We start from the raw sequence: 68,362 nt of genomic DNA, 5'->3' as shown, positions 1-68,362 counted from the left end.
CGTGCAGGCCTGCGTGCGTACACATGTGTGCACACACCCCTGGGTGGTGTGTGTAGGTGGTGAACAGTGTGAGAATTCCCCCGGGGGTAAATGTGTTCCTGTGGCGTTGGTAGCTCTCTTCCTACTCTCCCTCTTTTTTTGTGTGTGTGTCAGACCTGGGACTTGAACTCAGGGCCTGGGCGCCATCCCTGACCCTCTGTGCTCCAGGCTGGTGCTCTACCACGTGAGCCACAGCGCCACTTCCGGCCTTTGATTAGTTTATTGAAGATAAACTCACAGGAACTTCCCTCAATTGAGAGTCTCAAATCTCAGCCTGAACTGCTGGGATTACAGGCGTGAGCCACAGTGCCCGGCCTTCCACCAGAATCAAAGCCCGATGGGTCAATCTGTCCATATTTGGCATCTCCCCAGCTCTGGAAGGATCTGTTTGTCCTGGGTCCCCAGGAAGATGACAGGAGACGCTCACTGATGGGTGGTGTGGGAGCTTGTGGTCACTCTGGGGAGACCATATTTACCGATTTGGACTAACCATATGGTGATAACATCCCCCAGTCTTATCTTATGATCTGGCTCGCCTTAGTACAGGTGTGTGTGTGTGGCAGGCTGGGGTTGAGCATCTCATGAACTTGGGGGGGTGGAGGCGGAGGAAACTGAGTCATGAGGGCGGGCTTCCTGGGGGGGGGGTGGAGGAGATACCATGGCATTGGTTGCCTAATGCAGGTTCAGGGGAGTGGAAGGCAGGGCAGGCCGTTCAGGGTTAAGATCTCGGGGTCTTCTTGCCCAGCCCACCGTCCCCCCCAGAGGAAGTCACACCTTCAGACCAGGCCGGAAGTTGAGGGGGTAGCTGGGGGGGTGCAGGGCCCCCCTGTGACGCCCAGCTTCCTGTCCCTCCCGCCCCACGCCTCTGGCAGTCAGCCTGGGGGTCCGGTTCTCTTTCCCTCATTCTGCTGGTGTCGGGGTTGGGGGAGACTAGGGGGGGCCTGCTCCCCACTTTCACCCCACGGCCTCCAGGCCTGGCCCCACCCCCATCCCTTCTTGTCCCCATTTCCTGGAAGGCCGTGTGGAGGGGGGCTCTGTGGGCTTTTTGTGGGTAGCCAGGGAGGGTGGAGGTGTGGGGGGAGGGAAGGGGGGAGGCCCTGTTTACCTGGGGGTCCCCCCAAAAAGCCAGAACTGGGTCCAGCAGACTATGGGAGGGAGCAGGGAGGAGCGAGAATTGATTGGGTTTACTTCCTGCTGGAACTGGGGGTGTCAGGGCGGGCTGGGGAGAGCCCTGGGAATTGGGGTGTCACTCCTTGAATCAAAGAGAGGAAGCCGGGCAGGCCTGGGCAGCGCTGGGCGCAGGCAACCCCCCCAGGGGGTGTGGTCCTGGCCCAGGGAAAGAGGGGGGAGGAGGGGGGGTCAGGAAGGCTTCCCTTTGGGATGGAGTTGCAGGGGGGCCCACGGGAGCCGGGGCGCAGGTGGGGTGCACTTGCCGGCTGGGCACCCCGTTTTCTGCTGGCTCATGGCCCTTGGGGGGGATGGGGTGTTGGGAAGCCGTAAGTTCCCCCTCTTCTCTCTAAGGTCCCCTCCCTCCCTCCCTCCCTCCCTCCCTCCTGAGTCACGGGGCGGGGCGGGGCTGCAGGGAAAAGCGTCTGCTTCCCGGAGCTCACTTAACCCCCGGAGTGGGAGCTGGCACCCCAAAACCTCTCTCTGCCTCTCTCTCCCTCTACGTCTCTCTGGCTCTGTTTCTCTGTCTCTGTGCCTCTCTACGTCTTTCTCCATTTCTCTCATTGTGTCTGTCTGTCTGTCTCCCCTTTGGTCTTTGTCTCGCTGTGGATCTGTCCTTCTCTCCCTCTGGTCTCTCCCTCTGTCTCTGTCTCTTTCTGTCTCATTGTATCTCTTTGTCTGTCTGTCTGTCTGTCTTCCTCCAATGCTGCTGTCTTTCTCTCTCACACAGTGTGTCTGTCTGTCTGTCTGTTGCTGGCTCAGCTCCCAGGCTCCTTCCTGGCGCAGCTTCTGAGCACCGTGGACATGAACCTCTTCGGGGAAAGGAACTCCACTTCCAGGATCAGGAAGTTCCTCCCCTCCCTGGCCCTTCCTGTCACCCCGAAAGCCCCCTCCCGCCCTCTGGGAGTGGGGTGCCTGGGCCCCCCCTCAGGGATGGGGGTGCTGTGTGCAACTTAGACTCCCAGAGGCCACAGGGAGACGGGGGGGGGGGGGGGGTCGGCTGACTCATGGCTGCTCCCCGTTGTTGCTCTGAGGAACCCCTCTATCCCCCCCATCACGTGACTCACAGCTAAGCAAGATACACAGTCCTGGCCAGACCGAAGGGCGAAGTCTACGGTGGACGTCAGTCCTGACTTCTGCTTTTGCTTTCTCCCTACTGAGGTTGGGAACAGAAAAAGCCATTTCCCTGCTGGGAGCTCCGCCTTCTAGAATGTTCTGCTGGGGGGAGGGGGGGGGCCTTGGGAAAGTCTTCCTGTAGCTGTTACCGGAAGCGGATCCACTGCCCAGTTCTGGCCAGCTCTAGCTGTCCCTGCCCCCACCCGAACTCTCCTTCCCACGCCACCCCCAAGTTCCAAACTGCCCCCCAAACCCCCCTTCCTCACGGAAATTTAAACATGGGTCACGGACCTCTGAGGTACTAAGTAAGGTTTGATACACACGGATAAAGAAATTACTGCCGTTCAATCCCTGCCTCCCATCTGTCATCCTGGCTACTCAGGAGGCTGAGATCTGAGGATCCAAGTTCAAAACCAGCCCTGGCATGGTTGGGCTGACAAAGCCAAGAGACTCTTACCTCCAGTGAACCAGCAAAAAGCCAGAAGGGGAGGTGTGGCTCAAGTGGTAGAGCGCCCAGCTTCTGAGTGAAAAAAGTCAAGCAACAGAGCAAGGCTCTGAGTTCAAGTCTCCGTACCAGCAACAAAGGGAAAACAACTTCCTTGTCTAGCCCAGGATGTTTATCCCTAGCTTTGCTTAAAAACAACAACAACAAAAATTCTTCCTCCTGCTTTTGCCCATAGCCAGAAACAGCTCTTCAGAAATATAACTCGAGCCGGGCGCTGGTGGCTCATACCTGTCATCCTAGCTACTCAGGAGGCTGAGATTGGAGGATCGCAGTTCAAAGCCAGCCTGGGCAGGAAAGTCTGTGAGACTCTTATCTCCAATAAACCACTAGAAAACCGGAAGTGGCGCTGTGGCTCAAGTGGCAGAGCGCTCGCCTTGAGCTGAAGAGCTGAGGGACAGCGTCCAGGCCCTGAGTTCAAGCCCCATGACCAACAAGAAATTTTTTTAAATTGTTATTACAAAAGTGATGTACCACAGGGTTACATAGGTCAGGCACAGAGTAAATTTCCCTTTGGACAATCTCACCCCTTCCCTTCTCTCCCTCTTCTTTTCCAAAATGCTATTTAGTGATCTGACACAATCCAGATATGTTACTACTTATTCAACTCTGTGAATGCTCACTCCGTGAACCTTCCATCAGACGCACAAGCGCTCCGCCAATCTATAGTGTTGCTTTGCTAGTTCTGCCTAGCAGATACCATGATGATGAATGAAGAATGACTCATGAAACAATATTATTGTCCGGGAGAGTGAGGAATGAGTTCAATCAGTACAATTAAACTGAAGGAGTTTTTTGTTGTTTTTTTTTCCATCTTCTACTTTTATTCTTTTTTTTTTTTTGACAATCCTGGGGCTTGAACTCAGGGCCTTGAGCTTTTGTGCTCAAGACTGGTGCTGTACCACTTGAGCCACAGTGCCACGTCAGGTTTTTTTTTGGTGGTTAACTACAGATAGGAGTTCCATGGACTTTCCTGCCTGGGCTGCCTTTGACCCCTGATCCTCAGATCTCAGCCTCCTGAGTAGCTCGGATGGCAGGTGTGAGCCACTGGCTCCCGGCTCCAGCCTCCACTGTGAAGGGGTCAGGTTGTACAGGTTATCTTGGGGGTGGTTTTGGTTGCAGATCCAGGAGCCAGTGACAGGCCATCAGCAGGCAGGAAAATAAGTCTCACACCGGTGTTCACCCTGTCTCCCGCCAGGATCGCTGCAGAAAGTCAAGCACTCAAGAGTCCAGTGTCTTCACTCAGACACAAGGGAAGCCAATTACACGGCCAGTGGCTGTCCCCTGGCATTGGGCATGCTCCATGCACACTGTCCACTCCTCTTCCCCCCCCCCCCAATTCCCATGGGGCTCCGGGGTTCTACTTGAAGTCACCTCTGGTTCTGGCCTGGGAATTGTTGCTTAGGGGGATCACACAGGCTTAGCATGTGCCAGGCTGTGCATTTTGACCCAGCAGTGCTAACACATCAACAACAATGACAACGACAAAGCATTCCTTTTAATCAACAATTATTCTGTCCAGCAGGGGGTTGTGCCTAGTTGGAAACTTTCACCTGGAGCCAGGCGCTGGTGGCTCACATCTGTTATCCTAGCTACTCAGGAGGCTGAGAGCTGAGGATGGCGGTTCAAAGCCAGTCTGGGCAGGAAAGCCTGTGAGACTCTGATTTCCAACAAACCACCAGAAAACCGGAAGTGGCCGCTGTGGCTCAAGTGGTAGAGCACCTGCCTTGAGCTAAAGAGCTGAGGGACAGCGCCCAGGCCCTGAGTTCAAGCCCCATGACACACACACACACACACACACAATTGGGATCAGGGGCCATTTAGCCTGCAATTGAAGAAATGAGAACTAGCATGCAGGACTAGTAGAGAAGAAAGTTCTAGAATTAACATGGACAACTACTCGCATTCTAAGGCTACTTTCTCTGGACTCTTCTCCAGGTGCTCCTGGCTCTGCTGGTGGGGATACACCTGTCAATAGTCTCTGGACTGGTCCTTCCCCTTGAGGGCCGGGGGAAGAGGGACAGTCTGTGTCCCCCGGGAAAATATGTCCACCCCCAGAACAGCTCCATCTGCTGCACCATGTGCCACAAAGGTAGGAGGAAGAGGAGGGCGGCCTGGGCTTCTACTCCCACGATCCTAGAGCCCATTCCTGCCCCAGCCCTGCCCCTGCCGCCACTCCCTGCCCCCCTCCCCTCCCGTCCCTCCCCCTGTCCCCCCTCCCCTCCTGTCCCTCCCCCTGCCTCCACTCCCCTACTTCCCTCCGTCCCCTCTTCCCCTTCCTCTTTCCTCCTCTATTCCTCCTTCCCCTCCCTGCTTCCCCTTCCTTTCCCCTCCCCTCACTTCCTCCTCCCTCCTCCCCTCCTCTCCCTCCTTTCCTATTCCTCCTTCCTCCTCCTCCCTTCCCTTCCTCTTCCCCCTCTTCTTCCTACCCTCCCCCTCCCCACTTCCCCTGTCCCCCCTTCCTCTCTCCCCCTTCCCCTCTCCTCCTCTCCCCCCTTCCCCTTCCCCTCCCCTCTCCCCCCTCCTCCTCTCCCCCCTCCTCCTCTCCCCCCTCCTCCTCTCCCCCCTCCTCCTCTCCCCCTCCTCCTCTCCCCCCCTTCCCTTCTCCTCTCCCCCCCTCCCCTCCCCTCTCCCTCCTCCTCCTCCCCTCTCCTCCTCTCCCCCCTTCCCCTCCCCTCTCCCCCCTCTTCCCCTCCCCTCCCCTCCCCCTTCCCCTCCCCCCTCTTCCCCTCCCCCTTCCCCCTTCCCCCCTTCCCCTCCCCAACCCCCTCTTCCTCTCCCCCCTCCCCTCCCCCCTTCCCTCCCCCCCTCCTCCTCTCCCCCCTTCCCCTCCCCTCTCCCCCCTTCCCCTCCCCTCTCCGCCCTCTTCCCCTCCCCTCCCCCCCTCCCCTCCCCTCCCCCCACTTCCCGGAAGTGGCCGGCTCCTCCCCTTGGGCCCCAGCCGCCTCACCCGCCTCTGTTTGCAGGAACCTACTTGTTCAAGGACTGCCCGAGGCCCGGGATAGAAACCGAATGCAGGGTGTGTGAGAAGGGCAGCTTCACGGCCTTCGAGAACCACCAGAGGGAGTGCCACGGCTGCTCCCAGTGTCGACTAGGCGAGGCTCGCGCCGGGGGCGTGCGCATGCGCGGGCTGAGGGTGCGCCTGCGCAGCTGGGAGGGGAGCTTCAGCGTGGGCAGGCCGGTGCGCATGCGCCAGCAGATGTGTGGAAAGTGCGCATGTGCTACTGGATGTGGAACCGGTGTCTGTGTGCGCGCGCCAGTTGGTGTAGGAAGTGTGCGCATGCGCTGGTGGGTGGGAGAAGGCGGCAGTGTCTATGCGCATGCACCGGTCGATGTGGGACTTGTGCGCATGTGCCGGAAGGCGTGGGAAGTCTTGTGCGCGTGCGCTGGTCGATGCCGGACGTGTCTGTGCACGTGCATCGGTAGAAATGGGAAGTGTGTGTGTGTGTGCACTGGTAGGTGTGTGAAGTAGCTGCGCATGCGCTGGAAGGGATGGGCCGTATGTGTGCGCATGCGCTAGTGGGTGGTCGTTGCGGGAAGTGCGCGCATGCGCTCTAAAGTGTGGGAAGTAACTGCACAAGTGCTGGAAGGGCTGAGCCGTGTCTGTGCGCATGCGCGGGTAGGTGGGGCATCTTTTGCGCATGCGTGGGTAGGTGGGGGGGGGCGTCTTCCTCTGTGTAGTGTTGTGAACGTGTGTAACCGAGGCAGACACACCCACACGAGCGTGGAGCGTGGATCGGGAGGGACGCGGGGCTCACGGCCCTCTGTCCCCAGCAGAGCTGAACCAGGTGGAGCTTTCTCCCTGCACCGTGGACCGCGACACCGAGTGTGGCTGCGGCAAGAACCAGTTCCGATATTACCTGGGCGCGAAGCCGTTCGAGTGCCGGGCCTGCAGCCTCTGCCTCAATGGCAGCGTGATCTTCCCGTGTGAGTGGGCCTCCTCCGGCCCCGCCCCGCCCCTGCGGCCGCCCCTGCTGCTCCTGGGGCTCGGGGGAGCCCCCCCTCCTTAGCTGTGCCCTCCCCTCCCGCAGGTCAGGAGAGCCAGGACACCGTGTGCAGCTGCCACGTGGGCTTCTTCCCAAGAAAGAGCGAGTGTGTGCCCTGCAGCGAGTGAGTATCTCCCAGCGGCCCGTGCGGGGGGCGTGGCTGACACTCCCCAGAAGGGCCCGGGGGTGGACCCCGAAAATTCTATTGGCTGACACCAGCGCCAGTCCTGGGGCTTGAACTCAGGGCCTGGGCGCTGTTCCTGAGCTGCTTTCACTCAAGGCGGGCGCTCTACTACTTGAGCCACAGCACCACTTCTGGTTTTCTGGTGGTTTTATTGGAGATCAGAGTCTCACGGACTTTCGTGCCCGGCCTGGCTTTGAACCACGATCCTCAGATCTCAGCCTCCTGAGTAGCTGGGATGACAGGCGGGAGCCACCCGTGTGCAGTCTCATGTTCAGTTTTGTTTTTGATCTCCAAGCCTCTTCCTCACTCAGTACTTGGTGCTCCTCCCCTTGAACCACAGAGCCACTTCTAGCTTTTCGTTGGTGCCTTGGATCTAAGAGTCTCATGGAAGGCTGGGAAGGTGGCTTCGCAAGTAGAGTGCTCGCCTAGCATGCATGAGGCCTGGGGTTCGATTCCTCAGTACCACATCCACAGACAAAGCCAGAAGTGGCGCTGTGGCCCAAGTGGTAGAGCGCCAGCCTTGAGCTGAAGAGCTGAGGAACAGCGCCCAGGCCCTGAGTTCAAGCCCCAGGACTGGCAAAAAAAAAAAAAAAAGTTTCATGGCCTTCCTGCCCGGGCTGGTTTTGAACCACGATCCTTTAGATCTCAGCCTCCTGAGAAGCTGGGATGACAGGCGGGAGCCACCAGCTGGAATTCCATGCTGGGGGTTTCCATCCCATCCAGCAGCAGGGAGAGCCTCTTAATTAACCAGTTCTGTCTCTCCCAGCTGCAAAGAACGCCACGAATGCACCAAGTTGTGTCTGCCACCCTCTCAGGAAACTGTTAGCAGCCATCAGGACTCAGGTGAGAGGAAATGACGCTCCCTTCCCCCCCTCCCCCTCCACCCATGGGCCCCCCTCCCCCTCCTCCCTCCCCTCCTGCTCAGCATCCTCTGCCTTGTCTCCAGGGGCTACCGTGCTGCTGCCCCTGGTCATCTTCCTGGCTCTTTGCCTGGCGGGCTCCTTCTTCCTGACTTTGTTGTGTCGTCGGCCGCGGTGGAAATCCAAATTCCACTCCATTTGTGAGCCTCGCATGGGGGTCTTGAGATGAAAGGGATGGGCTCCAGGCTGGGGCCTCTGGGCCAGGTGTCTGGGGGGGGGGGGGCTGTGGGAACGTTCTCTAGTCCCTGGGGGGGGGGGGGCGGTCACAGAGTGACAGACAGCGGGCTAGGTCCTCCCGAGAAGGAAGTGAAGTTTTGAGCACCTACAGTAGCTCATGCCTGTAAGCCTGGCCACTCCCGGAAGCAGGAGAGGACTGTGATTTGAACCCAACAGCTGAGAGACTCTCAGCTCTACTTCTCCCCCTAAAAAAATAAAAAGCAGAAGTGGCGCTGCGGCTCAAGCAGTAGAGCGCCCGCCTTGACAGCACCCAGGCCCTGAGTTCAAGTCCCCAGGGCAACGGGACCCCAAGGAAAAGTGCACTTTGTGACTTGGTTTCCTTTTCTTTGCTTCAGTGTGTGGGACACCGGTGCCCGTGAAAGAGGTGAGAGGAACCTGGGGGACCCCCCCCAGAGTGCTTCTAATTAGGGGGGATGTGGCTGGTGCGGACCCCCTCTTTCCCCCCCATCCAGAATCAAGGCTCCTGGGCCTTGGTCCTCCCACCGCTCACCCCCCTCTCTCTCGCAGGGGGAACTGGAAGGAATGAATACCAAGCCTCCAGCCTCAGCCCCCGCTGTCTGCGTCACCCCAAACTTCAGTCCTCCCTCCGGCCCCCCCTTCCCTTCCAGTCCCAACCCCACCTTCCCCCCCAGTGACCGGTCCTGGGCTGGGTGGCCTCCTAAAGAGGGGGCCCCGCCCCATCTGAGGGCCGAACTCCTCCTGCCTTCCCCGCCCCTCCCGACCACGCCCCTCCAGGCCACGCCCCTCCCGGCCACGCCCACACAGACCACGCCCCTCCCGGCCACGCCCACGCAGGCCACGCCCCTCCCAGCGGCGGCCGCCAGGCGAGGAGACCCGCCGGGCCCGGACGGTGAGCGAGGCCGGCCGGGCGCGGGGCTGGGGGGTGCGCGGGGGGCCGGGCGGCGGGCTCACGGCCGTGTCCCCCATGCAGACCCCGCCGTGCTGTACGCCGTGGTGGACGGCGTGCCCCCCAGCCGCTGGAAGGAGCTGGTGCGGCGCCTGGGGCTGAGCGAGCACCAGATCGAGCTGCTGGAGCTGCAGCACGGCCGCTGCCTGCGCGAGGCGCACTACAGCATGCTGGAGGCCTGGCGCATGCGCGCGCCGCGCCCCGCCGCCCTCCTGGACCTGCTGGCCGGCCCGCTGGACGCCATGGACCTGCGGGGCTGCCTGGAGAACATCCGGGAGACGCTGCGGGCCCAGGGCCGGCTGCGGTGACCCCGCGCGCCCGCGCCCCTCGGTGCTCTCCGCCGCCTCCGGCCGGGGGGGGGGGCCGCGGGCCCAGCCATCCCCCTCCCGGAAGTGCTTGGGTCGCGGCTCAGCGTGCCGGCTCCGGGACTTGAACTCAGGACCCTGGCTTCCCCCGCGCAGGGCGGGAGCCCCCCAGTCCCCCCCCCTCCGATCTCCACCGATGCTCAGACACTACGGGAGGCGGGAGCGGCGGCCGGCCGGGGGCGCGGGGCACCCCGGTGTAAATACACTAAGACTCCCACTCAGCCTCTGGTCCTGACGGGGGGCGCCGGCACTCACGACCCCAGCCTCGCGCTCCTCACGCCTTTATCGGGGTTCAGGGGCGTCCGTGGTACAGAGTGCGACCCCCGGGAAGGGGGCGGCCCGGCCGGGAGGCTGGGGCAGCGTCTGGAGGTGGGGTGCGGGCGGCATCGGGGGCTCCTTACACCTCCCTGCAAAGGAAGGAGCCGAGGCCGGGGTGCGGGGGCGCCCTGACCGCGCTCGGGGCGGGGACTCGCGCCCGCGCCCGCCGCCCCCCCCCCCCCCGGGCGGCCCCCCTCCCCCCCCCCCCGCGCACTTACGACACGGAGAGGGGCGTGTCCAGCCGCACGGCGCGGGGTGCCAGCAGCCTCCGCAGCTGGGCCCGGGTCAGCCTGCGGGGCCCCGCGGCCTCCCCGCCCCGCGGCGCCGCCGGCTCCCGGCGGATCTCGCGCAGCATCTCGTCCGCCCGGCGGGGCCGCGGCGGCGGGGGGCGCGGGGGGCCGCCCGCCTCCGCCTCCGCCTCCTCCTCCCCGGAGGACGCGGCCCCGGCCCCGGGCGGCGGCGATGGCGGCGCGCGCCGCAGCTCCAGGGCCGACAGCGTGAGGCGGGGGTCGGCGCGCGGGGCCCGCAGCGGGGCGCCCAGGGTCCCGTAGCCGGGGTCCCCCTCGTCCTCCGGGTCCCCGTCCTCCGTCTCCGGGGTCCTGCCGATCAGCGCGGTCAGAGGTCACGGCCAAGGAGCCCCGATGTGGGTCAGCCCCCCCCCCAGTCCCTCCGTACCCCCCCCCCCCACGCCTGCGTCCTTCAGGCCAGGCCCGGGGCTCGAACTCAGGGCCTGGCCGCCGTCCCCGAGCTCCTCTCACTCCAGGCGGGCGCTCGGCCCCCCGAGCCACGGCGCCACTTCCGGACTCGAACCCGGGGCCTCAGGCCTGCCAGGCCAGCGCTGCGCCCCCGAGCCCCTGCCCAGCCCACACAGGGGGGCTCACCCGCAGTCTGCGCTGCCCTGCGAGCCGTCCGGGGAAGCGGGGCGCGGCCTGGCCTGGTCACGGTAGAGCGCCAGGAGCTCCCGCTTCTGCTGCACGTACTCCTCGGCCTTCAGCCTCTGCAGGACGTCCTGCGAAGGAGCACTGGGTGAGGAGTCCTCCTTCACTGAGCACCTACTATATGCTGAGCACTCAGTGACTCCTTCTCCCCCTCCAACAACGCTTGGCTTTCCCCAGCCCAAGACAGGCAACCAGAAGGCTAAGGAATTATTGTTATTATGATTGGTGCCAGTCCTGGGGTTTAGAACTCAGGGCCCCTGGGTCCTGTTCCTGAGCTTATCTTGCTCCAGGCTGGTGCTCTACCGCTTGAGCCACAGCTCCACTTCAGGCTTTCTCTGAGTAGTTTATTGGAGATAAAGAGTCTCCTAGAGACTTTTCTGCCCGGGGCTGGCTTCAAATCATGATCCTCAGATCTCAGCCTCCTCCTGGGTGGCTGGAGCCTGAGCTGCCTCCTCTCCAGCAAGCCTGGAAGGGGGGGGGGGGGGCTGGCTTCTCAGCTCAGGCAGGAGGGTCCCCCCAATCCTGAACTGAACTTGACCTCCAGGGGGCGCTGCCCACCCTCTCCAGCCACAGCTGCTCCCCAAACCAGCCAAGAATCAAGGACGGAGCCTTGTGCTTCAAAGCCTTCCAGAATGTTCCATCTACCCCCACAGGGCAGCTCTCATGGTCTCAGTGGTTCCCAGACAAAGGCTAGGCAAGACTTAGAGCAGGGACTAACGCAGCAAGAACACAGAGTAGGGCTGGGCCGCGTGGCTCACGCCCGTCATCCCAGCTGCCCAGGGAGGCTGAGCTCGGAGGATCGCCATAGGAAGCCAGCCGGGGGAAGGAGGGTCCAAGAGACTCCTGTGTCCAAAATAAACCAGCAAAAGCCAGGACTGGAGGGGTGGCTCAAGTGGTAGAGCACCAACCTTGCGCAAAAGAGTTTAAGGACAGCAGCACCCAGGCCCTGAGTTCAAGCCCCAGGACTAGCACATGCGCACGCATACACACGCACACACGCACACACACACACACACACACGCTTGCCTTGCTCCTGTCCCTTCAGTACTTGTCACCAAGGAAGTAGTAGCCATCTTCCCTCCTGACCTCGCACCTAGCCCTGATGGAAGCCCACTCGGAGCTCTTTCCCGCCATCTCCATTTCCAAGTCCTTCTCTTAGGCGTCTGGTCTTGTCTGGTTTTCTCGGGGCTGGCCGGCCGTGCCAGGTGCACCCCACTGTGCCCAGCCACGGGTGAAAATGGGGGGGGGGTGTCCTGGACAACTATCCTGCCCAGGCTGGCCTTGAACTGATCCTCCTGACAGCTGCCTCCTGAGTTGCTGGGATTACAGGCAGGAGCCACTGCACCCTGGCCATGTCTCCTTGATCTTGAATTGTTGCTTTTGTCACATATACCTGTGACTAGTCTGGGTGGGGGGGAGGTGTCTGTGCGTGCGTGTGCACGTGTGTGTGTGTGTGTGTGTGTGTGTGTCTGTGCACCAGTCCTAGGGCTTGAACACAGGGCTTTACCATTTTGCTTTGCTTTTCCACTCAAGGCTGGCGCTCTACCCCTGGAGCCACAGCGCCACTTCCGGTTTTCCGGTAGTTCATGGGAGATCAGAGTCTCACGGACTTTCCTGCCCAGGCTGGCTTTGAACCGCGATCCTCAGATCTCAGCCTCCTGAGCAGCTGGGATGGCAGGCGGGAGCCGCCGGTGCGGGGCTTCTGTCCTGGACCGCTCGCCTCTGAGGAGGGATTTCTCCTTCCTCTGCCTTTCAAATCTACCAGGTCTCTGTCTGTCTGACTTCTGCGTATCTGACATTTGCATATCCCACATTTGCATGTTCTGGATTTGCATATCAATCACTGAGCTGATTGGCTGCCTTGGTGGCCCCTTGCTCTAGCATCTGACACTCAAGGGAATCTGCATCAAAGACCAAACTGACCAGCCGGGCACTGGGGCTCCTTCCTGCCATCCCAGCCACTCAGGGAGGCGGACAGGAGAATCTTGAGGTTCAAAGCCAGCCCAGAGAGGAAGAGACCTCAAGATTCTTCAGTGGAACACCTCTCCCCCCGAAAAAAACCCAAAAGTGGATCTGTGGTTGGGGGGACGGCGGCTAGAACCCCCACCTCGAGTGGTACCAGCGAAGTGACAGATCCTGGAACTCCAGGTCCTGAGTTCAAGTCCCCCCCACGCCCCCGAGAGAGGAAATTGAGAATGCCATGGGGGAATGGGCCAGTCGTGCAGGGCCTCGGAGGTCGAGCCTCCGGTCATTGGCCTCCACTCTGGGAGTCCCAGCTCCGGCGCCCCCCCCCCCCAGCCGGGCTGTGGGGTACCTGAGCCTTCTGTGTCTTCTCCAGCCAGCGCGAGCGGTCGGCCGGGCTGGGGCAGTGGACCAGCAGGGCGCTGGCCACGCACTGCAGGTCACTGAGGTGGATGAGCAGGAGGCTGTCTGAGGGGGAGGGGAGGCAATCTCAGGGCTGGGCCTCGGGCATGGGGGTCCCCCGGCCCCCGCCACCCCCAGGGGGACGTACTGGGGTCCCTCAGCGGCCGGCACACCAGCTTGTCCAGCATGAGCGGCGGGCGGATGACCTTGGCCTTGTGGGTCTTGCGCTGCGGCTTGGTGACCAGGAGCAGGTCGGAGAAGAGGAAGAGGTACACGTCCAGCTGCGGGCCCAGGGCAGGGGCAGCGGTCAGCCAAGGCCCAGCGCACGGCTGGCCAGCAGCCCTGGGATTGGGGCGCATGCGCGCACAGAAGGCTCCATGGGTCCCCATCTCCCACTCTACAGGCGGGGAGAGGGGCTGGCTCCAGGCCTCAGACCCCAACCTCCTCCCCTCCCCTCCCCTCCCCTCCCCTCCCCTTTCCTCCTCTCCCCTCCCTTTTCTCCCTCTCTCCTTTCCTCCTTCCCTCCCTCCTTCCTTCCTTCCCTCCCTCCCTCCCTTCTTTCCTTCCTTCCATCCTACTCTCCCTCCTTCCCTCCCTTTCTCCCTCCCTCCCTCTATTTTTTGGGGGGGGGCAGGGGTTGCCAGTCCTGGGGCTTGCATCCAGGGCCTGGGCGCTGTCCCTGAGCTTTTTCCCTCAAGGCTGGCGCTCTACCACTTGAGCCACAGCGCCACTTCCATTTTTCTGGTGGTTCATTGAAGATGAGAGTTTATGGATTTTCCTGCCTGGGCTGGCTTTGAACCATGATCCTCAGATCTCAGCCTCCTGAGTAGCCGGGATGACAGGCAGGAGCCACCAGCGCCCTTCCTTCCTTCCTTCCTTCCTTCCTTCCTTCCTTCCTTCCTTCCTTCTTGCCTGCCTTCCTGGCCCCCTCCCCTCTCTCCATGCAAACCACTAAGCCCAGAACCTTGTGACACATGCAAGGCAAGGACTCCACCACTAGAGGGCCCCCCTCCGCTTCATGTCTCCATCCACAAGGAGTCTCACCACCAACAGTCCTGCCACACTCTCAGGCGTGGCTGGAATTACAGGTGTGCGCTACGGTGCTCAGCTCACCACCAGCTTCACCCCTCTTCCCCCACTGACCCCTCCACTCGCACCCCTCCTGACCTTCCTTTCTTTTTTTTTTTTTGGGGTCTGGTCGTGGGGCCTGAACTCTGGGCCTGGGCGCTGTCCCTCAGCTCTTCAGCTCAAGGCCAGCGCTCTACCCCCTGAGCCACAGCGCCACTTCCGGCTTTTTTCTTTTTGCTTATGTGGTGCTGAGGAATCGAACCCAGGGCCTCAGGCATGCAAGGCGAGCGCTCTACCCCCCCCCCCCCCCGCACCTTCCCTTCCCGTCCCTCCTTGATCCGCACGGGCCCTTCCAGCAGCAGCTGTCTGATGTGTTCGGGACCCACGCCCAGCATCGGGGACATCAGGTCCAGGGTGGAGAAGGGACGCAGGTTCTGAGGGGCACAGAGGAGAAAGGGGGGTGTTGGGCTGAGACTCCCCGCCCCGCCGCCCCGCCTGTCAGCCCCCCTCCCCGCAGCCTGTCAGCCCCCCCCCGCAGCCTGGCATCCCCCCCACAGCCTGGCACCCCCCCCCCCCGCAGCCTGTCAGCCCCCCCCCGCAGCCTGTCACCCCCCCCCCGCAGCCTGTCAGCCCCCCCCGCAGCCTGTCACCCCCCCCCCCCGCAGCCTGTCAGCCCCCCCCCGCAGCCTGTCAGCCCCCCCCCGCAGCCTGGCACCCCCCCCCCCACCTTCTCCAGTTCCTCGCTGGCCGGCTCCAGCACCTCGTAGCGGCCGATGCGCTGCGCGGCGGCCACCAGGCCCTCCTGCTCCTCCCCCTGCCGGACCTGCCCGTTGATGTGGCGCAGGAACGACTCCACCACGCCGATCTGGGGGAGGGGGCGACAGAAGCAGCTGCAGCTCCGTCTCTTGTTAGGGATGCCGCACCACGGGGCCAACCAGCCTACCCAGCCACCCATCCATCCATCCATCCATCCTTCCATCCATCCACCCATCCATCCATCCATCCACCCATCCATCCATCCGTCCATCCATCTGTCCATCCACCCTCCCACCCATCCATCCATCCATCCACCCATCTATCCATCCACTCATCTACCCTTCCATCCATCCATCCATCCATCCATCCATCCATCCACCCATCCACCCATCTACCCTTCCATCCATTCACCCATCCAACCATCATCCATCCACCCACCCATCCATCTATCCATCCATCCATCCATCCACCCATCCACCCATCTACCCTTCCATCCATTCACCCATCCAACCATCATCCATCCACCCATCCACCCACCCATCCATCTATCCATCCATCCATCCATTCACCCATCCATCCATCCACTCATCTACCCTTTCAACCATCCATCCACTCATCTACCCTTTCAACCATCCATCCACTCATCTACCCTTTCAGCCATCCATCCATTCATCCATCCATCCATCCATCCATCCATCCACCCATCATCCATCCATCCACCCACCCATCCATCCACCCATCCATCCACCCATCCACCCATCCATCCACCACCCACCCATCACTCTGTAGATTCTGGTGCACACCCATCCGGAACCCCAGCTCTCTCAGTTACCATGGCGGTCAAGGCGTGGCGCACGCGGGGCTCGGGGCTCCTCTTGAGCACGGCGTGAAGCAGCAGCGGGTACTTGGTGATGCGCTGGTGGGGTTTGATGAGCAGGTCCTCCAGCATCTGCCTCCCGGAGCGTTTGTGCTTCTCACACCACTGTGGGCAGAAAGCGGCGGCCGGGGCCTCAGCCTCCGCCCGCTCCCTCCCCTCCCCCCGCATCCCCTCCCCCCCCGCGCCTCCTCCCCTGCCTCAGTTTCCCCCACCTTCACGAAGGTGTGGAAGAGCGGGTTGGTGTCTTGTTGGGCGCGGGCGTAAGCCATGGCGTGTTTCACATGCAGGCAGTAGCGGATGTAGGGGTGGAATCGCTGGCTGAACTGGAAAGGGGGGACCGACCTCAGGGCACCCCCCAGGGTGCCCGTCTCCCGCCTCCCAGGAGGAGCCCAGAATCTCCCCAAAAAGACCCTCTGCTCTCCTTTGATCTGCGTAGTGTGTGAACTTAGCTCCGAGCTGGGCTTAGCTCTCCAGGATTAGTCACTCAGTTCTCGGGGCACAGGTTTCTTGGGGTGCCCCCCCCAAACCCTGCTCCGATGGGAACAGAAACCCGGGGATCCCAGGACTTCAAGCCCCAGTATTGGCACAACAATGAAAAGGATGAACTTTCGGACCGGATTGTTTGGGGATGGGCAAGCCACTAGGGGCATGGTTTGGGGTGTCTGGGTGGCTGGTTTGGGGGGGCACTGCCCACAGGCCTGCCTGGGGGTGTCTGTCCCCATGTGGAGGCCCCCTGAGGCCAGGCCGCTCCATCTCCTGCTCCCCACAGCCATGTTTTCTTGTTCCACCTCCATTTTCTCTAGCTGGGTGGCATTGTGGGAGGAAGCGGAACTAACTCCAAGCCCAGTTGCTTTTGCTTGATGATGATGATGATGATGATGGTTTTTTGTATGTGTGCCAGTCCTGGGGCTTGAACTCAGGGCCTGGGTGCTGTCCCTGAGCTTTTTCCCTCAAGGCGGGCGCTCTACCACTTGAACCACAGCGCCATTTCTGGTTTTCTAGTGGTTCATTGGGGATCAGAGTCTCATGGACTTTCCTGCCCAGGCTGGCCTTGAACTGAGATCCTCCGCTCTCAGCCTCCTGAGCAGCTGGGATGACAGGCGGGAGCCACTGGTGCCCGGCTAAAAATCGAGATCTTTTCTATAGTTGCCGGGCTTGGTGGTGCGCCTGTCACCACCCCCCCCCCCCAACCGTCAGGAGGCTCAGGAGGGAGGTTCATGAGCTGGAGGCTGGATTGTTCTCAAAACAACAAGGCTGGCTCCCCGGCTTACCATCAGGAAGCCATTTTGCAGGCTCAAGGGGTCCAGGGGCTGGCCGGAAGTGCGAGTCTCCTCCAGAGAAGGTTCTAGAACCTCTTCCCAAAAGCTCCGGTGGGCTCGAATCAGACTGGGGACATTGCCAAACAGGGTCTCCGCTGACACCTGGCAGAAAGAGGTCCCAGTAGAATTGCAGGGCCAGGCTGGGGGGAGGGGACCCTAAATTCAGGGGACCCCCCGGGAGGATGCAGGAGCCCCCACAGAATGTGACTGGTGTTGGGGGGGGAGAGGCTCTCTCAAGCAACCTCAGTGAGCCCCAGGAAGTTAGGGGGGTTGTGGAGGGGCGTGTTTGGAGAAATGGGGGTGTAGGGAGGGAAGGGGGATCCCTAGAGGGCTTCCTGAGGGAGGCCCCCCCTTTTCTAAATCTCCACTCACCTCCATCAACAATCCTACTCGCTGCAAATTCAACAAACCGGCAGCCAGGAGCTAGAGGCAGGGAGGGAGGGCATCATCTTGAACCCCCAGACTAGCCCTGTGGGGTTTACCCTCCATCCCCCCCCTCCCATCTTGAGAATGGCTTGGAATGCTGGGCCTCCCTCCCCTAGCCACCCTGCCCTCTCTGGTCTGAGAGACTAAGGCATCAGGGGAAGGGGGCGGGGCCAGGGCGCTCACGTCGGTCATGATCTTGAGCTTCCTCACGTAGATCACCTCGGTGGTCAGCAGCTCCCACAGCGCCTCCTGCTGGTGGCACCGCTCCTGGCTCATCTCCTGAGGGGGCAGCCATGCTCACCCGGGGGCCAGGGCTGGGGCTCGAACTCAGGGCCTCCAACTCTGAACTGGGTGGCATTGTGTTTGTGCTCAAGGCTGGGGCTGTACCATTCCAGCCACGCCTTTCCTTCTGGCCTTTTGGGGGTTCATTGGAGGTAGACATCTCAAAGGTTTTGTGGATCCTCAATCCTCAGATCTCAGCCTCCTGAGGAGCTGGGATTACAGGTATGAGCCACCATGCCCAGCTTAAGACAGGTACTGCTCCCTTCCCATCCTTCCCTTCCTTCCCTTCCCTCCCTCCCTCTCTCCCTCCCTCCCTCCCTCCCTCCCTCCCTCCCTTCCTTCCTTTGATCCTACTGGGGTTTGAACTCAGGTCCTGTCCCTTTGCTTCCTCAAGTGCAGGCGTTCTACCACTTGAGCCACAGCTCCATTCCCTACTTTTAAGTAGTTCATTAGCGATCAGAGTCTCACGGCCTTTCCTGCTGGGGCTGGCCTTGAACCGTGATCCTCAGCTCTCAGCCTCCTGAATAGCTGGGATGACAGGCGGGAGCCACTGAGCCCGGCTTACATTTTTTTTTTTGGGGGTGGGGTCTGGTCGTGGGGCCTGAACTCTGGGCCTGGGCGCTGTCCCTCAGCTCTTCAGCTCAAGGCTAGAGCTCTACCACTTGAGCCACAGCGCCACTTCTGGCTTTTTTTTTACGTGGTGCTGAGGAATCGAACCCAGGGCCTTGAGCATGCAAGGCAAGCGCTCTACCACTGAGCCACCTGCCTAGCTCCCCTGAGCCCGGCTTAGAACAGGCTCAAGGCAGCGACCTTGTCCCTCTTTTACCCACGAGGCCCCTGGAGCCTGGCGAGCTTCCTCTGTGTGATCCAAGTCTCCCGGGTCAGTGACAGAGCAGAGGCCCCCAACCAGATCAAAGTTTTCCCAGAGTGCTTTGCACGCCCGTCCTTGGGGCAGGAGCAGGGGGAGCGTGCACGTGCGCTAGTGCATGCAAGTGTGTGTGTGTGCGCGCATGCACGCGCATGCACTGCCACACCACAGGGACACACGCCTGCCCCGGCTCACCTCGTGTCCGGGCACCAGCTCCCTCCAGGACTTCTCGATGGCCAGGCCGCTGTCCCTACCCTCTCCCATCTCCCAGAGCCGCCGGTCCTCGGGGGGCAGGCGCGGCATCCCGAACATGCTGAAGGTGTGCAGCTTTGCTTCCAGCTCCTGGGCCTTCATGATTTCCTTCCCGAGCGAGGAGACTGCATGAGCTGGCTTGCATAGGCTATGTGCGTGTGTGTGTGTGTGTGTGTGTGTGTGTGCGTGCGTGTGTGTGTGTGTGTGCATGCGTGCACTCACTGGTCTGGGCTAGCAGGTGGTGAGCAAGCTTAAGAGTGGGGATATAAGCCGGGCATCGGTGGCTCCCGCCTGTCACCCCAGCCACTCAGGAGGCTGAGATCTGAGGATCACAGTTCAAAGCCAGCCTGGGCAGGAAAGTCTGTGAGTCTCTGATCTCTGATGAACCACTAAAAAGCCAGAGGTGGCGCTGTGGCTCAAGGGGTAGAGCGCCAGCCTTGAGTGGAAAAGCTGAGGGACAGCGCCCAGGCCCTGAGTTCAACTCAGCACTGACAGAACACACACACACACACACACACACACACACACCAAAAAGCTAAGGCCTTGCATAGTCTCAGGCAATTTTTCTTTTTGGTTGGTCGTGGGGCCTGAACTCAGGGCCTGAGCGCTGTCTCTCATCTTTTCTACTCAAGGCTGGTGCTCTACCCCTTGAGCCACAGCGCCACTTCAGGTTTTCTAGTGGCCAGATGGAGATCAGAGTCTCAGGGCCTTTCCTGCCCGGGCTGGCCTTGAACCGCGATCCTCCGATCTCAGCCTCCTGCGTGGCCACCCACGGGGGCTGGGCTGTGTCTGAGATCTCGGAGGGGCTGCAGGGTTGGTGGGAAGCACAGGGGCGGGAGCGGGGGGACCCCACCTTGAGCTTGGGGCTGTGAGGTGGGCCAGCCTTCAGGTAGCCTCCGTGCCTCCTCTCAGGCTCCGGTTCTCGAAACATGGCCTGGGCCAGGCCTCGGGCCTGGCCGGAAGCCTTGGCGAAGGCGCCATGGTACAGACTGCGGTCACTGAGGTCCTGCGGGGAGAGCGGGGAGGGCTTCCACCCGAGGCCGGCCTCCGCCCCCGGAGACACAGCGTCTCGGGGCCCTTCCTGCCCCGGCTGGCCTCGAACCCCGATCCTCAGGTCTCAGCCTCCCGAGGGGCTGCGATGACAGCGGGAGCCCGGGGCCTCCAGCGTTCTCCAACCAGCTGGGCCTGGGCTGGCGTTACCCGGAGCGGGGGAGGCCGGGCTGAGCCGCGGCCCCGGGCGGACGGACAGGCAGACAGGCAGACAGGCAGACAGGCCCGCAGACGCCCGCTGTCCGTGGTCAGCCTCGACCCTCTGGCCTCCCCCCTCTGGCCTCCCCCCTCCGGCCTCCCCCCTCCGGCCTGGCCTCCCTCCTCCGGCCTCCCCCTTCCGATCTCCCCCCACCTCCGGCCTCCCCCCTCCGGCCTCCCCCCTCCGGCCTCCCCTCTCCGATCTCCCCCACCTCCGGCCTCCCCCCTCCGGCCTCCCCCCTCCGATCTCCCCCGGGCCTCCCACCTCCGGCCTCCCCACTCCGGCCTCCCCCCTCCGGCCTCCTCGGTGTCCAGGCAGCCGGGAGCGGCGCGCACACGTTCGTCCATGCACACGCCTAGGGGCGTGTGCGTGTGTGCGGGAGTGTGAGAGAGGTTGTCGAGTCCCCCGCCAGGCTCCTCCCAGGGCAGGCCCGGTCACATTCCTCCGCTTTACCCGCGCGGCGTTTCCTGGCTGCCCTTCCTCCCCTTCCCTCGTCGGCAGGGCGGCCACGGGCGAGGGGGCGGGGCGGCCGGGGCTGAGTGACAGCGGGAGCCACGCCCCCTGCCCTCATCAGGCCCCGGGAGGGTGTGTCCTGGGGCGGAGACAACGAGGGGGCGGGGCGGCCCGGGGCTGAGTGACAGCGGGAGCCACGCCCCCTGCCCTCATCAGGCCCCCGGGAGGGTGTGTCCCGGGGCGGAGACAACGAGGGGGCGGGGCTGGCGGGGCTGAGTGACAGCGGGAGCCACGCCCCCTGCCCTGATCAGACCCCGGGAGGGTGTGTCCTGGGGCGGAGACAACGAGGGGGCGGGGCGGCCCGGGGCTGAGTGACAGCGGGAGCCACGCCCCCTGCCCTCATCAGGCCCCGGGAGGGTGTGTCCCGGGGGCGGAGACAACGAGGGGGCGGGGCGGGGGGGCTGAGTGACAGCGGGAGCCACGCCCCCTGCCCTCTCAGTCCCCGGGAGGGTGTGTCCCGGGGCGGAGACAGAACGAGGGGGCGGGGCGGCCTGAGTGACAGCGGGAGCCACGCCCCCTGCCCTCTCAGGCCCCGGGAGGGTGTGTCCTGGGGCGGAGACAACGAGGGGGCGGGGCGGGCGGGGCTGAGTGACAGCGGGAGCCACGCCCCCTGCCCTCTCAGGCCCCGGGAGGGTGTGTCCCGGGGCGGGGCCTAGGCCGGTCCCCCGTTGCCCTCTTCCTCCACTGCCTCAGCCCTGACTCAGAGCGGAGGCAAAGCCAGGTGGAGTCTAGAAGGCTCCTGTCCCACAGCTGATGGCCCTGAGATCCGTCCGTCGGCTCCTCCGCGGGTCGCCCTCCCTCCCCGGCCCAGCTGTGGGGACCTGCGCGGGTGTGGAACGCCTGGCCCAGGTCTCGCCCTCTTCTCCCCCGCAGAGGGATAAGAATAGAGCGAGTCTTTGAACCTCGAAGGAGACCGAGACTTCAAAGCCGGGAGTCCTCCCTGCTGCCCCGCCCGGGTCACGTCCCGGGCTGGGACTCACCGGCTCCGAGCCTCCGCCTCTGGGAGGACGCGGGGCGGAGGCGCGGTGTCGACCCCCGTAAGCCTCAATTCGGGAAGCCACCAGGCCCCGGAGAGGCCCCTCCTCGGGAGAAGCCCAGGTCTGCATCGCCTTCCTCCCGGTCACCTCCACAGGCTCATAGCGCCCACGTCCAGGGGAGAGAGGCTGCGAGAGAGAGGAGGAAGGAATGGGGGGCCCCGGGAAAGCCATGATCACGTCTGTCACCCCCGCTTCTCGGGAGACTGAGATCTGAGGAATCACAGACGGGTTCAAAGCCAGCCCGGGCAGGGAAGTCCGCTGAGCCTCTTATCTCCAAGGAACCCCGCCAAATGAAATGTAAAAAGCAGGGCTGGAGCTGTGGCTCAAGTGGTAGAGCGCCAGCCTGGAGTGAAAGAGCTCAGGGACAGCGCCCAGGCCCGGAGTTCAAGCCCCAGTAAGGGCACGAAGGAAACAAACGAACAATAGTAACAGAAAAGGTCTGGCAGAGGGCCTCGGGGGTCTCTGGTGCTCTGGGTCCCCCCAGGGCACCCCCTTTTCTATGCATAGCCTGGGAGAGGCTGCGGGGAGACCGTGGTGGGTGGGGCAGGGGCGGCTTTAGAGACCGTCCAGCCGATCACCCACTCTCCTAGGAGGACCCATTAGGAACCGGGGGGGGGTGTCTGCAGGAAGTTTGGACATCCTCGGCTTTCTGGGGGGGCAGGCAGGGGACCCCCCCAAGCCCCGGGGAGTCAGCCTGGAGAGGAGCGACGCCCCCCACCCACCCGGGGAAAGGGGGGCTCAGGAAGGCTGGGTGGGGTGGGTCGGGCGCCCCTCCCCGGCCCTCCCCCGCCGTCTGTCCGATTCACGACGTCTCCCGTCCCCTCCCCGCGTCCCTCCCTCCGGGGCTGGCAGCTGCTCCGCCCTCCTCCCTCCCTGAGGGTCCAGGTCCAGCGGGGGACCCCGACTTCCCTCCCGCCCTCCGGAGATCCGCCCTGCGCCCTGCGTGCACCCCACTTCCTAGACACCCCTCCCCCCAGTTCCCCGCCGGCCCAGCGCGCCTTACCTGTGCGCCAAGGTATCCGCCAAGGTGCGCGCTGCCCGGCTGCCAGCAGCACCCCCGGCCCCGGGGGGGCCCCCACGGGTTGTCGCCAGCCTCGGCGGTACCAGCCGCCCACCGCCCCCCCTGCCCAGCCCGGGACTGGGGACCCAGCGGCCCGCGGGACTCCGGGCAGCGCTGGCGCGGCAGGGAGAGGGGCGGGGCGGGCGCAGGGACAGGGCGGGGACACGGCTAGCCACGCCCCCTGCCCGCGGGCACCGCGCGGACCTCCAAGCCTGGGAGGGGGCGGGGACACAGGTAGCCACACCCCCCTCCCCGCGGACACCATTCAAACCTCGCACCGCGCCTGTCACTCTAGGCCTGGGGGGTGGGTGGGGACACGTGTGGCCACGCCCCCTTTCCAGCGGCTTGGGCTTTCAAGCACAGCGCCGGCCGCTCCAGTCCTGGGGGCGGGGCCACGTATAGCCACGCCCCCCGCCAGCGGGCACGACTTAGAACTCACACCGCGCCTGTCACTCTAGGCCTGGGGGCGGGGCAACGGGTAGCCACGCCCCTGCCCGGAGCCCGGCGCGGACCTTGCGGCCCTGGGGCGGAGGACGTGGGTTCCCCGCCGGTCCCGCGTCCCCCGCTGGGAAGTGCGCCGCCCGCCCACCTGCAGGGCGCGCGCTCCGCCTCCCTTCCCGGCTTCCGGGCCGGCCGGACCCTCGCAGTGGCGCCAGAGTAATGAGGGTAAATGAGAGGCCGGGCGCCGGGCACGGCGATCCAGTGAAACCCGTGGGCAGCGCCGACGGCCGCCTCGGCCCGAGGCCCCCTGCGTGCCCCGGGCCGCCTGCCCGGGACGGACGGCGCGCCGGGGACCCCGGGGCCTCGCCGCACGCTGCCCGGGAGTCCAAAGGGTGAGCCTTATCTCCCGGTGCCCCGGCCGGCCCGAAGGGCGCTGCCCGACGGCCCTGCCCTGCAGGGAGGGGCGGGGCCGCGAGCTCCCCCGACACCTGCCCCGGGGGCCCCGCGCCCCGCTGGCCGGAAACCAGAGGCGCCCGTGCACGTGGTGACAAAGCTGACATTCGTGGAGCTGGTGGCCACTAGTGAGGACCCTGGGGCACCAGGCCCCGCCCCTTCCGGCCTGCGGGCCAGACTGACAGCTATGATCCCCTCAGCTTCTGAAGAGGACCCTCAGGCTGAGGCCCCGCCCCTTCCGGCCTGCGGGCCAGACTGACAGCTATGCCCCTCAGTTTCTGAATGGTCCCTGGCCTCCTCCTGCGCCCGATCCGGTGATCAGAGTGTCTGAGGGACTCCCATGGCGTTGTTTGACTGGAAGGCGCTGGGATTTGAACTCAGTTCCCGCTTGCTGGGCAGGTGCTCTACCTTCTGAGTCACGCTCCCAGCCCTTCGGGCTCTGGTTCTATTGGGGTCCCCCTTCCCTGCTCCCCTGTCCGGCATCTCCCTCCTTCTCCCTCGGGTGTTGCTGGGAGGGCGGCCAGGAATCCTTCTTACCAAGTGGATTTGATTTTGGGTTGTTTTTTCTTGAGGCCACTCCTGGGGCTCGAACTCAGGGCCTGGGCGCCGGCCCTTAGCGTTTATTTTGCTCCAGGCTGGGGCTCTACCACTTGACCCACACCTCCACGTCTCCTTTGCGGTGGTTCATTGGACTTAAGAGTCTCCTGGACGGTCCTGCCCAGGCTGGCTTTGAACTGCGGATCCTCAGATCTCATTATCCTGGGTAGCTGGGATGACAGGCGTGCACTACTAGGCACCATCTTTCTTTTTGCTGAGCTTGACAGGTTGTGTTGGCTTTGTGTCCCCCCCCCCCCCCCCCCAATCTCCTCTCTTCCAGGGAAGGACAGGCAGACGTCTGTGGGGGGTGGAGGCCAGGCAGAGCTAGGAGAGAGTGAGAGTTAATGCATCGGGAGGTGGTAATTACAGTATTAAATGACACCCCAAGACAGTCACAGCCCTGGGGCTCCCCATGTCCTCCCACTGACTCCCAGAAAGAGGCAGGAGGAGGAATCAGAGGGAGGCAAAGGGGACAAGTCTGAACTCACCATGCCTATAGGGCTGGGGTGGCCAGGCCGGCTGGTCCAGTGCTCACAGGAAGGGTTAACCCTTTCCCTCCCCTGCAGGCTCAGGTCCAATCGCGGCCTGTGAGGCCCTCTGGGCCTGACCATAGTTCCCATGGAAAGCTGCTGGGCCTGGGGTGTGGACCGCAGGCAGGGAGCTCCAGTTGCATCCCGTGTAATCTGCCTGGGGTCTGATTGCTTCCTTTCAGCATCTTTTGGGCTGGGAAGAGCAGAGCAGATAGATCTGGATAGGCTCAGTGTGTGTGTGTGTGGGGGGGGGGTTCTTAATCTTGGTGGGGTTGGAATTCAGGATCTTGCATTTGCCTCTTGACCACATAAGCCCCTTTCCCCCCCTAACCCCCCCCCACTTTTGTTTTCTTCAGTTGATTTTCCAGTAGGGTCTCTCAGGTTTATTTATACCTGGGCTAGCTTGGACCTCGATCCTCCTATTTGTGCTTGGACTGCAGGCACCCGGCACCATGTTGTCCAACTTTTATTGGTGGAGATGTTGGGTGGTGAGGTGGGGTGAAGCGGAGGCGGGGGGGGGGGGCTGTGGAGGTGGAGTCTCCCTAAGGTTTTGCCTGGCCTCAAGTCTCGATCCTCCAGCTCTCTGCCTCCCCAGCTGCTAGACATTATGGGAGTGAGCTACTATGCCCGTAGGAGACTTGCTCTTTCCTCCTGATGATCTGAGCATCTAAAGATTAGATCACATCCCGGATTGCAATGCCTGGCGGGAAGATTCTGAGGAGTTGAGCTGGAGGCGCTGTGTCCTATGAAGCAGATGCTATTGGGTCCAGCTGCTAGAGCCTTAGAGCAGAACCTAGGACCTCTTCTCCTTCCTGTCCTCCCTGCCTTCCACCTGACAGCCTGGGTCCAAGGTACAAGGAATCTAGAGATGAGTGAGAGACAATCCCAGGGCCGGAGGGGACAGGAGACTCAGGGACAGACAGACCTGGGGACAGAACATATATCTGTAGGATGGTCACAGGAAGAATGAGCCAGGAGCACTGTGGAGGATTGAATAACTGGGCGGAGCAATCAGGGAAGGCTTCCCGGAGGTGCTGAACTTTGTGCTGGGCTTTGGAGGGATGAGTAGGAGTGTGCCGGCAGAGAAGGAAGGAACAGCGGGACTGGAGCAGGAAACAGTATGAGCAGGGACACCAGTGTCTTTTGTGTGAAAAGAAACCTTTGGGCCAGGCACCAGGGGCTCCCGTCTGTCATCCCAGCTGCTCCGGAGGCTGAGATCTGAGGACTGAGGTTCAAGGGCAGGAAAGTCTGGGAGACGCTTATTTCTGATCAATCACCCAAAAGCCGGAAATGGAGCTGTGGTGCACGTGAGCAATAAAGCCAGAGTTACTGAGGCCCTGAGTTCCAGTCCCAGTACTGACACAGAGCCGAGAAACACAGCAGCAGAGCTTTGTTTGGTAGATATTTGGAACTTTCCTGGTAACTTCAGTTGACATTCCTGGTTCATCCATGACTGTCACTGCAGCATTTGCTCTGGGTTCCTTCTAGAAGGTTCCTTGACACCCCCTTTAAGACCAAGCACATACATTTTAGCTGGTGGACAGGTTCTGGTAAGTGGCTAGGAGTTTTTTAGAATGTGGATTGTGCACAATCATGCAGGTGATGATTGCTCAGTAGTGGAAAGGTGCTGAGCTAAGTCTTTCTTGTTAATGCAGTAGGTGCTGAGAAAGAGCCGGAGGCCTGTGCCTCTGACTCCCTCCCTCCCTCCCTCCCTCCCTTCCTTCCTTCCTTCCTTCCTCCAAATAGCCAGGACTACAGGCATGCACCACAGTGTCTGGCTTGTTTCTCCATCTTTTTTTCTTTTTTGGTTGGTCGTGGAGCTTGAACTCAAGGCCTGGGTCCTGTCCCTCAGCTCTTCAGCTCAAGGCGGGCGCTCTACCGCTTGAGCCACAGCACCACTTCCAGTTTTCTGGTGGTTCATGGGAGATCAGAGTCTCAAGGACTTTCCTGCCCGGGCTGGCTTTGAATCGTGATCCTCAGATCTCAGCCTCCTCAGTAGCTGGGATGACAGGCGTGAGCACCAGCGCTTGGCTGTTTCTCAGCCTTCTAACGCTGCCCCCTGACCCCTTAGAACTGCAGCCAGATTTGACTTTGTTTTTGAGGGCAGAGAGTCTTTCCCCATTTGTAGGAGCCCCACCTGCCTTGCAGTCCAATGCCCCCTGTTCTTCCCCCCCCCCCCCCCCCCCCCCCCGTCCCAGGGTCTCTGCTTCTGCCAGACCACTGCGGGCAGCAGCCTTCCAGGGTGCGTGTGGTGGCTTGGGTGTGTTCGAATCCCCTGGACCCCTCTTCCTGCAACAGTGGGTTCCCTAGATCTAGTGTTTCCACTGCTCGGCCCAGCCCAGGAGCTGGGCCGGTTTTCTTTCCCTCAAAGGCCGTCATCCATCATCGTCAGTCATTGTTATTCTGCTGCGAGGTGACAGTCCGGGCTGTGGGCGGCTGCTCCCCATCTCTGACCTGCAGACCTGCAGCTGCACTTCCTCCTGTGTGTGTGTGGGGGTGGGGGGGGCGGATACCCACGATCGGCAGTCACTCTCCTCCCACGATCAAGTCCTCCGTGGGGCTCACCTGGACGGGGGTGGGGGGAGATCTAGGGGGGCCCCCAGATCCCCCCACCTACCCAATACGGACCTGATCCGAGGTTGCCCACCCGGGCTGTGGCAGTTCGACTAGATCATTACCATCATCATCATCACCATCATCACCATCATCATCATCATCGTCATCATCATCACCATCATCATCGTCATCATCATCACCATCATCATCATCGTCATCATCGTCATCATCATCATCATCATCATGGTCATCATCATCACCGTCATCATCATCGTCATCATCATCATCATCATCATCACCATCATCATCATCGTCATCATCATCATCACCATCATCATCATCACCATCATCACCATCATCATCGTCATCATCGTCATCATCATCATCACATCACCATCATCATCATCATCATCATCGTCATCATCATCGTCATCATCATCATCATCATCATCATCATCATCATCGTCATCATCATCATCATCACATCACCATCATCACCATCATCATCATCGTCATCATCATCATCACCATCATCATCATCATCATCATCGTCATCATCATCGTCATCATCATCATCATCATCATCATCATCATCGTCATCATCCTCATCCTCATCATCATCGTCGTTATTATTTTCTCTTCTTTCCGGCCCTGGGCCCCGCGCTCTTCCGCTCCAGGCTGGCGCTCCGCCCCTGCAGCCACAGCCCCACTTGGGCGTCTTGGTGGTTCACTGGAGAGCCGCCTCTGCCGGCCTGAGCGGGCTTCGAACCCCGATCCTCCCATCTCAGCCTCCTGGGATTGCGGGGGGGGGGGGGGCAGGGCCCGGCATGCCCCGCACCCCCGCTGGTGTTACCTAACAGCCGGGGATTGCAGCCCCCCCTCCCCCGTTGCCCCAGGCGACTCCCTGGTGAAGAATCGGTTTATGGGGCTGACGGCCTCTGACTCACAGCCAACACGGGGTTTCCATGGCTTCCAGCAACAACAAGGCGCAAGGCCTGCGCTGCGGGCGGGTCTGCCGGGAGAGGCCGTCCTCGCTCTTCATTGGCCCGCTCGGCTAGGGGCGGGGCTTGCAGGGGAGAGGTCTCCTTGGTTTTCATTGGCTGGTTCCTTCAAAGGCGGGGTCTGCAGGGAAAGGGCCTCCTGGTCCTTCATTGGCTGGTTCTGTCAAGGGGTTAGGGGCGGGGTCTGCAGGGAGGGGCCATCCTCGCCCTTCATTGGCCCACTCGGCTAGAGGCGGGGCTTGTAGGGGAGTAGGGGCCTCCTTGCCTTCCATTGGCTGGTTTGGCTTAGGGGAGGAGTCTGTAGGGAGGATGCCATTCTCGCCCTTCATTGGCTGGCTCGGCTAGGGGTGGGGCTTGTAGGGGGCGTGGTCTCCTTGGCTTTCATTGGCTGGTTCCTTCAAGAGGCGGGGTCTTCAGGGAAGAAAGGGCCTCCTGGTCCTTCATTGGTTGGTTCTGTCAAGGGGTGGGGGAGTCTGTAGAGAGGAGGCGACCCTTGTCCTTCATTGACTGGCTGCCTCAGGGGGCGTGGCCTAGGGGGCGTGGCCTTCCTCCCTGTCCATGGTGATGTGGGCGGGGTCAGGGTGTGGGTCCTTAGTGTGTTGGTTTGGGTTGTCTTGGAAGGGGGCGAGCCAGGCTTGAGTTTGGGGGTGAGCCAGGGGTGAGTGGGGTCCTGGGGGTGGTGTCTGCAGTCTGGGCTGTGTGTGCTCCCCTAACTGATCTGAAGCCCCCCCACCTTAGTTTGGGGAAGGAGCCTGGGAAATGTAGACAGAGCCCCTGGGGACACCTGGGGACTTTCTTCACCAGGGACAAGGAGAGATGGCCGTCCAGGGCCAGCAAACACCCGTCCATGGTACACCTGGACCTCCCTGCCCAGGCTGGCTTTGAACCCGGATCCTCAGATCTCAAGCCTACTGAGTAGCTGGGAGGACAGGCGCGAGCCACCCCTCCCCCCATTCCTTGAGCCAAAGCTTAAACTTCACGTCCAATACATTGCTCCCCCCCTCTTCCTCCCTCCTATTTCTACCCGATTAGGAACAGTGAATTTGTGAAGACTTGATCACTTGCATCTAGCATTCTGAAGTCGTCAGAGATTCTAGAACACCAAAGCCATCCAATAACCCAGGCCCAGCAAGCAGAGTTTGCTTAGAAGCTGGAAGACTGGCTACTTAGCCGGGAGGTGAGAGGCTTTTCTTGTTCAATCTTAGACATTACTAGGAAGTATTGTTTATGTCCTAAAGTACAATTTCAAAGTGTGTGTGAGCACAGGCACGTGCAAATGTGTTTTATTGAGATGCAGCATATGACATGTTGCTCGCTATTTATCAGTGTGTGTGTGTGTGTGTGTGTGTGTGGTTTATTTTGCCAGTCCTGAGGCTTGAACTCTGGGCCTGGGCGCTGTCCCTCAGCTCTTCAGCTCAAGGCTGGTGCTCTACCACTTGAGCCACAGCACCACTTCTGGCTTTTTCTGTGGATGTGGTGCTGAGGAATCGAACCCCGGGCTTCATGCATGTTAGGCGAGCGCTCTACCACTGAGCCACCTGCCCAGCCCCATCCAAGTGCTTTAAAGATAAGTTTATACTAGGTTAAGTTCTTTGTAGAATTTTGATGATACACTTTTTGCCAGTGGTGTAGGTTTAAGCAATCATGATATTGCTGGGCACTGGTGGCTCCCCGCCTGGCATCCCAGAGACTCAGGAGGCTGAGATCGGAGGATCGAGTTTCAAAGCCAGCTCGGGCAGGAAAGACCATGAGACTCTGATCTCCAGTGAACCAGCAGACAGCTAGAAATGGAGGTGTAGATGTTAATGAAAAAGGTCAGGGACAACGCCCAGGCCCTGAGTTCAAGCCCCGGGAGGGGCACACGCGCACACACACACACACACACACACACACACATACACACTCACACACACACACAGTGTTATAGAGATCCCGATTGCATGGGAAGCATCGATTGACACATGCATGGATCCTTCTGGGACCCTTGGAAGCAGGGTCGCCTGTCAGTGTTGAGGGAGGTCACGGGCTCGCACGGGCCGGGTCTGAGGCTCAGCCCCCCCCTCCCCGCTCCCCCCCTCGCTCCCCCCCCCCCCCCCACGCCCGGCCTGCAGCCCCTGCAGTGCCCGCGGCCGCCACCAGAGGGCGCCGCGGAGCCGCGGGTCTGGAACCAGCCGGGGGTGCGGGGCGGAGGGGGGGGGGACCACGTTTATTTACTCTGTAATGACGCATCCTATACGTATGCGGAGTATAACCACAGAACACGGAAGCCTCGCGCCTTGTCGAATGCGTGTGTAATTTACAATGTGCGTCCCTGACCCGGAGGGCAGGGGCGGGGGGGGGTGGGGGTGGGGACGGGGGGGAGGGGTGGGGGCGGGGGCGGGGGGGAGGGGGCGGGGCAGGGGGATCCAGAGCGGGGAGGGCAGGGCAGGGAGAGGGGCGGAAGCATGCACTCCCAGGCGTGGCCGCCAGGGGCCGCTGCGGGCCGTGACTGGGGCGGTGCTGAGCTCTTCACCGCCCCCTCCCCCTCCTCCCCCTCCTCCCCCTACCATCCCTCTGTCCCTCCTCTCCCCCTCCCCCTCCCCCCTTCCCCTCCACGTCCCCCTCCTCCTCCTCCTCCCCCTCCCCTCCCCTTCTCCTCCTCCTCCCCCTCCTCCTCCCCCCTCCTCCTCCCCCTCCCCCTCCTCCTCCTCCCCCACTCCCCCTCCTCCTCCTCCCCCTCCACTTCCCCCTCCCCCTCCTCCCCCCTCCTCCTCCCCCTCCTCCTCCTTCTCCCTCTCCACTCCTCCTCCCCCCTCCCCTCCTCCCCCTCCCCCTCCCCCTCCTCCCCCTCCCCCTCCCCCTCCTCCTCCCCCTTCTCCTCCCCCTCCTCCTCCCCCTCCCCCTCCTCCTCCCCCCTCCTCCTCCCCCTCCTCCTCCCCCCCTCCTCCTCCCCCCCCTCCCCCCTCCTCCTCCCCCTTCTCCTCCTCCTCCTCCCCCTCCTCCTCCCCGTCCTCCTCCCCCTCCTCCTCCCCCCCTCCCCCTCCTCCTCCTCCCCCTTCTCCTCCTCCTCCTCCCCCTCCTCCTCCCCCTCTTCCTCCCCCCCTCCTCCTCCCCCCCCTCCTCCCTCCTCCTCCCCCTTCTCCTCCTCCCCCTCCCCCTTCTCCTCCTCCTCCTCCCCCTCCTCCTCCCCCTTCTCCTCCTCCCCCTCCTCCTCCCCCCTCCTCCTCCTCCCCCTCCTCCCCCTTCTCCTCCCCCTCCTCCTCCCCCTCCTCCTCCTCCTCCTCCTCCCTCTTCTCCTCCTCCTCCTCCCCCTCCTCCTCCCCCTCCTCCCCATCCTCCTCCCCCTCCTCCCCCTCCCTCCTCCCCCTTCTCCTCCTCCTCCTCCCCCTCCTCCTCTCCCTCCTCCTCCCCTCCTCCTCCGGGCCGCCCCTCCGCCCCCCTCGCTTCCTTTGCATTGGATATTTTGGGGTAGGATTTTGTTCCAGGACCGCAGTCCTCCTATTTATGTGGCCACGGATGGGGCACATACTCTGAGCCCCCTGAAAGTCCCACCCTGCGAGACACCCCCCCCCTCCGCCCCGCCTTTGAAATGTTTGAAAACTGGGGAACCCCCTCACCCCCCCCCATTCGGTGCTGCCTTGGCTCTGCTTTCCCAGGCCACGCCCACGACCAGGCCACGCCCCCGAACCCAGACCACACCCACAAGTCAGGCCCACCAAACAGAACCGCCCCCGAGCAGGCCACGCCCCACAGAAGCCACGCCCCCGGAAACCACTCCAACACAGACCACGCCCCCGCAGAGCCACGCCCCGGCCCGCCCCACAGGCCACGCCCCCGGAAACCACTCCAACACAGACCACGCCCCCACAGAGCCACGCCCCGGCCCGACACAGGCCGCGCCCCACAGGCCACGCCCCCGGAAACCACTCCAACACAGACCACGCCCCCACAGAGCCACGCCCCGGCCCCGACACAGGCCGCGCCCCACAGGCCACGCCCCCGGAAACCACTCCAACACAGGCCACGCCCCCGGATCAGCCCCGCCTCTAGCGCCTGCTGGCTCGCAGCTCGCAGGTGCCCCCGCAGGGCGGAGGGCGGAGGGCGCAGGGCGGAGGCCGGAGGGCGCAGGGCGGAGGGCGGAGGGCGCAGGGCGCAGGGCGCAGGGCGGAGGGCGCAGGGCGGAGGGCGGAGGGCGAGGGCGGAGGGCGCAGGGCGCAGGGCGCAGGGCGGAGGGCGCAGGGCGCAGGGCGCAGGGCGCAGGGCGGAGGGCGCAGGGCGCAGGGCGGAGGGCGCAGGGCGCAGGGCGGAGGGCGCAGGGCGGAGGGCGCAGGGCGGAGGGCGCAGGGCGCAGGGCGCAGGGCGCAGGGCGGAGGGCGGAGGGCGCAGGGCGCAGGGCGGAGGGCGCAGGGCGCAGGGCGCAGGGCGCAGGGCGCAGGGCGGAGGGCGGAGGGCGCAGGGCGCAGGGCGGAGGGCGCAGGGCGCAGGGCGGAGGGCGCAGGGCGCAGGGCGGAGGGCGCAGGGCGCAGGGCGCAGGGCGGAGGGCGCAGGGCGCAGGGCGGAGGGCGCAGGGCGCAGGGCGCAGGGCGCAGGGCCCAGGGCGCAGGGCCCAGGGCGCAGGGCGCAGGGCGCAGGGCGCAGGGCGCAGGGCGGGGTCACAGTCCCTCCCCGGCCTTCAGCCCCGGCTTCAAATTACACCGGGGGGAGGGGGAGGGGGAGGGCCTGGAAACTTCCAGGACAGTTCTGTGAGTCTCCAAGAAGGACAGGAAATAGCCAGGAGGTTGATGACGATGAGAATAGAAGAGCAAAAACGGAGACACAAGCCTGGGCGCCCCCCCTCCCTCCCTAACCCCCTCCCTAACCTCTCCCTAACCCCTCCCTCCCCCACTAACCCCCTCCCTCCCCCCTAACCCCATCCCTCCCTAACCCCCTCCCTCCCCCCTCCCTCCCTCCCTAACTCCTCCCTCCCTCCCTAACCCCTCCCTCCCCCCCTAACCCTCCCTCCCTAACCCCTCCCTCCCCCCCTAACCCCTCCCTCCCTAACCCCCTCCCTCCCCCCTCCCTCCCTCCCTAACTCCTCCCTCCCTCCCTAACCCCTCCCTCCCCCCCTAACCCCTCCCTCCCTAACCCCCTCCCTCCCCCCTCCCTCCCTCCCTAACCCCTCCCTCCCTCCCTAACCCCTCCCTCCCCCCCTAACCCCTCCCTCCCTAACCCCCTCCCTCCCCCCTCCCTCCCTCCCTAACCCCTCCCTCCCTCCCTAACCCCTCCCTCCCCCCCTAACCCCTCCCTCCCTAACCCCCTCCCTCCCCCCTCCCTAACCCCTCCCTCCCTCCCTAACCCCCTCCCCCCTCCCTAACCCCCTCCCTTCCCAACCCCCTCCCTAACCCCTTCCCACCCTCCCTAACCCCTCCCTCCCTCCCTAACCCCCTCCCTCCCTCCCTAACCCCCTCCCTAACCCCTCCCTCCCTCCCTAACCCCCTCCCTAACCCCTTCCCACCCTCCCTAACCCCTCCCTAACCCCTCCCTCCCTAACCCCCTCCCTAACCCCTCCCTCCCTCCCTAACCCCCTCCCTAACCCCTTCCCACCCTCCCTAACCCCCTCCCTAACCCCTCCCTCCCTCCCTCCCTAGACCCCTCCCTAACCCCTCCTTCCCTCCCTCCCTCCCTCACACACACACACACACACCTGCTCAGCGTGCAGTCCGCCCTCCCTGCCCCTCCTTCCCATTCCTGAGTTCTTTGAGGTGTGTGTGTGTGAGCTGGGGCTGTGTGTGTATGTGTGTGTGTGTGTGTGTGTGAGCTGGGGCTGTGTGTGTGTGTGTGTGTGAGCTGGGGCTGTGTGTGTATGTGTGTGTGTGTGAGCTGGGGCTGTGTGTGTGTGTGTGTGTGAGCTGGGGCTGTGTGTGTATGTGTGTGTGTGTGTGAGCTGGGGCTGTGTGTGTGTGTGTGTGTGTGAGCTGGGGCTGTGTGTGTGTGTGTGTGAGCTGGGGCTGTGTGTGTATGTGTGTGTGTGTGAGCTGGGGCTGTGTGTGTGTGTGTGTGTGTGAGCTGGGGCTGTGTGTGTGTGTGTGTGTGTGAGCTGGGGCTGTGTGTGTGTGTGAGCTGGGGCTGTGTGTGTGTGTGTGTGTGTGTGTGTGTGAGCTGGGGCTTGATCCACGCCTCCACTCTGGCTTTGCCTGCTCATTAATTGGAGATTTTGAGTCTCTCCCACTTGCCTGCCCAGCTTTGGCCTCAGACTGCGATCCTCGGATTTTTTAGCCTCCTGCGTGGCTGGAATTACAGGGGTGAGCACTGGCACCCAGACCCCAGACCAGCTTCTAGAAAGCTGGTCCTGGAATAGAAGGGCTTTCCTTCCCACCTTCCCACCCGTGTGTCCCAAGTCTGGGCTTCCTGTCTACGCTTCCTCTCTCCCTCCTTCTACTAGCCTCTTCCCTCTGGCTTCATTTTAAACGTTTTTATTGCTGTGATAAAGGTGATGTACGGAGAGGACACAGTTACATAAGTCAGTGAAGAGCCCATTTCTGGGCTGGGCAGGTGGCTCAGTGGTAGAGCGCTCGCCTAGCATGCATGAAGCCCTGGGTTCGATTCCTCGGTACCTCAGACACAGAAAAAAGCCAGAGCTGAGGGTCAGCGCCCAGGCCCTGAGTTCAAGTCTCGTGGACTCTCCCTGGCTGGCTTTGGCACTGTCATGCTCTGAGCTCAGCCTCCTTCAGTGGCAGGGATGACAGGTGTGAGCCACGGTGCCCGGCCTCAGTTGCATGTTAACCATGAGCTCAAAGGCGGTAGATTGTCCCAAGAGAAGTGTGGAAATAGAAACGCAAGTGGAAATAATTGTGTGTGCGTGTGTGTCACCTCGGTGTCTCTTGCTTCCTTTCTCATGGGTGAACAAAACTGTGGGTTTCCAGGTGTGGTGTGTGCTGGGTTCAAATCCTGCCCCATTGCTCACAGTGTGTGAGTCAGAGACTTCCTTAACCTGTTTGTTTTTCTCATCGAGACCTGGTAACCGTAAACCCCGCGGCACAATTCCCGCCCGCCGGGCTCCTGTGTGTTATGTATTTTTGACTCTGGTGCTTGAACTCAGTACCTCCTGCTCTGGCTTAGTTCTTTCTCCATTCCAGGCTGGTGCTCTACCCCTCACACCACGGCCCTACTCCCGGCTCAGGGGAGGCCGGAGTCTCATGAACTTTCCCTTCCCCGGCCTCCATCCTCAGACCTCGGCCTCCCGAGTTGGCTGGGATTACAGGCGGCAGCACCGGCACCTGGCCCTGTCCTCATTTTCTGTTTGTGTCTGCTCGCTCTATCTACTCTGCCATCAGTGACACCCAGCTCCAAGGGAAAGATCAGCAGGACTTCCCAGGACAGATCACCCCCAAATGAGGGCTTGGGGAGCCCCCCACCCCCACCCCGGGGACAGGAGTCAGGAGAAACCAGATTTCTCCCTTCAAGTGAGGAGAGAGTCCCAGCCTCCCAGGAGCAGGGAGGAAAACGGAAATGAGCTAATGACAGACTGTCTGTTTAATTATGTCCCCCTCTGTCCCTCAGGATCGTGGCTCCACCCTGAAGTTTTCTCCTTGGCCTCGGGCTATTCCTGCTGCTTCTTGTGGAGACGGGGTCTCTCTCCTCCGCTGCCCCTGGGTGGGCTGCTGTGGATAGCGATCCTCCGGATCTCAGCCTCCCGAGAGGCGGCAGTGAGGAAAAGCGGGGTGGGGGGGTGTGGAGAAAGTGCCCCGGGGGCTGTGGGGGTGTGGTGACCTGCGGGAGGTCACCGATGTCCCCGGGCGTGGTCACGTGACCAGAGCAGTGTGCGTGCGCTGTGTGTGCAGTGTGTGTGTGTAGCTGCAAGGCGAAGAGTCCGAATGGAAGGCCGAGAGCTGGTGTCAGGCTTGGACTGGGCTGATGAATGGTCTCTTTGTTCTTGGGCCTCGCTGCTCCTGGTTCGCTTTTTCTGGTCGCTGAAGCTCGAGTTGAGTAATGAGAGCGTCTAGGGTGGTATTTATTTGTTTCAACGGGGAGACACAGCCCATTAGCGGCTCCTATTAAATTAGTGGCTTCCACCAGGCCTCGAGAAACAGAATAGACTAGAATAAGCTAGAATACTAGAATGAGAGGAAATGGAATAAATAACGCAGGGCAGGCGATGCTCAGCAGCATGGGCAGGGCTGGGAGATGGATATTTTATTAAGGTAAAAAATCTCCACGGGGCTGGGCAGGTGGCTCAGGGGTAGAGCGCTCGCCTAGCATGCATGAAGCCCTGGGTTCGAGTCCTCAGTGCCACAGACACAAAAGAAGCTGGAAGTGGTGCTGTGGTTCAAGTGGTAGAGCGCCAGCCTTGAGCACTTCCCGTCCTCTCCCAGAATTAGGCCGGATCTGAACTCCTGGGAGCTAGGTCTCATGGGCTTTCCTGCCTGGCCTGGCTTTGAACCGCCAACCTCAGATCTCAGCTGCTGCGGACCAGCGGAGGACACCTAGTGGAGGAACTGGAACAGGGGGGAGATGGCAACCAGACAACTCACACACATTAGGAGTGGATGCTGAGTGCGATTTAATGCAGAGGATAGCAAGCTTTTATAGCAAAAGTCTCCAGGAGAAAGGGCAGAAGGTTACACAATCTTGCTGCAGGGCGTCATTCTTGGGTGGTCACCAGCTGGTCGCCTGATAGGCACTTGTTTCCGGCTTTATCTCTATTTTTAAGAAATACAATGGGTTTCGATGTTTATCACCAATTGACCACTACTTTTTTCTATAGAGGCCTTAACTGTCCCATAAGATCTTTCCTGTTCCTTCTGTAATAGTAAGCGCCACGGAGGCCTAGATCTAGCAAGTCTCTTAGTAAATGAAAGAGAGTAGCAGGAAGTTCTTTCTCCTAAGTAGTTATCCCAGCAATTGCCATACATTCTTTCTGTTCTAGCCGGCCTACAGCTTCTTGCAAATCTCTTACAAACAATTCCTTCTGCTGGAGTGACTTCGTGAAACCCCCAATACTTTTATATTTACTTATAGCTTGTCTACTAGCCTCCATAAGAGGGGCTTCCAGGGTAGCACTTAACTCTGGTGAGTTAGTCATATTTTTAAGACACTCATCAGATGTTGGAGTCGTCAACACTCTTAAGAAAGAGCTTTGAATAAGGGAACATTGAGCATGAGTAAGTACAATGAGCAGCAGGAACAGTAAAAGATTAATAGGCACTCTTATACAGTGAAGAAAAGAAAAGCAGGAACAGAAACACATCTTTCCCAGGGGCTTGCCAGCCTTTCCAGGAGGTAGGCCTCTTTGAAGCCCCATTCTCTGAGGTAGACTTCGGTGAAGTCCCATTCTCACAGATAGGTCTCTGTGAAGCCCCATTCTCAGGTCTGAAAGCTGGTTTCCCATGCTAAGCAGACTCCACCGGAGGAGGCGTGGCACTCAGCCGCCTGAGTAGCTAGGGTTCACAGGCACAGAGGTACCGCTGTGGAGGGGAGGGAGCGCTTCTGGGGAAAGGGAGGTGGCTGGCTGGCTTTTCCTGCTTGTTTTCCCCTCCGAAGTGCCGACATCATCATCATCACCACCACCAGCACCATCACCACCATCATTAAACACGTACTAATTGCACATAATACTGGGGTCCAGATTAATTGCATATAGTATTGGGGTTCAGTGTGATGTTTCCACCCACCCATCCACCCTCCATCCATCCATCATCCACCCACCCACCCATCTACCCACCCAATCCACCCTCCATCCATCCTTCATCCACCCATCCATCCAAGCATCTACCCATCCATCCATCCATCCACCTAGTCATCCATCCACCCACCCACCCAACTACCCACCCATCCATACTCCATCCACCCACCCATCCCATCTACCCACCAATCCACCCTCTATCCATCCATCATCCACCCACCCACCCATCCACCCATCCATCTATCCATCCATCCATCCATGCATCTACCCATCCATCCATCCATCCATACACCCACCCATCTACCCACTCACCCACCCACCCATCCAGCTACCCACCCATCCACCCTCCATCCACCCACCTATCCACCCATCCATCCTCCGTCCACCCATCCATCTACCCTCCATCCATCCACCCAACCATCCACCACTCATCCATCCACTCACCCATCCATCTACCCACCCACCCTCCACCCATCCATCCACCCACCCATCCACCCATCCATCCACCCACTCATCCACCCATCCATCCATCTGTCCACGTATCCATCCATCTACCCACCCATCCATCCATCTCTGATCTCCCCACCCCCCCCCCCCCAGCCCCTCCACACCTCCAATCTCTTGTAGTCTCTTTTCTCCTTTCAGGTTTGCCTGTTTTAATTCAGACATAGTGAGAGAACTCGGGATGTGTGGCATTTTGTCTTTCTGTTTTCTGTTTGTCTTTTGATTAACGTAATGACCAGTTCCAGGATGTTCTTCTTCTTTATGACCAGGCAGTGCATCATGAGTCTACATTGTCTCCGTCATCTGCAACAGATGCTGCCCTTGGCAGTGTAACTGCCAACTAAGTTGTACAGGTCCCCAAGTGACTGTCTGGGTGTGGTGGCTCCTGCCTGTAATCCCAGCTACTCAGGAAATCACGAGGAGACTCCGCCCCCATCCAAGTTTCAACCAATAAGCTGGGCCCCAGGCCAAAAGTGGGAGAATCCTATTGGAGAAATGAATAAAGCAAGAAGGGCTGGGGAGGTGCCTAAGCACCTGTGAGGGCCTGAGTTCAAATCCCAGGACACCCAAACCCAAAACACAACCCAGGTCTCTCTGCGTCCCCAGGTGGTAGCGAGGGAGGGGAGTCAGACCGAGTGGGTGCTGGCGGCTCCTGCAGTTCTACAGGGTACTGAACCAAGTTCTATTCTGCCCCGCACTCCACCGGGGAAGCAGATGGCCTAGGGGAAAAATCCAATTTAAAAAAGGGGAGAAATCAAATTAGCTCTCCGGAGATCTGGCAGGGCCAGACGGGCAGTGGAGATCAATGCACCAGACCCACAGGGAAGGCTGAGCTGGCTGGGGGCAGAAAATATCCCCCGATCCCTTGTCCCTAAGCCGGTTTCAAATCCAACTTCTTCGCTTGAAGCTGGGTGCTTGTGAAGCCCATACCTGTCAGCCCAGCTCATTAGGAGGCCGAGATCTGGAGGATCCTAGTTGGAGGCCAGCCTGGGGTAAGCAAATCCAGGAGACTCTGATCTCCAATGAAGCCCAGCGAAGAGTCCGAAGCGGGGCGGTCGGTGGCTCCAAGTGGTAGAGCGTCAACCGAGCGTGGGAAAAAACTCAGGGATAGTACCCAGGCCCTGAGTTCAAGTCCCAGTAAACCAAACTAACTCAATACATGAAAGGAAATAATGGAAGCAAACCTCCCAGATGCATCTCACATATTGTCATCATCTTTTATTATGTATCAAATTGTCTTCAAATATAAGTTACAACCCGATTACATTTGATAGACTTTTTTTTTTCCTTTTAAATCTATGTAAGGCAAAACAGAACATTTTCTCTCTATGTACAACATCTTCTGTGTAGAGTCTGGGCTGCGGAGTACCTTTCTTTGCAGGATTTCTGCTACACGGAGCAAGCACAATACAAAATACAAAATATCTTTAAAAATAGAAGGCGAAAGCCAAGCAAACCCCTAAATCTTAGCCCCACCATGTCAATATGGAGTAATGCATGACAGAGACAGGGAGGGATGACTTTTGTTTAGAAATGCGAAAGGAAGCCTGTTAGTGGTAAAAAAACAAAACAACAAACCCCAAACAAACAACACCAAAGCCAAGGACAGCAACAAGAATAAAAACAAGCAACAACGCTATCAGGGGTGAAGTCTCCTGCTCAGGTTGTCTGCCAGCCGAATCTACACCATCTCCCGGTTCCGCCGGATGGCACAACATAAAATCATACTGAAAATCATGCCGAAAATCTGCAAGACACAAGGGTAGGGGCGATTTCATCTCGAGGTAGGCGCTAGGACAAACGACTAAGGAAACAGCACCCAGGAGGCTTCTGGGAGTTAGCAGGTACGAAAGAGCCGGGCGCTGGTGGCTCCCGCCTGTCATCCTAGCCCCTCAGGAGGCTGAGGTCTGAGGATTGAAATTCAAGGCCGTGAGACTCTGATCTCCCAGGAACCACCAGAAAACCAGAAGTGGCGCTGTGGCTCAAGGGGTAGAGCGCCAGCCTTGAGTGAAAGAGCTGAGGGACAGCGCCCAGGCCCTGAGTTCAAGCCCCAGGACTGACGCCCCCCCTCACTCCCCCCCAAAATAAGGTTCTAAAGCATGAAGATGAAGGCTGGATAATGAGAAGGACCAGTGGACTTGACAGGTTCTAAGGACAGGACTGAAAGCTCAAATTCCAGCAGCTGTTACAGGGGTTAGGACTCTGCGGGGAGGTACAGGCGTGCGTGCGTGTGTGTGTGTGCGCGCGTGTGTGTGCGCGTGTGCGTGTGCATGTGTGTGTGCGTGCGCGTGCGTTGGTGTGCATGTGCGTGTGTGTGTGCGCGTGTGTGTGCATGTGTGTTCGTGTGTGCGTGCGTGCGTGTGTGCGCGCGTGCGTGCGTGTGCGCGCGTGTGCGTGCATGTGTGTGTGCGCGTGTGCGTGTGCGCATGCATGTGCGTGCGTGTGCGTGCGTGCGCGTGCGTGTGTGCGTGTAACAGGGTCTGAGGCCGCAGCTCCGCCCAGCCACGCCCCAGCCCCAGGTCAGTATTCACTTTTCATCCTGGTGTGGCTGCATTTCACCTTCTTTTTAGAAGCAGGTGTCATCGTGTCTTTTTAGCGGAAACTGACTCGTGCTGTTGTTGTTTTGATGCCAGACCTGGGGCTTGACCTCGGGCCCGGCGCTGCCCTGAGCTCAAGGCGGGCGCTCCGCCCCCTGAGCCACGGCGCCACGTCCGGCTTTCGGGCGATCAGCGTCGCGGCCTTCCCTGCCCGGGCCGGCCTCGAGCCGCCTGGGGAGCCGCTGACCGGCCGGAGCTCGCTGTTGGGCAGTTGGTGGGAGGCGAGGGTCTCAGTGACTTTCCAGCCCAGGCTGGGTTCGAACCGCGGGCGTCCGATCGCAGCCTGCGGGGCGGCGGGGCTGGCCCGCGGGCGTCCCGGGCTGCAGGCGGGCGCTCCACCCCCGGGCCGCGCCGCCTCGCGCGGGCCAGGCCGCCTGCCCGGCCCCGGGGCCCCGAGCCCGGTCCGCGGCGCGTCCGTCATCTTCCTGCGCGCGGTTCTGTGGCGCTCCCCGCGGTGCCGGGCCGGGCCCTGCGCCCCCACACTGCGCAGGCGCAGGGAGGACCCACCGCGCAGGCTCAGAGCGGTACCCAGGAAGGCGGCCTCGCCTCACTGCGCATGCTCAGAGAGTGCTACCTAGGAAAGCAGCCCGCCTCACTGCGCATGCTTAGAGAGTGGTACCTAGGAAGGAGGCCTCGTCTCACTGCGCATGCTCAGAGTGGTACCTAGGAAGGAGGCCTCGCCTCACTGCGCATGCTCAGAGTGGTACCTAGGAAGGAGGCCTCGCCTCACTGCGCATGCTCAGAGAGTGCTACCTAGGAAAGCAGCCCGCCTCACTGCGCATGCTTAGAGAGTGGTACCTAGGAAGGAGGCTTCGTCTCACTGCGCATGCTCAGAGTGGTACCTAGGAAGGAGGCCATGCCTCATGCGCATGCTCAGGGAGTGGTACCTAGGAAAGCGGCCCCGCAGAGTGGTACCTGGGAAGGAGGCCCCGCCTCACTGCGCATGCTCAGAGCGTGGACCTGGGAAGGAGGCCCCGCCTCACTGCGCATGCTCAGAGTGGTACCTGGGAAGGAGGCCCCGCCTCACTGCGCATGCTCATAGCGTGGACCTGGGAAGGAGGCCCCGCCCTCCCCACCACCTGCCACTCACCATGACCACGGCGATGCCAATGCCCACCGCGCCGATGATGTGGAACTTGCTGTCGAAGACCTCTTGGATGGCATCGGGGCAGGGCTTAGGGGGCAAAGGGGACCGGGGTCACACAGTCGCTTCCGGGTCACCAAATCCCCTCCCTCAGCCCCCGCCCCCAGGGAACGGGTGGCCTGAGAAGGGGCTGGGGACCCCCGTGACACCTGGGAGAAGCCTGGGGCTCCCCCCCCGCCCCCCCTGCCCCTCCCTCCCACCCCTTTCTCCCCCCCTCCCCCCTCCCTCCCTCCCTCCCGCCCCTTCCCCCCTCCCTCCCCCCTCCCTCCCACCCCTTTCTCCCCCCCTCCCCCCTCCCTCCCTCCCTCTCTCCCTCCCCCCTCCCCCCTCCCTCCCGCCCCCCTTCTCCCCCTCCCTCCCTCCCACCCCCCTCCCTCCCTCCCTGCCCCCCTTCTCCCCCCTCCCCCCCACCCCCTCCCCCTCCCTCCCGCCCCCTCCCCCCTCCCTCCCTCCCTCCCGCCACCCCTCTCCTCCCCTCTTTTGCTGGGCCTGGGGACGGCATGCAAGGCAGCCATTCCTCCACTGAGCTACTTTCTTGCGCATGCTGGTGCTCTCCTGCTTGAACCATGCCTCCAGCCTGCCTTTCTGCTGATTGGCTGGAGCTGGAGTCTCGGGACTTTGTTATTTTTGGCCTGAGCTGGCTCAGACACTCCGTTCTTCACGTCTCCTGTGTAATTAGGGTTAAAGGCACCGAAGACCAGCCCTCGGCCCTTGGCAATCCAGTAGTTCTGGTACGCGCTCTGTGTGCGTGTGCGCACACGCCAGTACTGGGGCTTGAACTCAAGGCCTCACACACTTAGCTGTGTCTCTCAAAGCTGGTGTCCTACCACTTGAGCCACACCTCCACTCTGGCTTTTTGCTAGGTTCTTCAGGGGTTAAAGTTCCTTGGATTTGCCCGCCCGGGCTGGCTTTGAACCTTGATCCTCTCAGCTCTCATCCTCTTGAGTAGCTAGGATGGCGGGCGTGAGCCTTGCACGTTTGTGACTTGTCCACCACTGAGGCCTGTCCCAGGAGGCCAGGGCATGGGAGCAATGCGGTGTTCACTCTCCCACCACGAGGTAGAAGAGATCTAGACGAATGACTTCCTGTTTCCCCTGTGTGCCCCCCCCATCCAAAGCCAATAGGAGCAGTAGCACCGGAGAGTTCCTCAGTTTACCTTAACTTGGATGTTGTCCAAAAGGTCTTTTTTGGGGCAGATGTCTGAGATAAATTGCTCCACACCTCCAATCAGACCGCAGCAGTTCAACTGCAGAGAGGAGGGAGAAATGGGGGTGAGACGTGAACACACACACACACACACACACACACACACACACACACACACACACACACGAACAACAAACAACCCAGAACTGGAATCGAAGGACCCGGATGTGCAGCCAGGCCCCCGGAAACGGGCAAAGAGAAACCTACCGCATAGTGAATGGCTCTCAGAGTGTCCCTCTGGGGTTCATCCTTGTTCTTTAGCTTGCTGTAGGTGTCCTTGTAAAACTTCTGGACCTCCTTAATCACCTGGGATGCACAGACCGGCGTGTGACGCACGCAGCCACTCTTTTCAAGGCCACATGTCTGCACTCTTGGAAAATGGCATCAGGTAGACCAACCTCTCCCTGGGTCTCGTTTGACCTTCTCTAAGAACCTGGCCTGGTCACTTTTCTCCTGTTCCCTTCCACCTTGGGTAGATCTCTTCCCTGTTTTCTTCCTGGTTCATTGGTGATAAGAACCTCTCAGATTTGTCAGCTGGGACTGGGGTTTCGAACCTTGATCCTTCTATCCCAGCCTTCTGAGTAGCGCCCATCTTCCCCCCCACACTGCTAAGTGTCGGGCTGTGTGACCTGTGGCGAGCTGTGTTCCTTCTCCAGACCTCAGTTTCCCCAGACAGGATCCTAAGAGAGCTCCACCCTCCCAGCCACACCCACCTCATCCTTGTGCGAATAGCCCCAGATGGCCGCAGCGATCTCGATGGCAAAGATCACCAGGAGGAACCCGAAGAACTGGGAAGAGAGGATGCGGTGAGAGCCCCCAATTGGCTGGCTGTGAAAATCAGCTGGTGTCTGGAACTGTGTGTGTGTGTGTCACACATGAACCTTCCAGAAGGGGCAGCCTAGAGTCATGACTCTCACCCTCTAGCAAGAGGGTAAGGCCCAGCTCCAGCCCACAGCGGGCGAGGGATGGGAGAGCGGTCAGGGGGCCATGAGACACTCACCGTGGACTTGGGGTACCCACGGTGGAGTTTGGGGGGCACACTCCTGACCAAGAGGTGGAGAAAGGAAAAGGGGGGGGGAACAAACACAAACGTGGAATCCGGAGGAAGGGGAAAGCAATGCCTACTCCAGGGCAGGCCTCGGGGCCTTGGCCCACCAACATGGCGGCCAACCAACATGGCGGTGGCCATGACACAGACACGTGGGGACACAGGAGGGACACTCACCAACCCCAGCATGCACTGGGATTCTTGGACAGCGCCACAGCAGCCCAGGAAGCCCACCAGCATCATCAGGGCGCCTGCTCCGATCAGAATGTAGACGCCTGAGGACGGGGTGTGGGTGTGAGCAGAGGAGAGGACCCCAGGCTGAGCCGGGGCCCTCCTGGCCTTCCTCGCTTCCTGCCTCCTCCTCTCCCCCCGACTTCATGTCCCCGACACCCCCAAATGGGATGGACGCACATCCTGGGACTTGGAGGAGTCTCCCCCAGAACGCTGTGTCCACCCCTGCTTTGGGGTGTCCTGCCCTGTGCACCCCAGTTAGGATCATCTCCCCTGGCTGGGTGGACATCAGAAGACTTCCTAAATGTAAATTTAATTACTATTATTATTATTAGAACCACACGTCTACGTCGAAAGGTGGTGGTTGCTGGTTAATTAGAGATAAAGGAGTTTCTCCGCTTTGTCTGCCCGGCCTGGCTTCCACCTGGGATCCTCCGACCTCAGCCTCCCCCCAGTCGCTACAACGACAGGTGTGAGCCACCAGTGCCTGGCTGGAAGATCCGATGGCTGGGCTGACCTCTGGCCAGCTCTTGCCCATTAGCTGGGCCTCAGTTTCCTTTCCTAGCAAAATGAGAGCGTGGGAGGGAGGCTGCTAGAGAGTTCCAAGAGATCTTCAGAGTGCACCGAGGTGGTAGGGACTCTTCATAAAGGGGGGACAGATCCTTCTTAGCTGGAAGGCACCACTGCCAGGTCTCCGGTGTTTGGAGGCTCATGGGGAGGGGGGAATGGGGGAGACAGCCAGTGCCTACACCCCAAACAACGCACATTCCTGAGGTGGGAGGCTGGGGCGGGGTGTCCAGAGGGGCCCCGCCCACAGCGAACTGCCCTGCCCTTTGCGGGTCACCCGCAGAGAGGTCACACAGCCTCTCTGTGCTACAAGGCTGGCTCTACCCAAACGTGCCAGCACCAGCCTGGAAACCCACCATGTCTGACGTGGAAGGCCAGTTCTACAACAGGGTGGAAGCTAACCCTCCCTCCCCTCCCCTTCCCTCCCCACCACCCTTCAGTACTTTTTTTTTTGTGTGTGTATCAGTCCTGGGGCTTGAACTCAGGGCCTGGGCGCCGTCCCTCAGATCTTCAGCTCAAGGCGGGTGCTCTACCCCTTGAGCCACAGCGCCACTTCTGGTTTTCTGGTGGTTCATTGGAGATCAGAGTCTCACAGACTTTCCTGCCCAGGCTGGCTTTGAACTGTGATCCTCAGATCTCAGCCTCCTGAGTAGCTAGGATGACAGGCTTGAGCCACCGGCGCCCGGGTAAATAGCTAGGATTATAGGCATGAGCTGCCTGATGGCTGTGCAAGACTTTGTGATTTGTGTGTGACGAGGAATTGAACTCAAGGCCAGGCCTGCTGTGTCCAGCTGTAGCAATTTCCCTATAGCTGGGATGACAGGCGTATGCTACCGTGCCCAGCCATAGATGGGAGATGCAATCTAGCAAACCTTTACAACTGGGCTGGCCTGGGACAGCGAGTCTCTGATCTCTACTTTCCTAACAGCCGGGACTACAGGCTTCAGCTCCTTTGCCCCATTGGGTATTTATTTCGTTTTCACACAGATGGCCGAGGCTGGGAATGTAGCTCAGTGGCAGAACGCAAGCACGCACACGCACACGCAGATTCCTGCCAGGATTAAATGATCCAACCAACATCTGGGCAACAAATGCGGTGACTCATCTGGAGGACACAAGGGTGGGTAATCACGTTATAAAACCACACCAGGGCGCCAGGCACCGGGGCAGGGGAGGGGGTCCCGCCTGTCATCCCAGCGACTCAGGAGGCTGAGTTCTGAGGATCGCGGTTCAAAGCCAGCCTGGGCAGGAAAGTCCGTGAGACTCTGATCTCCAATAAACCACCAGAAAACCTTGTCCTCGAACCTGGGGCCGCAGAGTCAGGGCTGCACTTGAGCTGTTCCTCCTCCCCCTCCCCCTCCCCTCCCTCTCCCCCCTCCCCTCTCCCCCTCCCCCACGCACACATTGCATGGCAGCTGGCGGTGAGGTCACAGCCCCCCATGTGTGGTTCCCCGTAGTGAGGGCAGCAGACAGCGGGGGACCCCCCACCCCCTGCAGCCCTCCCCCAAGAGCAGGGGGCACACAGGGAGCGTCTGTGTGTCTTGGTGCCATCACGTGGGCGTGCTGGCAAGCCCCGCTTGGCATGAATGTGCGCATTGTTCCCCTGAGCGCCCGGCCTGCACTGGGCCGGGGGACAAATGCCAGCTGGTCCCCGCGGCCCACACAGGCTGGACTTGGGGGACCCCAGATCCCTCCACGGGGAGGGGGAGAGCCGGGTCACAGCCGAGGTGGCACATCGGGGTGCCAGGGGTGAGAAAATGGGGAGCCACTGGGAGAGAGCAGCATTTGCCAGCAACCAAAACCCCACTGGGAGGGCCGACCCAGCGCCAGGGCTTTTCCCTGAGTAGCACAGGGGCGTGGAGCCTGGCACCCCTGGTAGGAATTGGGGGTACCGGACATCAGAGCCCCAACTTTGGCCTTGTTTAAAAAAAAAATGCCACAGTTCTGTGTAGACCCCCACACAAAATGCTTTTGACTTCCTTCTCTTTTTCTTTGTTGGCCATCTTGGGGGCCTGGGCGCCGTCCCTGAGCTTTGCTCTACCACTTGAGCCACAGCGCCACTTCCGGCTTTTTTCTTTTTGCTTATGTGGTGCTGAGGAAACGAACCCAGGGCCTCATGCATGCAAGGCAAGCGCTCTACCACTGAGCCACCTGCCCAGCCCACCACTTGCAACTTTTTGCTGGCTCATTGGAGATCAGAGACTCATGGACTTTCCTGCCCAGGCTGGCCTCAAACCGTGATCCTCCGATCTCCGCCTCCTGAGGAGCTGGGATGACAGGCGGGAGCCACCAGAGCCTGGCTTTTTTCTTTTCCTTCTCTCCCTCCCTCTTTCCTTCCTTTCTTTCTTTGTTGCCAGTCTTGGGGCTTGAACTCAGGGCCTGGGCACTGTCCCTGAGCTTCTTTGGCTCAAGGCTTTACCACTTGAACCACAGTGCACTTCTGGACTTTTCTGCGTATGTGGTACTAGGAATCAAATCCAGGGCTTCATGCGTGCCAGGCGAGCACTGAGCCACCTGCCGAGCCCTCTTTTCTTTCTTTGTTTCTTTCTCTCTCTCTCTTTCTTAAATTTTCTTTTTCCTTTTTGATGTACCAGGGCTTGAACTCAGGGCCTTGTGTTCTTGTCTTAGGCTGGCACTTTACCACTTGAGCCATGCTTTTTCTCCTGGTTGCTTGAAGAGTCTCTTGGATGTGTCTGCCTGGGCTGACTTTGAACTGGGTCTCTTAGATCTCAGCGTCCTGGGTAGCTGGGATTATAGGCGTGAGCCACCGGTGCTCCAATGAGAAAATTCTCTTAATGGGCCTCTGAGGAGAGGTTGAATAATATTGCCACATGGAGGCTCAGGAGAGGAGGATTTAAACTAGAGAGTCTGGTGGGCTTTAAGTCTGCTCACTGGCTCCAGCAAGTTCTCGAAGGACCCAGAAATAGCCCTATCGAGTTAAGGGAAGGCAGGGCAGATTGCTTTGGTGAATGCTGCCTACAGAATCTGGCCAAACCCTGTGGCTCACCTCTATAATCCCAGCTCCTCAGGAGGCTGAGATTGGAGGATCACAGTTTGAGGCCAGCCAGGGACAGTGCCCAGGCCCTGAGTTCAAGCCCCAGGACCAGCACAAAAACCGAAAGCAGGTCTCCCTGTCACGCCAAAGAGTTCTGGGATTGCTAGAGAGCTTGGGTGACTTTCCTTCACTCCACCCCCCTTTCTTCCCCTTCCCCTCCCCTTCCTCCCAGGGTCTGAGGTTGGACCCAGGGCCTCAGGCATGCTGGGAAAGCCTCGGCCACAGAGCTCCGCCCCCAAGCCCTGGGCTGGGGTTTTCTCCAAGTCTTTCGGGAAAGCTGTGTGGAGCCGGCTTGCTGGTAATGGCCGAAGGCGTGTTCCCCTTTATAAAGCCAGTGAACACTGTCTGACTCACGGAAAAACTTCCTCGGCTCAGCGCTTCCTTGAGGATTACCCAGAGTCCAATGCCTGAGGCTGTTTATTCTCCTTTTGGTTAAAAAAAGAAAAAAGTCCATGCCAAGTCACCGAGAAAGAACAAATACATAGATTAGTCAGGACCCCGTAGCTCACTCCTGTAATCCCCGCTCCGTCGGAGGCTGAGAGCTGAGGAGGCAGGTTCAAAGCCAGCCCTGGGCAGACGCAGCCAAGAGACGCTGATCTCCACTCATTCCACCAGCGCAAAGCCGGAGGTGGAGGTGTGGCTCAAGTGGTAGAGCACCAGGCTTGAGTGGAAGGGAATCAAGCTAATCAAGAGCACAAGGCGCATACACGCACGCGCGCGCGCACACACACGCACACGCACAGGAGGGGAAGGGCTCGGGGAAGGGCTTTGGGGAGGGATCACAAGCAAAGCTTCTTTGGCTCTTTGCCTATGGGTGCACTGTGTGTGTGTGTGTGTGTGTGTGTGTGTGTGTGTGTGTGTGTGTGTCTCCTAGGACTTGAACTCAGAGCCTGAGCCCGTCTCTAAGCTTTTGTGCTCCAAGCTGGCGCTTTACCTCTTGAGCCACTGCCCCAGCTTTTTGCTGGTTAGTTGGGGACTCCAGACTCCGACTTTCTTTCTGGCCACCAAGAGCCACACCCCAACCCTCGCTTCCCTTCGCGGTGGAGACCAGGAAACCCTGGCAACCAGCCACGGGGACCCAGGCTCCCCAGGAACCTGCAGGACTGGTTCTTCTTTTATGTTTTGGGTGCGACCAGGATCTGAACTCAGTGTCTTGCTGAACTTTCCAGCTCCTTTTTTACCTGGAGCACATCGTCCAGGTCAGGTCTCAACTCGCTGCCCAAGGCTTAGGTGGAGATCCTCCTACTGCAGTTTCTCCACGTGGCTGGGATGATAGGCGGGAGCTACTACACCCATCCGTTATAGATTAGAGATGGAGTCCCAAGACCAACCTCTCTGATCTCTCTGATCTCTGACTCCTGAGTAGCTAGAGCCGCCATGCCCGGCCGCTCACAGACATACACCTGTCTCTCTGGTCTGAGTCCCCCCTCCCACTTTGGATGACTTGCTCAGCCTCAAAATAACTTAGGTGGGTGGGTGGAAATGACCAAACTGACACGTGGAGTCTGACGCGAATGGCCACATCCCCAAGTCAGGCCTAAAAAAGGACAGCCAGACTCCGAGTTTATGAGAAACGGCCAAGTAGCGTGTGACAGCCTTTCATCGCTCCTCCAAGATGCTAAGGCCCAGTACCTCACGCCTGTAATCCCAGCTACCCAGGAGGCTTGGAGCCAGAGGATCGTGGTTCGAAGCCAGCCTGAGCAGGAAAGGCTGCGTGAGCTGCTACCTCCAAAATAAGCAGCAAGAAGCCAGGTGAGAGGCGTGGCCCAAGTGGTAGAGCACCAGCATCCTAAGCCAGCGGAGCAAGCTCAAGACACTGAGTTCAAACCCAGGTACTGAACACAAACAGACACTAGGAGCTCCCAGGTAGAAAGAAAGTCAGGGCCTGGGCGCTGTCCCTCAGCTCTTCAGCTCAAGGCGGGCGCTCTACCACTTGAGCCACAGCGCCACTTCCGGTTTTCTAGTGGTTCATGGGAGATCAGAGTCTCACAGACTTTCCTGCCTAGGCTGGCCTTGAACTACGATCCTCACATCCCAGCCTCCTGAGTCGCTGGGATGACAGGCGGGAGCCCTGTTCCCTATTTACTCTCCAGCCCCCTGATTAACATCAACTGTGTTTTCACCCAAGAGACTGATTGTCCTCTAGATCTTGAGATGCTACCGGAAGGGTGGGAAGGGAGACACGGGCCTTCCTTCCCAGTACTGCCCATTCCCAGGACAAAGGCTTCTAAATGAAAGAAACGGCCGGGCCTGGTGGCGCATGCCTGTAATCCCAGCTACTCAGGAGGCTGAGCTCCGAGGATGGAAATCTGAGGCCAGCCCGGATAGGAAAGTCCACGAGACTCTCTTCGTTTTCACCTCCACGGAGCCAGCAAAAAATAGCCAGACACGGAGGTGTGTGGCTCTAGTGGTAGAGCACCAGCCTTGAATGAAAAAGGCACTCAGGGGTTTGAGGCCTTGAGTTCAAGTCCCACTAATGGCCCCCGCCCTCCAGAAAAAAAATTAAAAGAGAAAAGCTCAGGCATGAGGAGGTAGAAGTCAGAGAATGAGGAGAGAGCCGGAGAGACGGGAGGGGAGGATTTGAAGCCCTGGACAGACAGAGCCACAGCTTCACTGGAGCTAACTTCCCATGCCGGGAAACACACCCAAGGCAGGCGCCATGGACACAGCTACACACACACACACACACACACACTCACACACACTTTACACAAGCTTAAAAAGAGACCGCGAGTGGCTTCTGTGGCCGTTGGGTTTCTCAGGCTCCATTGCCTGAATCAACATGGGGTCTCTAAAGGCGGAGAAGGTGAGGGGTCTCCTGTAGTCCCTTACCTGTGTAGAAGCTGGAGTGGTTATTATCTTGCTCGAAGATGCTCTTGGTCTGAGAGTCGAATCGGAGCCACAGTCCGATGGACAGGACCGCGATGCCGGCCAGCTACAAGAGAGAGAGAGAGAGAGAGGACGCGGCCGTGAGTCCCACTGCTGGGAGACAGGCTAGCTTTGGGGCTCGTTCTTGATCTCTGCCCCCTCCCGTGACCCCCACGATGGGCAGTTGGGAGTTCCAGAAACACCCCTCAAATACCAGCAAGTGGATCAATATCCCTCCCAGGAGTACGGCGGATACGCAGGTGCCGCACGGACACAGACACTACACAGGCCGGGCGCTAGCCATCACGCCTGGAATCCCAGCTACTCCGGAGGCTGAGATCTGAGGAGCGAGGTTCAAAGCCAGCCCGGGGTGGGGGAAGGGATGTCCGTGAGACTCTGATCGCCAGTGAACCAGCAAGTACAGCTGCGGCTCAGGCGATGGAAAGTGTTAGTTGATTGAAAAACAAAAAGTGAAGGCTCTGAGTTCAAGTCCCAGGTCCGGCATGCGCATGCGCACACTCCATGGTACGGTGAACGAAGACAGCCACGTGCCATGCTATGTGAACATTCTAGAACGCTCAATCAACAGCAAGAGCCCCTGGGAGGTTTGTTAGACAGGCGCCCCCCACATTTAGACTCCCTCCAGCTGTCCCTCCCGCCCCCAATCCGTGGAGATTGTACCCCACGAACGGTTTTACCCCACAGTGGCCTGGAACTGCGATCCTCCCCCAAGCTCAGCCTCCCATCAGGCCTGGGACGGCAGGTGTACCCCGCTCTGCGTCGAGAACCCGTCTAGGGAGCTTTCCTAGCAGGGCTGGCCTTCAACCAGGATCCTCCCATTCCCAGCCTCCCACGCCAGCTAGGATTACACCTGTGAGCCTTTAGTGCTCAGCCTTGATATTCTCATGACTGACTTGGGCGATGGTTAGACAGAGGTGAACACACTCACACACACACACACGCACACGCACGCACACACACATCAGAGCGGCTCCTTGTATATCTCTGGTTTACTTTTGGGATCAGCGCTGGAACGCAGCCTCGCTCACGCCAGGTAAGCATTCTACCATGCTGCTACACCCCAGCTTCTCCCTGACTCCCTAAAAGTACACCTCCCCTGGAGACATTCGGTCAAGGTCAGGAGCTGGTGAGTCACCGAACATCACCAGGAGAGCCAGGCCCAGAAGCCTCACCCTCACCCTGAGATGCACACCTGGAAATTCCCGGAATGCCTCCAATTCCAGAGGACCAAACGCTTCATTCAAAGTCTAGAAAGTTGGGGCAGAGCCGGGCACCGGTGCGCACGCCTGTAATCCCAGCTACTCAGGAGGCTGAGAGCGTTTCCAAGCCCAGGCAGACGAGTCCGTGAGACTCTTTTATCTCCAAGGAACCCATCTCCCCCCCCCCCCAAAAAAAAAGCTAGAAGTGGAGCTGTGGCTCAAGTGGTAGAGCACCGGCCTTGGAGGGCAAAAGTTCAGCAGCGCCCAGGCCCTGAGTTCAAGCCCCAGGACTGGCACAAATACAAAGATGAGGAAGGGAGGAGGAGGAGGAGGAAGGAAGGGACTGCGGGTGGAAGACTGTGGGCCAAAGAAACAGCCCTTCCACCTCCCTTCTATCCGCTGCTCTGTTGTGCAGTGCTGGTGGTACTGGGTTTTGAACTCAGCTCCTTGGCAGGGCTAAACTTTCTATTTCCGCTAAGCCACGCCTCTACCCCTGTTTTTCCTTCTGGATTTCTCTTTGTCGACGTCTTGCGGCTCAGTACCGTGTCCAGCGGCTCTCTAACCCTGATCCTCTCCCATCCCAGCCTCCACGCGGGGAGCTGGGATTACAGGCGTGCACCACCGTGCCCCAGCTAGGAACTAAGAAGGAAATCATAGGAACTTTCCTGCCCAGGCGGGCCTTCAACCTCAATCCTCCGATGCTCAGCCTCCCCGAGGAGCTGGGATGACCGTCGTGAGCCACTGGGATCCACCCAGGGGTTTCAAATGTAAATAAAGGACAGAAATGCTCCTCCTTATTCAGTTGTCTTGGGAAGTCGAGGCTGGGAAGAGATCCACCATCCTGGTTTGTGTTTTGTGCTCGTGGAGGGGGGTCTTACATTCCTATTATTATTGTTTTCTGTGTGTGCTGGTGAGACTTGAACTCAGGGCCTGGGTGTGCGGGTCCCAGTGGCTTTCTCCCCGCTGTTTTTGGCGGGCAGAGTGGAGTGCGCGATCCTCCGATCTCAGCCTCCTGGCTGAGCTCAGGCCTGACTCCTTCCTGGGTTGAATGAGGGCAGGTGGATTACTTTGGGGTTCCTCCCCCACTCCCCCCTTCTTCCCACTCCAACCTTGTCCACACACACACACAGGCGGTGACATTTCAAAACAAAAGTCAGACCTCCTTTAGGGCCTCTGGCCTCGCCCGTCTCCATAGCAACCAGGCTGGGCAGGGAGTGCCAGGCCGGGGCGGGGCGCGGGCAGCTCCAAGCAAGAACAAACAGGATCCCCGTCACAGGCTGCCCTCACCCTCTCCCACCTGCCTCCTCCCCCACCCCACAGAGCCTGGGGAGAGGAAGCGCAGAGGCCAAGGGAGGACTGTTGGAAAGTTCTAGAACTTCTTGTGCGGGGGGGGGGGGGGGGGGGGGGGCGGGGGTCTCTCTGGCATCCAGGCCCACGTTATGAATTCAACCACAAAACCCAACGCAGTCCCCCTCAGCAGAAGGGAGGAGACGCCGCAAGCCCAGCACGGCTTCAGGGACGTGTCCTGTGCAGGAGCGCACGCCTGTAATCCCGGCTACTCGGGAGGCTGAGATCGGAGGATCACGGTTCAAAGCCAGCCCAGAGCAGGAAAGTCTCTGAGACTCTTACGTGAACCAGCAAAAAGAAAAGCTGGAAGTAGAGACGTGGTTCAAATGACGTGGTTCAAATGGTGTGCCAGGTTGTTGTTGTTGTTTTTGTCGGTTATGGGGCTTGAACTCAGGGCCTGAGCGCTGTCCCTGAGCCTCCCTGAGCTCAAGGCTGGCGCTCTACCACTTGAGCCACAGCACCACTTCTGATTTTCTGTTCCTTGGAGATAAGAGTCTCACAGACTTTCCTGCCCAGGCTGGTTTCGAACTGCGATCCTCAGATCTCAGGTAGCTGGGATGACAGGTGTGAGCCACCGGTGCCCAGCTAGTCCCCAAGATCTTGGTGAAAGCTTCCAGATTTCTTAGGCCAAGCTGAGTTGTGACCTCCACCAACTCAGTTTCTAGAAAAAGATCATTTTAAAAATCTTAAACACATAACACAGCCAAGCCAGGCTTCCATGGCTCACAGCCACAATCCTGGCCTGCTGGAGGATTCTCGAACTTCACGAGAGCCTATTGTCCCGGAAACACCCAGCAAAAATCAGGACGGGAGGCGTGGTTCAGGTGGTAGAGTGCCTTGTCTACCAAGTACACCAAAGGCCCCGAGTTCCAATCTCCAATAATGCCCCCAAATTAAAAAGACAGTTAACAAACCACCTCAAACTAAACCAAAGGGGGAAAAAACCCAAAGTCCTGGGTGGCGGGGGGGGGGGGGGCTGTAGGTGGAGCTGGATATAGATTTTTTTGCCCAGCACGGGAGATTTCTCTCTCAAGTAGAAGGCTCATTCAACTTTCCACGGCAGGCTTGCCAGATTCCTAGTCCAGAAATAAATCTCTCTCTCATTTTTTCCCCCCTCCTGAAAGCAGCCATTCTGCTCTTAACCAAAATCATCTGATGTGGAGGGTCATTTGTGGGTGTTTTCCCTTAAATTCCAGGAGACCACGCATTTGCTTTCCACCCTGTAAACAACACGCTTTGCTTACACACTTGAGCGCTTGGGCCAGCAGCTCCTGTCTGTCTGTCTGTCTGTCTGTCATGGAGTGATCATGTTTCCATAACTCCCAAGATGGGAAATGCCCCTTCTTTAAGACTTACTTTTGTGTACCAGTCCTGGGGCTTGAACTCAGGGCCTGGGCGCTGTCCCTGAGCTTTTGTGCTCAAGGCGGGCGCTCTACCCCTTAAGCCACAACGCCACTTCTGGTTTTCTGGGGTTTCATGGGAGATCAGACTTTCCTGCCCGGGCTGGCCTTGAACCACGATCCTCAGATCTCAGCCTCCTGAGTAGCTGGGATGACAGGCGGGAGCCACTGGTGCCCAGCTTTCTTTTTCCTTCTCTTCCTCTTTTCTTCCCTCCTTTTCTCTCCCTCCCTTTCCCTTCTCTTCCCTTCTTTCCTTTTTTCTTTTTCCCTTTCCTTCTCTCCTCTTCCCTTTTGCCCCTCCCCACCCTCCCTCCCTCCTTCCCTTTTGTCTGTAAGGAAGACCCTCTGATTTTATCATATTCTTTAAGAAGGTAACGATTTCCGAATCTATGACGTCAGCTGTGCGCAGCGTGCTCCAAGCTACCAACCATTAAGTCATGAAGTCATTCTCTTATTTTGGTGGGGGGGGAAGGGGGAGGAAATGACGGGCTGGCCTTCATCATGATGAAGTGATCTCATCTGGGGGACAGGACACCGCTCCCCACAGCTGCCCACACCCGTGATGGAAAGGAACATGCCAGGCATGGAGGCAGATTCCCAACTACAGAGCTACGAAATGGAGGAAGAGCTGTACCGTGTGTCCCCGGAATTCCACTTGCCATGGATTTCTCCTGATGGCTCAGAGCTGGAGACTGAGATGCGTGTGCGTGTGTGTGTGCGTGTGTGTGTCGGCCCTGGGGTTTGAACTCAGGGCCTGGACGCTGCCCCTGAGCTTATTTTCACTCCAGGCTGGTGCTCTACCACTTGAGCCAGACTTCCACTTCTGGCTTTTTGGACCTGAAGAGATCAGAGTCTCAGGGCCTTTCCTGCCTCTGTCCTCAGATCTCAGCCTCGTGAGTGGCTGGGACTACAGGTGTGCAGCACCGCGCCCGGCTGGGGCTGAAAATATTAAAGCGATGAGACAGGAGTGTCAGGCTTCCCTCGGAGGGAAGCGCGGAGGACCTGAACTCAGGGCCTCGTCGTCTGGGTTGCCCAAGCCAAGCCCTGCGGGCTAGTGACCGACAGAAAAGACCATGGTACGCTCCAGCTGCTAGTAAGTTCCAGATCATTCTACCCACCCCAGATACCCTACCTCCTTCTCCAACTGAACCGGACAGGAAACTGGGGGGGCAGAGAACCACCCCCTTCTTCCCCCAGGGCTATTGGAAGGAAGGATCCACCCCCACGCACCCCTCAAAGGAAGGGGTGAGGAGACCGGTAGGCCACGGAAGAAAGCTCATGTTGGGGGGCAGATGCTGACAAGAAGTCCCGGATGTAGCTGCTTATCAAAAGCCTTCCACATGCCGTGGCAGACAGCGAGGTCTGGGGGGAGAGAGAGAGTGTGTGTGTGTGTGTGTGTGTCTGTCTGTCTGTCTGTGTAAGACTCTCTCTCACCCCGACATCAGGAGTCAGGATCTTGGACACTGGCCACCCTGGATTGGTTTAAAGAAAGCATCGTAAGAAAGATCTGGACAGGGGACCGGACACCTCTTGTGTTTTGTTTGTCTCTAGCCGGGAAGACACCTGGCCTCAGCTCACCTCTTGTCCCGCTGGAAAGTTCCAGAACAAACAGAGCACCCCGCCCCCCGGCTCCAGCTCCAGCCGTGAGAAGCCATTTTAGGTAACAGGCCAAAGGCAGAAAGCTGTGGTGGTGGTGGTGATGGAGGCTGGACTCTGCAGCCATGGCTCACCCCCAACACCAGAAACACAGGCCTTCTAGAACTTTCTCAGCACAGCAGTGTTATTTTCAGACAGTCTCTTCCCCGGCCCCACCCACCTCTAAACCTGGTCAAACTTGTAACAACACATGAAATGGAGTCTGGCTTTGCCGTCGGGGACGGAGGCCGGAACTGAGGCCAAAGAGATCGGAGAGAGAGCAGGTGGTATCAGGCGCCGGTGGTGGCTCCCGCCTGTCATCCCAGCGACTCAGGAGGCTGAGAGCTGAGGATCGTGGTTCGAGGCCAGCCTGGGCAAGGAAAGTCTGTGAGACTCTATCTCCCATGAACCACCAGAAAACCCGAAGTGGTGCTGTGGCTCAAGTGGTAGAGCGCCAGCCTTGAGCTGAAGAGCTGAGGGACAGCGCCCAGGCCCAGAGTTCAAGCTCCAAGGACTAGAGTTGAGTGTGGAAGATTCTGAGCTAAATCTGTGGTTCTAATGGCTCTATCTCTTGGGAGGGAATTGCTCTGTGTCTGTCTGTCTGTCTGTCTGTCTGTCTATGCCAGTACTAGGGCTTGAACTCAAGACCTGGGCACTCTCCCCTTAGCTTTTGTTTGCTTAAGGCTGGCGCTTTACCACTTGAGCCACTTGAGCTCCACTTCTGGCTTTTTGGCGATTCATGTTAGATATAGAATCTTAGCAGACTTTCCTGCCCAGGCTGGCTTTGAACTGTGATCCTCAGATCTCAGCCTCCTGAGGAGCTGGGATGACAGGCGTGAGCCACCAGTTCCTGACTAGCCAATCCCCCCTCCTCCCCCCTCCTTCCCTCCCCCCCTCTGCCCCAAGGTTTTCAACCAAGCTGGGAATGGAACTGATATACACTCAGGTCTCTGCATCCAGACCTCAGTCTACATTTTCAAGCCACCTTCCTTAGATACAGGAGATACCATTTCTGTGGGGGAGGGAGGACACCCTTCCCTTGCTATTGGGTGGGAGGGGCGGGGGGGGGGGCTTCCTATTTCCAGCACAGCCAGGCTGTCCCACGCCTGCCCTGAACTCTTCTCGTCCAAGGAGGATCTCAGTTAGGATTTCAGCTAGGAGAGGGTGGGGTGGGGACCTGAATAGGAAAAAGATCAGGCAGAGGTTGGAGGGGAAAGAGTTCGAGGCCAGTCTGGGCTAGAGTGCAAGATCCTGGTCTCCAAACGAACAAAAACTCGGGAGCAAAACACACTCCAAAGCTCCCGAGGGCTGCCTGGAGAAGTAAGCTTGAGGAAATCAGAGTTTGAGGCCAACCTGTGCCCCCCCCCAAATTCATGAGACTCCATCTCCACCCCAGGCTGGGCAGGGTAGAGCTACGTATCTGTTCAAGTACAAGGGTGGGAGTCTGCTATTTCCCTGGGAAAATGGGGGAAATGTAATCAGGAGGATCGCAGTCCAGAGTGGCTCAGGAATAAGAGCTAGCTGCAACTCTGCAATACACACACACACACACACACACACACACACACACACACACACACACAGTGGACACATTTCTGGCCTGGCCAAAGCCTGGATTTCCCACTTCCCCACCTAGAATACTGGTGGGCTCTAACATGAGGAAGATGTTTCTCGCTCAGCCTTTCTTTTCTTTTCGCGGGGGATGAGGGCAATGAACTGGGCAGATCTGTCGCCAACACAGGAACCACCAAAAATAGGCTGGGAGAGTCTGGCTCCTGGGATGTTGGAAAAACCAGGCCGATCGCTGGCAGGGCTGTGGGCATGGGACACTTGGTTTGCTCGGTTTGCAGATAGCTGTGCTGCGCAGGCTCAGAGCCTCAGAGCGACCCCAGCGGGCTGACCCTGCATGAAGTCCTTTAACCTGCGGGGTGCCTGACATCCTAGCTACTCAGGAGGCTGAGATCTGAGGATCGTGGTTCAAAGCCAGCCCGGGCAGGAAAGCCTGTGATGTTCTTTGCTCTAGTGAACCAACAAAAAGTTGAAAGTGGTGCTGTGGCTTGAGTGGTAGAGCGCCAGCCTTGAGTGGAAAAAACTAAGGGACACTCTTCAGGCCCTGAGATCAAGCCCCAATACTGGCATGTATGCGCATGCGTGTGTACACACACACACACACACACACACACACACACACACACACAGAGTCACTTAACCTCTCGGGATGGGGGGTTGGATGGGAGTATATATTCCTTTATTTTACCATGTTCTAGAAGACCAGGCTTTTGATTCTAGAAGGCCCCAAACTAGTACAAGTGAACAATAAATGAATTTGCTAACATTTCCCCCTTCTTTTCCCACGAAGGAGATGAGAGAGGGAAGAAGGGGAGGAGGGACCCAGGGATCCTGAACATACCTCACCCCAATTTCTGGTTTTCTGTCTCCTCACTGTGCGCAAGGGAATCTCAGGACCTCATCTCAATCATCATTCCCAACCCTAGAGCACAACCTAACAGTCCCGGCCGGGCCTGGGAGGAGTATGCAAAGCAAGCTACACCTAACTGCAGCATGTTGCTCTTGCTAGGCCTGGCATGCCACAGACTGAGTGCACTTGGGGGGTACACACACTGTGCCAAGTCTAGATCCACCTTCCTCCATCTCCCCCACTCCAGTAGCCCTAAAGCTTCATGCTTTCTAAGCAGACAGCCTGGCACCTTCACCAAGACAGACTTGGGCAGAGGGAGCCAAAAGCTTTCCACAGAGCCAGGGCGGGGCAGGGCGGGGCCCAGCGGGGCCTGGAGGAGCCTTGGGACATATTTGGGGTGATGCCAGCGTCAGTGATTACAGGAAGTCAGCAAGGTGGCAGGTCCGGTGGGAGAGAGCGAGGGACGGGGTGTCTACTTCTGTGTTTTCTGCTTCCTTCGGATTCCCCACTGGGCCCGGCCTCAGGACCTGCCAACTTTTCTTTTGGTTTTGTTGTTGTGTGGTTACGGGCCTCTGGTTGAGCCCCGACTTGTTTCTATGGCCCTGTCTCCTAAGGGTGACCCCCCAAATAAAAATCACCTTTGAGGGTGATAAAAATCCACCTTTGAGGGTGTGTGTGCGTGTGTGTCTGTCTGTGTGTCTGTCTGTGTGTGTGTGTGCGCGCGTGTGCAGCCTGGGAACTGCCATCCAAGGCTGGGGCTCCCCCACTGGGGCTATACCCTCCAACGTTTGACCCTCAGCTCTCAGTGTCCTGAGTGGCTGGGATTACAGGCGGGAGCTCCTAGACAGGGCCTCAAACGTCCGTGCTGGAGCTGGGGAAGTCAGGGCACAAAAGGTCCTTCTGACTCCTGGGGTGGCCTCGGCCCGCTCCCCGCCTTGGGGGTTCTGGGCCTGGGTGGGCAGTGGGGGGGGTCTCGGGGCGCAGGCCCGGGAAGGACCCGGGCCTGGCGGCGGGCAGGGGGGTGCAGCCCGCAGGTGGGACACCCGATCGGTCCCGGAAGCGCCAGGTCCCGGCCCTCCGCCCTCGCCGGGCTGGAGATCCGTATCTCACTCCGGGAAGGAGGAGGAGGAGGAGGAGGAGGAGGAAATCAGGACGAGCGAGTCTTCCACGAAGGGGAGCGGGACGTTCCCACGGCCCGGGGGCCCCCGAACCCCCTCCTCCTCCCGCCGAGGCCCAGCCCGGCCTGCACCCCCACTCTGTGTACGGGGATCCCCTACCCCCCCGGCCAGCGGGGGGGGGCTCGATCTCCCCGAGGACGTGTGGGCACCCCCCCTTCGCAACTCGAGCCGACGGAACCCCACTTTTGTTGTTGGTGTTTCCCTGGTCCCCCACCACCCCCACCCCAAATTCCCCAGCTAAACGATCGGGGCCAAGGTCGGTCTTCAGGGGCCCCCTCGCCGGGGTCCCCCCTCCCGCTGCTCCCCTGCCCGTGGAGGAGCAGCGCCCCCGATTCTCGAGGAGGGGGGGGCACCCCACAAACGCGCGCGTTCCCCCCTTCCGCGCCTCGCCCGGAGCCTGTGCCCGGCGCTGCCCCGGCAGAGCCGGCGCGGGGACGCGGGGACCCCGGGACCCCGGGACGCGCCCCCCCCACTCACCCAGAAGATGAAGTTGAACCCGAAGAGCAGGTATTTGATGCACTTGGTGCCTCCTTTGACAGGCATGATGCTGGCCGTGTGCAGACTCGGGGGGGCACGCGAAGCTGGGGGGACCCGACGGTGCGGACGGGGGGGACGACGCGCTGGGCCTCCGGCTGCACTTTTAAAAAGTGCCACTCCTTAAAGGCGCGCGGTGGGCCGCGGTGCGCAGGCGCCCCGGGAGCCAGGCCACGCCCACCGGGCCCCACCCCGCCACGCCCACGCGCGAGGACACACCCCGCCGGCACCGCCCCCGGACACGCCCACAGCCTGAAACCACGCCCCGGCGGAAAGCGTCCGCCACGCCCCCTCCCACGAAAAGCCGCGCGGGCCACGCCCCCACCCCCGCGGGCCACGCCCCACCCCCGCGGGCCACGCCCCACCCCGCGGGCCACGCCCCCACCCCCGCGGGCCACGCCCCACCCCCGCGGGCCACGCCCCACCCCCGCGGGCCACGCCCACCCGGGGTCCAAGTTCCAGGACTTCGCGCTCCCGCTCACCCCACCCTCCTCCTCGTCCCCCCCTTTTTCCTCCTGACCATCCCGGGGTCTCTTCTCCCCCCTACCCCCCGTGTTGCAGGGCGATTAAGTGGTTTCAAGTGTCCCCACGGGGGAGGACACCCTGTGATCGGTCTGGTTTCCGGACCCTGGAGCTGGAATGCCCTCCCCTCCCTCCCCCCCCCCCCCCCCGGGGGCAGGAAGCTGGAACTCCAGAACGTTCTGGGACCCAAGTATGCAAACTCCACTTCCCTGACCTACCTGGCTCCAGGTGGAAATCCTAGGGCTTTCGAAACAACCTGGCGAGGTCTCGGTCTGTCTCCCTCTCTCTCCCTCCCCCTCCCCCCTGCAATGTCCTTCAGTGTCTTTATCATGGGAAAAGCAGAACACGCCCAGGACAGAAAAACCTCTAGAAGCCACCTGTGGAGGGGCTTGCACACCTCTGTGCACACTACCCAGGGAGGGGCTGAGGTCTGAGGATCACTGGAGCAGAGCCCAGACTCTGATTTTTCAGTTAACCAGCCAAATTAAAAAAAAGAAAAAATGGGAGTGGGGGCTGGGAAGGTGGCCCAGTGGTGTAGTGCTCGACTCGCGTGCATGAGGCCTTGGGTTCGAATCCCCAGCACCAGCTAAGCAGAAAAAGCCAGAAATGGTTCTGTGGCTCAAGGGGTAGAGCGCCGGCCTTGAGCTGAAGAGCTGAGGGACAGTGTCCAGGCCCTGAGTTCAGGCCCCACGACTGGAAAAAAAAAGAGATGGGAGTGGAGGTGTGGCTCAAGTGGTAGAGCACCAGCCCTGAGAAGCAAAGCTGTGATACAGCCCTCAGGCCCTGAATTCAGGCTCCACTACTCTCTCTCTCTCCCTCTCTCTCTCTCTCTCTCTCTCTCTCTCTCACACACACACACACACACACACACACACACGAATATAACTCAAATGTTTGCTCAGCTCATTTTTTTTTGTCAGTCCTAAGTCTTGAACTCAGGGCCTGGGCGCTGTCCCTCAGCTCTTCAGCTCCAGGTGGGTGCTCTACCACTTGAGCCACAGCGCCACTTCCGGTTTTCTGGTGGTTCATTAGAGGTCAGAGTCTCACAGACTTTCCTGCCCACGCTGGGGAAGAATCAATCACCCCAAATCAGGAGGAGAACCTGTGGCAAAGGTTGGGGCTCCCACAGAGGGAAGCAAGGAAGGGGGGTGTAGCAATCCGAGAGGGAGGGGTTCGGCTGAATATTCCAGGGGGTCCCAACCTATACTTTGATCCTGATTGATCAGGGCAGATCAAGATGACACGTTTTTTCTTTTTCTTTGTGCTGGTCCTGGGGCTTGAACTCAGGGCCTTGGGCGCCGTCTCTTAAGATTTACCACTCGAGGCTCATTGTCTACCACAGTTCCACTTTCTGGCTTTTTGGTGGTTTCTTGGGGGCTAAGAGTCTCACAGATCTTCCCGGCCCAGGTTGTCATTTGTTTCAACAGCGATCCTCCCATCTCAGCCTCCTGAGGAGCTGGGATTACAGGCATGAGTGTCTAGCTCTGGCCACTGTCCATCTGTCTCCAGAGAACAGGTCTAAGGAAAAAGAAGAGGAGGAGGAGGAGAGGAGGAGGAAGAGGAAGAGAGGTTTTATTTTTCCATGTCCTTCCTCCTGCTGGCCGGGAGGGAAGAATTTAGCAAGCATTTCTATTTACAGCAGAAACTAGTTCTTGAGTAATTGTGGGTACAAGGCTTCCTGGGAGCTTAGAAAATTAACATTTTATTATTATTTATATTTAGAAAACAGGGCCAGGCAGCCCATCCTTATATTCAGACCCACATAACATATAATTTAATTGTGTGTGTGTGGTGTGTGTGTGTGTGTGTGCAATGCTAGTACTGAGGCTTGAATTCAGAGACTAGTGCTCACACTTTTTCTTTCTTTCTTTCTTTTTTTTTTTTGCTCCAGGCTGGTGCTCTTCCACTTAAGCCACAGCTCCACTCTGGCTTTTTGGTGGTTCAGGGGAGATAAAGAGTCTCACAGCTGTTTCTGCTTCAGCTAGCTTTGAACCCTCGATCCTCAGATCCCAGCCTCCTGAGCTGTGAGGATTGCTCGACCAACACCAGGCCAAGAGGAGTCCTTGTAAGAAGGTCGGAAGTGGCGTGGGATCTGAGTTCGAGTCTTTGGTTTCTCTTGGGCAAGTTCCCCTCCTGTAGCCCCCGGGGCGTGGGCATTTCGAGATAAGGGCTCTTAATGTCCCTTCCACGCTGTGTCACAGGGCGTTTACAAGCCACCAGGAAAGGAGAAATGGGGAAAAAATAAAAAAAATATGGTTTGACTGAACTGGAAAAGGAAAATCTGGGTGAACCCCTGAGTCAGAGAGCACGTGGCGTGGGCCGGGCCGTCCAGGCTCTGTGAGGCTGGAGTGGAAAAACTTCTCTTCCCTTCCCTGGTTTTTTTTTCCTTTATTTTTTAAGGGTGAGGGAAATAACATTTATTTTTTTTGGCTCAGGTCAGGATCCATTTTGGCTCCTTCACGCCCCCTGGTGGTGGGAGTTGGACCTGCAGCAGGGGATCAGCCCGGGCCTGACCTGTGACCTCTCCTCCCTGCCCCCCCCTTCACCTCCTGGGGGGTTATGGCCCTAAATCTCTACCCCATGAGCCACCCATGGCAGTAGACATCTTGGTTCGTGCTTGCTTCTGGAAGCTTCTTTGCTGCTCCTCTTACTTTTTTTTATTTCCCCTCCCCCAGGTCCTGGGGCTTGAACTCAGGGCCTAGGCGCTGTTCCCGAGCTCTTTCACTCAAGGCTGGCGCTCTACCCCGTGAGCCACAGCGCCACTTCTGGTTTCCTGGTGGTTCATTGGAGATCAGAGACTCCTGAACTTTCCTGCCGGGGCTGGCTTTGAACCATGATCCTCAGATCTCAGCCTCCTGAGTAGCTGGGATGACAGGCGTGAGCCACTGGTACCTGGATTGCAGCTCCTCTTTCTAAGTCCACCACCTTCTGGAACCTTCTGGAACCTTCCAGTCTCTTCCTCTCAGATTATGGGGTTTGAATTTCTCCTCGGTGACTCACTCCTTGTCAAGGCTCTGCAGCATTCCCTACACATTTTGGCACTAAGCAGCCTCTCCTAAAGCGTTACTTGTGCTGATTTACTTATTTATTTTCCTCCAGAGTTCCAAAGTCCTTGTGTGGCTCGTGGTGGACTCTCTGCAGAAATGTCTTTGGCGGGGTTGCTGCGATAATAATGACTTCTGAGAGACCAAAAAACATATGAGGGCAGAGAGGACCCAGCAGCGCACAAATGTGTGTGACCAGGCTTCCATCTAACCAATCATCACTCTTACATGATGATGATGTCATTGATGTGCCAGTCCTGAAGCCTGAACTCAGGGCCTGGGCGCTGTCCCTGAGCCTTTCCGCTCAAGGCTGGTGCTCTGCCACTTGAGCCACAGCGCCACTTCTGGCTTTGTGATGGCTCACTGGAGGCGAAGAGTGTCATAGACTTTCCTGCCCAAGCTGGCTTCGAACTGTGGACCTCACATCTCAGCCTCCAGAGTAGCTTAGGGACGGCAGACGAGATATTAGGGCCTGACTGTTTTAAATAAAAGAAAATTAAAGCACATGGCTGGCTTTTCCTCCTTTTATTTATAGCTGTGCCCAATCTAACCAGCATGGGCCCTTAAAACTGGAACAAATCTCTGCCCCACACTGGTGGCTCCCGCCTGTCATCCCAGCGACTCAGGAGGCTGAGATCTGAGGATTGTGGTTCAAAGCCAGCCCAGGCAGGAAAGTCTGTGAGACTCTGATCTCCAACAAACCACAAGAAAACCAGAAGTGGTGCTGTGGCTCAAGTGGTAAAGTGCAAATTCTTAGTGGAAAAGCTCAGGGACAGTACCCAGGCCCTGAGTTCAAGTCCCAGGACATACACACTCTCTCTCTCTCTCTCTCTCTCTCTCACACACACACACACACACACACACACACACACACGCGCACAGAATCTGTATCCTGGCCAGGGCCCGAGAGTCAGAGAGATACGGAAAGCTGGTTTTGCTAAGAGAAGTTGCAAAAAATGAGGAAATGGATTAGCAGCAGCTCTAGAGAGGTCTGCTCTGCCCACGTCTCCAGCCGAGCTACGTGAGACCTCATGCCAGACCGGTGGCCTGCTGAAATACTTGTTGTCCATGGGCTCAGTCTGCAGTGGTTCATTGAGCAATGCTGGAGAATGACTCCTTCTGTATCTTCTAGATGTTTCCATGGCACCGTGGAAACTGTGAGAAGTCTGTTCCTCCAGATTGCACATGGATTCTAGAGCCTGAAAGAACTCTGGTTAGCACAGGTCCAGCTACACACCGGTTATGCAATTTGGGGTAAGTTAAGTCACCTGCCTGAGCTTGGGTTCCGGTTTGTAAAAAGGGGAACAAGCTAGGTGCTGGTGGCTCACACTGGCATCCCAGCTGCTCAGGAGGCTGAGATCTGAGGATCGAGGTTCAAAGCCAGCCCGGGCAGGAAAGTCCGTGAGACTCTGATCTCCCATGAACCACCAGAAAACCGGAAGTGGTGCTGTGACTCAAATGGTAGAGCGCTAGTCTTGAGCTGAGGAGCTGAGGGACAGCGCCCAGGCCCGGAGTTCAAGATCCACAACTGACCCCCCAAAATGGGGAGGGGTGGAGCAGCAAGAGAACCTTCTCACTCAGCGCAGCACTTGGGACATAATAAATGCTCAAGAAACAGTGTCTGTTGATAACTCTGTGTGTGTGTGTGTGTGTGTGTGTGTGCGCTGGGGCTTGAACTCTGAGCCTCACATTCTCCTTCACTTTTCTTTGTCGGTGGTGGGGCTTGAACTCAGGGCCTGGGCGCTATCCCTGAGCTCTTTTGCTCAAAGCAAGCGGTCTACCACTTTGAGCCACAGCCCTACTTCCGGTTTTCTGGTGGTTTATTGGAGATGAGAGTCTCACGGACTTTCCTGCCTGGGCTGGCCTTGAACCGCGATCCTCAGATCTCAGCCTCCTGAGTAGCTGGGATGACAGGCGGGAGCCACCAGCGCCGGGCTCTCCCTGGCCTCTCTCACTCAAGTCTGACATCCTAGCACTTGGAGCCACAGCTCCACTTCCGGCTTCTTAAAGTGGTTCACTGGAGACACGAGCTTCTTTACCTGCCCAGGCTGGCTTCGAACCTGGATCCTCCGCTGTCAGCCTCCTGAGGCGCTGCTCCTTTGGGGGCGGTGGGTTTGGAGACTGCTTTCTCCCCGTCTCCTCTGCTCTAGGCCGCAGGGCCCAGCCACAGGCCTTCAGCGAGGCCGGGCCTCGCTTCCCGGGCCTCGCCTCCCCTGCCTCCCCGCCCTGCACCGGGCAGCAGTTCAACCCCCCCTTCCCGCCCTGCAAAGCCCTGGGCTCCTGGGATCCCGACGCACAGCCTTATTTTTAGCCCTGGGCCGGGCCGGTCCCCAGGCACCCATCTTGGCCTGAGCTTGACCGGCTTCCTCTGTGGTCCACTTCCACCTTCCCAGCCGCAGGAGCGCGGTCAAGGCTCCCCCTCCCGCCCGGTCACCCCCGCTTGCGTTCTGTGACTCGCAGCGTCCGCTGTGCCCCTCTATTCCTGCCCCAGCCCCTGCCAGGTGCCCCCTGGACCCAAGGACCTGGGACGAATACGTGCACGCATGCGCGGACCCCCCCCCCCATGCACACATGCGCGTGGATCTCCCCTCCCCGACACGTGCGCGCGGACACGCCATCCTCCTTACACGCATGCGCGTGCCCTCAACACGGATGCGCACCTGCCCGCCCATGCCCCCCACGCACGCGCACACGTCCGCCCATGCAGGCGCACTCCCCACGCATGTGCACACATCTGCACACGCATGCGCCCACCCACACACGCATGCGCACACGCCCACACACGCATGCGCACACTCCCACGCATGCGCACACTCCCGCCCATGCCCCCCATGCATGCGCACACACCCGCACACGCATGCGCACTCGCCCGCCCATGCAGGCGCACTCCCCACGCATGTGCACACGCCCACACACGCCGGCCCATGCAGGCGCACTCCCCACGCATGCGCACACGCCTGCACACGCATGTGCACACGCCCACAGACGCATGCGCACTCGCCCGCCCATGTAGGCGCACTCCCCACGCATGCGCACACTCCCACACACGCCCGCACACGCATGCGCACACACCCGCCCATGCAGGCACACTCCCTACGCATGCGCACACGCATGCAGCGCACACACATGCACACACATGCGCACACGCCCGCCCATTTCCCCTACGCATGCGCACACGCCCGTCCATGCCCCCATGCATGCGCACACGCCCGCCCATTTTCCCCCACACATGCGCACATGCCCGCCCATGCAGGCGCACTCCCCACGCATGCGCACACGCCCACACACGCCCGCACACGCATGCGCACACGCCCGCCCATTTCCCCCACGCGTGCACACACGCCTGCCCATGCCCCCATGCATGCGCACACACCCGCACACGCATGCGCACTCGCCCGCCCATGCAGGCGCACTCCCCACGCATGCGCACACACCCGCACACGCATGCGCACACGCCCGCCCATGCCGGCGCACTCCCCACGCATGCGCACTCGCCCACACACGCATGCGCACACACCCTGCACTGTCTTTCCCCTGGCTGCGGTCAGCCGTGGCGTGTCCGTCTGCTGTCTACGACAGAACTGGTTCGTGGAGCCGGGCGCTGGTGGCCCCCCCTGTCACCCCAGTCCCTCAGGAGGCTGGGAGCTGAGGATCCTGGTTCAAAGCCAGCCCAGGGCAGGAAGGTCCGGGAGACTGGAGTGGCGCTGTGGCTTGAGCCCGGGAGCGCAGGGACAGCGCCCAGGCCCCGAGTTCGAGACCTGGGACCGGCACGCGCACACCCCCCAAAACCCAATCAACCAGGAAACCCAGCGACAGCAGCCACCACCCCAGACAAACACAAGAAGGCCGGGCCGACCAATGGCTAGCCCAGAGGC

At 59.8% G+C, this 68,362-nt stretch overlaps 3 protein-coding genes across 3 annotated transcripts; 1 reads left to right on the top strand and 2 right to left on the bottom strand.

Annotated features, from left to right (window-relative positions):
- Positions 1–4,762: 4,762 nt before the first annotated feature.
- Positions 4,763–9,628, top strand: Tnfrsf1a (TNF receptor superfamily member 1A; the record flags this gene model as incomplete). Its single annotated transcript, XM_042673281.1, has 9 exons — positions 4,763–4,916; positions 5,791–5,919; positions 6,602–6,751; positions 6,856–6,934; positions 7,761–7,837; positions 7,941–8,054; positions 8,487–8,515; positions 8,659–9,001; positions 9,083–9,628. Coding segments are annotated over 9 exons (1,359 nt in total), but the record flags the coding sequence as incomplete, so codon positions are not given.
- Positions 9,629–9,955: 327 nt separating this feature from the next.
- Positions 9,956–21,759, bottom strand: Plekhg6 (pleckstrin homology and RhoGEF domain containing G6). Its single transcript, XM_042673280.1, has 16 exons — positions 21,634–21,759; positions 21,568–21,572; positions 19,745–19,889; positions 18,835–18,999; positions 17,673–17,768; positions 17,436–17,486; positions 17,016–17,165; positions 15,957–16,067; positions 15,700–15,849; positions 14,839–14,976; positions 14,426–14,545; positions 13,192–13,324; positions 12,994–13,109; positions 10,623–10,750; positions 10,154–10,340; positions 9,956–10,111 (listed from the first exon to the last, which is right to left on the bottom strand). Exons 1-16 carry the CDS (start codon positions 21,757–21,759, stop codon positions 9,956–9,958), a joined length of 1,977 nt encoding a protein of 658 aa, XP_042529214.1.
- A 17,905-nt stretch (positions 21,760–39,664) lies between these two features.
- On the bottom strand, positions 39,665–61,040 carry Cd9 (CD9 molecule). The gene is made up of 8 exons (XM_042673282.1): positions 60,865–61,040; positions 51,153–51,255; positions 44,645–44,742; positions 44,133–44,207; positions 43,627–43,725; positions 43,370–43,459; positions 42,160–42,243; positions 39,665–40,219 (listed from the first exon to the last, which is right to left on the bottom strand). The coding sequence occupies exons 1-8, from the start codon at positions 60,928–60,930 to the stop codon at positions 40,154–40,156; spliced, it is 681 nt and encodes a 226-aa protein (XP_042529216.1). The 5' UTR covers positions 60,931–61,040; the 3' UTR covers positions 39,665–40,153.
- Positions 61,041–68,362: the final 7,322 nt, after the last annotated feature.

Source organism: Dipodomys spectabilis, unplaced genomic scaffold, assembly GCF_019054845.1.
Source record: "Dipodomys spectabilis isolate Male_0828 unplaced genomic scaffold, ASM1905484v1 ptg000789l, whole genome shotgun sequence".
In the NCBI taxonomy this organism is placed as follows: Eukaryota; Metazoa; Chordata; class Mammalia; order Rodentia; family Heteromyidae; genus Dipodomys; species Dipodomys spectabilis.
This window is presented reverse-complemented; position numbering and strand designations above follow the sequence as displayed.

Bases quoted from the DNA above. Each gene is read 5' to 3' on its own strand.
- Plekhg6 (XM_042673280.1), bottom strand. From the start codon at position 21,759: ATGCAGACCTGGGCTTCTCCCGAGGAGGGGCCTCTCCGGGGCCTGGTG. The intron at 17,166-17,435 runs GTGAGTGGAGAT...TCTTTCTGCCAG, and splicing joins GAGTAGGATTGTTGATGGAG to GTGTCAGCGGAGACCCTGTT. The intron at 13,325-14,425 runs GTGCGGGGGGGG...CTGGGCCCGCAG, and splicing joins AGGAGGGACGGGAAGGGAAG to CTGGACGTGTACCTCTTCCT.
- Cd9 (XM_042673282.1), bottom strand. From the start codon at position 60,930: ATGCCTGTCAAAGGAGGCACCAAGTGCATCAAATACCTGCTCTTCGGG. The intron at 44,743-51,152 runs GTAAGGGACTAC...CCCCGTCCTCAG, and splicing joins CCACTCCAGCTTCTACACAG to GCGTCTACATTCTGATCGGA. The intron at 43,460-43,626 runs GTAGGTTTCTCT...TCCTCTCTGCAG, and splicing joins TGAGAGCCATTCACTATGCG to TTGAACTGCTGCGGTCTGAT.